We start from the raw sequence: 72089 nt of genomic DNA, 5'->3' as shown, positions 1-72089 counted from the left end.
ACACTAGAAATGCTTACTCATTAATCTTTACACAATTAAACTTGCATGGTATATTATTTCGGTATACAAATCTAAATCTATTAAGAAGATATAAATAGAAGCACGTGCTACAGATCAATTTGAAAGATCATATTCATGTGATACCTCTAAATTAACGATCCAGCTGTTTGCTCCTGATCCATATCCCCGATGCAAATGATAAGCAGGCAATGTTCCATCCAAGCAAACTGCGACAACGAAAGAAAAGAAATATATTTAGCTAAATTAAAGGGCTACAAATTCTTATCTATCACCCAAAAATAAGGCTCTATATATGCTTTCTTTAGTTGATAAAAGTGTTGGAAAACTACTAGACAGGACGCCAATGACAGATTCACTTAGAAGATTACTGCACAAGTTCAAACCGTAACTCCATAAGCAATTCTGCCATGCTGCAGCTACTCAACTAGCCCCTAGGTGTTAAGGGATCTCCCAGAGAAGGTTGTCCACCAAGTGGAGAAAGTGACATCACGGATTCAAACCCACACTGATGGAAAAGGTGGGAATTTGTACCAGATCCTTAACAACTAATATCAGCCCGCATAGGCTCTGTAAATGCTTTAGTTTCTGAGTACATGCCTTCATATTTTTAGTCATTTTTTAAAAATTAATTGACATGCAACAAGACTTTCAAGCAATTTTTAATTAGATGAACTACTTTCTAAATAGCAATGGATCTTACTAAAACAAAAATCAGAACAACTAATCAAATCTGCTTCACAAACTCGCATTCATGAGATGAAAAAACAAAGAGGGTGGAGTTATACTGTACCTGCTCCTTTGCCAGCAGCACTTTGAATAACTGTGAGTCCAACCATGAGAGAAGTTCTCCCAAGGAGGGATGAATGTACCTGTTCTTGAGACTCCAACAAAGAGAACTCGGTTTCATTGAAGTGGTGATATTCATAGGCAGAAAAGGAATCAACCCAGAAGCTGAAAACAAGTGCTGCAACAATGCCAAGCCAGAAGAGGTTCCCCATTCTCATTCTGGCTGCTGTTGCTGCTTGTTTGTGAAAGAAACAGCACACAAAATGCACAGTTGGAACAGCAGAAGAAGCCAAAAGGTGGTGTTTTTCCTTGGTTGATTAATAATGGCCCAAACAATGCACTATGTGCCAAATACTAGAAAATAGAGAAATGTGGGAAGGTTCATAATAATACTAAGGAGAGAAGAAGGAAGAAGAGGGATATATTTATAGACAGTGAACAAACAGTGTTTGCCGGGCTTTTTTCAGGTTTTAATTTCAGCATGCGCGTTTCGGATCTTATGTTTAAGCCTTAAGGTTTGATTCAGTAGCAAGACCGGACATAACTTTCGGTCTTTCATAACTTGCTATTACTATTATCGAATTAAAATTAGAATTTTATTTTAATAATTACTATTGAACAAATACTTGTTATAATTATCTCTATATCTAAAGTTGTTGTAAAATAAATAGTAATCAAAAGTGCGTTAATTGAAAATAGACCATTAAAATAAAAGAATTGGCTCTAAAGTGAAAGGAGTACTGCAATAATGGTCCTTAATTTGAAAATCAATTGTTTTTGTTGATTTTATTGTAATTAACTTTATACTTTGTTATATATGTATTTGGTTTTATCATGATTCTCGATCCTGAACTTTTTAATCAATGATTTTGAGTGTACTTTGTTATGAAACATAATTTCATCCTATTCAACCACGTCCAAGAATGCAAAGATCCAAAATGAAGTGTGACAAATGAAGATTTAAAATAAAAATATGACAAATGCCATCGTTTCAACCAAGTCCAATAAACGAGTGTAAGGTCAAAACCAACGTTTCAATACTGTGAAATTTTCATTTTTCTATGGCATAACCTCTGGCGCATAAAACTAACACCATGTTTATATAAAAAATAAACAATTAATTAATCTTTACAACTTCAACTTAAAATGTATATAACCTCTGGCGCGTAAAACTAACACCGAGTTTATAAAAAAAAAAAAAAAAACAATTAATTAATCTTTACAACTTCAACTTAAAAGAGTTTAGAAGTTGGTTGAGTTATAGGTTAAACGATCCATCATTTTTAGTCACGTCAATTAGCTATGTGACAAGAATTATACGTGGACCGGATCTAGTTCTTGTGGTACCCAATTTACAATTCAGAACTGCCGACAGAATCAGAGAAAAAAAGAAACATGGAGCTTGATTTAAAACTTGAGTAATCTTTAATCACTTTTTATATTTCCTAAATTTGATGCCAGGCCAAGTTTGGACTTTGGAGTGTCTGAAACGAACAAAATGCTTTTTATTATACATTCCTTCTTCTGCTACTACGGTTACCAAACTCTTGTTTTCAATGCCCACAGTTACATAATGTACTTGTTTGGTTACACATACAGATCAGGTTATGAAAGTTATAATTTTCTTTTTTTCCTTAAAAGATTAAGAGTGTTTACTCACTAGATGAAAGATTAATGTATGATTCATCTAAGAAAATTTTACATATATAAAGAATCAAACACATTCTTCCACTAAATTAAATAATAACATGTTTGATTTATCATTCAACTTGTTGTGTACGAATTTTAAGATAAAATATAATGATCTAATGAAAACTACACCACGTCAATTTTATGTTACCAAGATTACAATTTAAAATGTGCTAATGAAATTAATCTAGAAACACACTTTAGAGTAATAAAAAAACACACACCTTGTCTTCTCTTATATATATTTTTTTCTAATCCCCGTTTAAGTAAAATAACTATAAACTAAATACACGCTAATCGAGTGATTAGTAAAGGCCATTCCCACTAGAGGAGTGACATTCGGTGATAGCTTTTCAAATTTGAATGACCCCCGCGTCAATAATCCAGAAAAAACGACACTTGGTGTCTTCGTTTCGTTCACGCAACATCTCCTTTTGATATTATATAGATTTTTCTCATAAAATAAAACAAAAATCTGATGTGTAGATATTGTGTTATGGACTTATGGTGTTGTGTGTTATTGTGTCTTCATTGAAGACACCTAAACATACATTCACTCGAGTTCACACACTCCTCCACGCAACACAAACGTAAACCAAGTTTTGGGAACATTTATGGGGCCTAACTTGTGCACCACTGAAGTGAAAACTCTAGTCAAGTGGATTCGGGTTTATCCATGATTTGATTAATAATCAAGTTGCGTATTTTCATGTAATTTTCTACGTCTTAATCAAATTTATCGATATGAAATGGTCCAGAAAACTTCATTTTAGTGCCAAAAAAATACTCAAGTGAAAGTGACTTTATATCTATCTACGTCTAATTACCACTACTATGAGTACTCTATGATTCTTCTCAAAAAAAAAATGAGTACTCTATGAGTACTGTCTTTTTCGTAATGGAATTTTCATGAGATTATGAGGATTGAGCTACCTATTTTAAGTACGACGATGACCCTTATATATTTTTAATTTTATTTTTATTTTTTTGAGTTCTCATCGAAGTTAAACAAGATGGTCAAACTGTTATTAATCATAATGTTTGTCTGTGATCACGTGTTATAGACACAAAGATTAATGGTGAACAGCAATTGATGGTCTCGAATCATGATCGATCGTCACTATTTTTAATTATTTTTAGAAGAAAAAATAGAGAGAAGGATAGAGTAGGTGCATGTGAGATCTGCTATCACGTACATACATACATGTGCATCTCTAAGAGTAGTTGCCAATGGCAAAGACGCGCACACAGCTAGCAAGCCCACCAATTTGCCGCTTCCTGTCCTGTACAAAAAAATTGAGCAGGCCCTATTTCTCATAAAAGAAAAAAAAAACTTAAAATTGGGATTTTTACAATGACTCAACACCTTACTCATTAAACTAATACTAATTTAGACCCCTTTGATATTTCGATTTAAAGTATTGAATATTTTTTAAACAATTAAAAAAAGTAATCAAATATATTAAATATTATACTCAATCATATGATAAAATTGAAATCTAAAGAATTATTGTAAGGTTCTGTTACATTTACATAAATAAGAATGATATATTTAATGGGAGAAATTATATTTAATTCTTATCATTATCATGTGTAAAACAATTTTGAACTAATAATAATCTCACACCGTGAACAGATTTAAACTGATTCGGTCGATTGGGAATCCCTGTCATATTTGATATGAAAAAATATATATGACAAAATTGAGAAACGGCCATCTAACATAGAGGAAGAAGCAGCAGCCGAATAGAACAACAAATTTAGGTCTGGCCAGGCTCACATTTAACCTTTTTTAACATAAGCCAAATCATGTCATCACTGCAACGCAGATTGTTTTATTATCAATGGTTTGAAGCTAGATCCAATTACTAGCAAAAATTAAGAGTAATATATTAAAATTAAATATAATAGTAGTTCAGTCAAGTCTTGTCGCGATCTTAACAATTGTAAAACAGCCTTGTAGATGCGTCGGTGGTGGTACACCAGTACATCTTTCGGAATTCTTTGCTAAAAAGTCAATGTTTTGTTAATTAATCTGTGTTACTGTATTCTTTGTCCTTGATATATTATAAGTGTAATAAAATTTCAACTGTATGTAAAAATAAAAAAAAAAAAAAGTTAAAAGTTTTTAAATCTATCCGAATGTTTTAAATTTTCGATCGATGCTGTCTAAGTAAAAAATAACTATACCATAACTTCTGTCAGCTTAGGTTTTTAAGGTAGATAAGAGGTGTCTTCTAGCTGATATTTTATTTGGGGTGCATGTTCTATCGTTTAACAAATAAAAAGTCACGTTATGTAATTTTGTATATGGAATTGAAGTTAAACTAATTTTACACATAAAGATAAAATTATAATAGAATTTCATTATATTTATTAGAGATGTAATACAAAAATCAATTAAGTATTTTCGCTTAATGACTTAAGTTTTGGGGATTATTAATTTGTAATGTGGTATTCGAATCTTTATGCTCGAGTAAATTAAAGTTTGCTTCATAAACATGTATATTATATATTTTAAGTCCAAAGAATCCTTGGTCAGAGAAACATGTTTTTTTTTTTAAGAGGGAGAAACATGTTATGCATGTATTTTCATCTGAAAAAAGTTTTTAAATTATTGGTTCATGAATCATGATAATGTGAAGGTACTTCTATTCAGACTATAAGGAGAGAGGGATGAGGTGCACGAGGACTAAACCGTGCTTCTGGATCTTGAATCAAAACCAAATTTATATTCAGTTATTTTTAAAAAAACTCATCCCGGCCCATTTCCCTTACTCTTTTTTTTTTTTTTTTTTTAAGAAAACAAAGTAAGGTTTCTACACATGGCTTGTCTCGACATAATACAATGCCTTTCCTATCCCTGACCATTCCACGTATAGGTATTGCATAAAAGAAGAAAGAATTGTACGGCAAGAAGTTTTTTTATGTACATTATTATATTCTTACAAAATCTTCAATCATGTATAAAAAAAAAAGGAGAGAATTCACGGAAGGTACTAGCTAATTCAAATTATAAAGAGAAATTATATTTTAGTATAATGTCAATTACAATAAAATTTAGTTTTTAAATTATATTTATTTTTTTATTAGAGATAATTTTGTTCTGAGTAAAAACAATATGATGGGCTTAACTCTTTTATATTGGGTTTATTTTGGGGAAAAAAAACAAGGAAAGAAGAACCAATGGAAAACCCTCAAAAAAATTATTCCTTCCACCTTTTGGTTCACCCAATAAAGAAGATGAAAGAAATATTTATTTGAGTCCCATGTTAGAAATTGGTTCCACCCAAATCTTTTGACAGAAAAAGGAAAGGAAAAAAGTTGTCGCATTTACAAAGATAAAATTGTTCTTACTTCTCTTCTCTCCCAGTGGTCTGCACTACTTCATGCATACTCCCAAAATCTTATCCCTATTTCTCATTTTGCTCATTCTTACGGATCTATGTGTTTTAAAGTCAACCATTAGAGGAAGATTTTGAGATTAGAAGGAAGATGGAAGAAGAATGCATAAATAGAGTCAACAATATATGATAGATAGCGCTACTTATACGTGAATAGTTTATGAGGTCAATTAGTCTCATTTTCACACTATAGGATCTACAAATGAACATTATTAGACTGAACCACCTCAAATGACATGAATCACATGCAGGAACACTTACACATACAATTTTTAGCAAGATTTATGGGGGTACAGCTACATTCGAGAGATGCAGAAAGCAATGGTCCAAAATGAACAGGTGTTCAGCTCTAAATTTCAGGGGCCTAGTAAGCCCTCTTCTAAATCTCCATTCATTTTGTTTTGGCAATGGCAATAGATTAATTATTACAAAATTTATTATATAAATTTATATATGTATTAAATATACATTAGAAATTTTAGTGTTATATATAGCGACACTAATTATTTTATAACATAATTAATCTCTTAGTAAGTTTGTCAGGGGTAATTTTGAAAAAAAACAAAAAAGTATTGGGTGTAAAAAAAATGTTTGGTGCACAGAGAAAAAACCTTCTGTTTTTGGTTGTTTGGGCCAAAGTTCTAATTGGCACCGCGCCTTTTCTTTTTTATTTAGAGTGTTACTTGGTGCACCCAACATTTTTGTTGGGACACCCAGCAGCTGTGGTGAAAAGGTAAAAATGTCATTCACCCTAATAATATAAAAGACTTACATTTCTCGTCCGTATTGCGTGAATCCTTCGTCTTCTCTTCCTACGGCCGTTTCTTCTTCTTCCTCTCACCATTTGCTTCTTCGTCTTCCTGTCACTGTTGGTGTTGGTGCTTGTTCCACTTCTGCTCATCCTTTGTCTTCCTCCGTGTCAGTGGTTGTTGCTGTTAGTGGTTGTTGATCCTTCGTCTTCATCAATTCTCCTTCTGGTTCGTTGGAAAATCTTCTTTGAGGTAAGTGGTCCTTCGTCTTCCCGCTTTGAAGTTGTTTTTGTTGAAGTAATGAATGATTTTTTGTTATTATGAGGTTGTTGCATGATTCTATTGCTATATGTAATTATTTTTTGGTGTTTATTGTTGCTGGTGTTGGTTATTTTGAAGCTTTGCTGAAAAAAATGGCATGTTGCCAACAAAAATCCATATGGATTGATGATCCGTACGGGTCATACGGATTGATCCGTATGACTCATACGGATTATCAATCTGTATGACTCATACGGATTACTGATCCGTATGAGCCATATGAATTAGTGATCCGTATGGGTTTTTGTCGAAGTTAATTGGATTTTTTTTTAAATTATAAAAATATGTTTGGTTGGTTACAATTTAAAAAAAAAAATTGTCGCTACTGCCATTTTTTATAAACTATATGGATCACTGATCCGTATGGTGTATTTTAATTATTTTTCAAATTAAATGTTTTTTTAAAAAAACTGCCATACGGATCACTGATCCGTATGGTTTTTTTTTTGTTATTTTGAAATTTATAAAAGAAGGTTGAATTTTTTGAAATTTATTTGTTTAAAATAAATTAAAAATAAATTTCATTAATTTAATTTTGTTGTATTTATTTTGAAATGTTTTTTAGTTTAGTGATTTTGTTGATAAAATTAGTGTAATTATTTTTTGTAGTGTCATAATCATTTGTGAAATTTAATGATTAATGAAAATTTATTATGTATGGACTGATTTGGTTAGTGTTGTTGATTATTTGGCATGTTATTTTATTTAATTGTGTTTGATAATATAACATTACATTTGATTAGATTAGTAAGAATAGATTATATATCCCATATGAAGAGTAAGATTAGATTAGATTTCACAAATTAACACTAAGATTATATTAGATTTCCTAAATTAAGACTAAGATTAGATTAGATTTCTCAAATTAAAACTAAGATGAGATTACCTAAGATTTCCAAAAGTAAGAATATATTTAAATTAATTATAATTAGTGGTTGTGTTTCCTAGATGCATCACTTGTTTGTCCATACTTTCACAAATCTTTCTTTGTGTGGAATCACCCATGTTTGACACACATAGTCCACAAACATAGGCCACAGAGAGCAAGCCATTTCAAAGTTTTTAAGATACTCATCAAAAGAACTCTCATTGGGACAATCAACCAAACTCCCCCAAGCCTCCATTACATATTCCCATGCATTCTTTTGAGCAACCAGGGTTTTGCACTTTTCCTTGACATTCTTGTCAATGTGGAACCGACACAACAAGTTCGTAGCATTCGGGAATACAGTTTTCACTGCATTCATCAAAGACAAATCCCTGTCAATGACAATAACCCCAGGGAGTGCATCAACTCTCATGAAAAGACCCCGAAACTGCTCTAGAGCCCATATAACATTATTAAGACGTTCTCCTTCCAAGTAAGCAAAACCAACGGAGAATGTCATTCTTGTTGGTGTAACACCAACAATATCAAGCAACGACAGGTTGTACCTATTTGTTTTATAGGTACTGTTGATCAAGAAAACCAAATTACAAGAATTGGTTAACTTTACTGCATCAGGATGACTCTAAAACAAGTCGCGTACAACATTATCATCCTTCAGCCTATGCCAATGAATATACTGATCTTGATCAAGCAGCATCATCAGTTGTTGCATTTCAGTGTTACTCCCTCTTATGGAAGAACGGTAAGCATGTCTCGCATTGTAAATTTGTTTGATTGTTGTATAATTGTTGTCATTGTGTTCCTTCAACGTCAACAAAATATTTTTTGGCTTCACCGTGGACTTCGTCATATTAGCAACAACAATCTTCTCATCCTTTGTCAGTCGACTTGCATATGGATGCTCAACCAATGACTTTGCCATTTCATGATTGTGAATCCCACAAATTAACTTCACCATCCAATCGTCTCCTCCCGAAACTGGCTTCGCACGCAACTTAAACAGGCATCCATATTTTCTACTGCCAGTGCATGTTCTTACCAAATTATGTTTCTTAGGCCTATACTCCCCACTTCTTTCACAAGCAATCAACAGAAATGAGGCTCTTCCTTGGACACCGATATTGGTGTCTGACCTCATTATAACGGCAACAAATCCAATGTCGTGAGCCAACGATCGAGCCCATTATAAAACTTCATCACGGCTACCAAACAACTACAACACAATTCAAATTAGGTTTGCCATGAGTAAACATTTATGTAACATAATTATTGTACCAACAACAACAAATTGCACATATACCTCAGAAGTATTAAAGACATCAGAGCAATCAACTTTAACACCAGCATCTTCCTCATTTTCGACATTCATTTCAACTTCTTCAGACATGATACTATCATACATCCACTGGTCTTCATCTATCTTAATAAAACATTTAACAAATTCAATAACAACAAATTCAAATTCAATCCACACAAATATAGTTGTTTACACAAAAAATATTTTACAGGACTTTTTCATTAAAATGTCATATAAATCTAATAAATACATCCTTCAATAAAAAACATTAAATACATAATCATTCTCATATAAATTTATTTAATTATTAATCATTAGTATATTCATTTTTAAGCAATGTAATATTACAAAAATTACTAAAAACAAAATTTACTAAATTATTAATAATTAATTTAACAATTAAAAAAAATCCGTATGGGTCATATGGATTGACAATCCATATGACCCATATGGATTGGTGATCCGTATGACCAATACGGAATTGCGACCCAGTGATCCGTATGATCATATGGATTGGTGATCTGTATGACCCATACAGATCACCAATCCGTATGCCAATCCGTATGGGTCATACGGATCACAAATCCGTATGTTCTTCGCGTACCTCTTCTTCTCTTCTCCGACAACAAAAACCGACCACAATCCACAGTATACTCCTCACTATCACACGTACACCACCGGAGAACAAATACGCTTCGAAATCACCTTTAACGAAAGCAACGTACACTAACTTATGAAAATTTTGCGGAAAAAAATGGCGTTGCATAAATGAAAAAATCCTACTGTTATTTATAACCGAAAATACCATAAGGGTATTTTCAACATTTAGGAAATTTGTTGGGTGCCCCAGCAAAAATGTTGGGTGCCCCAAGCAATTCCCTTTTATTTATGCTATCTAAGCAAGTTGTTTGGGCCAACTTTAACATGATAACCATCTAACATTTGTTTTGGATATTTATGCTATCTGCACCTTTTGTTGTATTTTGAAAAGCACATTTTAGGATGTAAATTTACATTCTAGATGAACATTCCAATATCTAGTGGGAGGTGCAAGATTTAAATAAAGGAATGCAGGATTCAAAATGCCTAACCTTATGGATATCACATTGCTAATGGCCAATAAAAGGATATCACCTAGCTTTTTTTTTTTCTTTTTTTCTTAATGTCACCTACCTTAACTAACTTTTACTTAACCCAACATCATTAAAAAAAGGATATTGCATTGTTAATCATATTAAAAAATTATAATAACGTAATTAATCATATTAAAAAACAATATAATTAATATTATATTTACATATTGTCATATTTCTTTTAAAAAAACTATGTAATGATAATGTAAAATAGTTGTATAGTGTCATCTAATCACAAATCATCATTTATGATAAGTTTATTAACTTTTACAAAATTATCTTAAAAATCATAACAATAGTAATTTATAATTAAATGACAATATAAATTATTTTACATTATAAATGTATTGTCGATAAACTCATTTCTTAAACTCATTTCTTAGACTGATAGTGATGACCTAACATTTTTGTCACGCTTCTTATATAGCTATTAATTTTTATTTTAATCAGTTATATCTTTTGTAATGAACAACATGCATGCTACTTGAATCAAGATAATTACATCTCGCTTCATTATTTTTTTTAATTAGCTTCATTAATTAAGACATAATATTTTTAATCGTTTTTGTTCCAAAAAATTAATTTTAAAATATTCACTTTTAAATTCTTCCCTAATTGCTTCCATGATTTGGTCCCAATGAAATATCTTATTTTTAGTTTTAGTTCTTTATTTTATTTTTTTTAGTTCCTGAAAAATTTAAAAATTTAGTTTTACTTTATGTTGTGAAGTACTGATGATGTCAGACCAACATTAAGAGTTCATTAACTTGTCATATGATTAAAAAATATGACAAGATAACAATATGTAAGTTTTTTTTATAAACTATATTTTAATCTAGTTTGACGTGATTAATTGTTCTTAAAAAAATATATGTGACTATTTTGTTAGATTTGTGAACACATGACAAGTAAATTGACTGAGAATGTGGTTATTACCTCATATGTTATACTTGACAACAGAGATTAAAAAAAATTACAAGAATTAAAAGAAATCTTTAAAGGACTAAGATCAATAAAATCCATTTTATAAGGACCAAATTGTAATAATGTAAAATAATCCACAATACAGAATCGATCAGATTAGTTTTCATTTCTATAAGAAAAAAACCTTCAAAACAACCAATTTTTCACTTATTAGTTTTCTGTAGCATTGGTCAGTTTTCATCAAACTTGAGCCGATTAAACAATTTATCCCCTAAATTTTTTAATGATCATTTTTCTGAGTCATATAAACAGGGTATGTAACCAGTTCATTGATTTTTCACTGTACTTTTCCTATTTGAGAAAACGTTGAAGTACAAGCACTTAGTTTCACTGAAACTATTTTCAACAGATCTCATATTAAAGCTGTTCAAATATGAGATAGTAACCATGCATGCGTGCGTGAATGTATAACCTTACCTAAAATTATCGTGTCAAAAACTATTGTAAGATTTGGTTCACATACCGAGTAAGTTAGTAAATAGTAAGCAGTGGTATAGTATTGGTGCAATTGGAGATGCTCCTATATCACTATATGTATAAAGTGAAGCTTCGTATTCAAAATCCCAGTGCCTAATTTTAACTTTTGTTGTCAATGTTGCTGAAAAAACAAAAGCAGTGTTACAGTTGTGATGACTCTAGTATAGTGTTGCTGATTAAAGAAGAGATACGACGAGGTTGGTCTTATTTTCGGCCTACCCACATAATTTCACTCCAATTCCGACACACCTCCCATTAGATTTCTGTTCTGCTTATCTTCCCAAGGTCCAGCTTTCTCCTGCATTTCTGCATTTGTTCTAGAAAAGGAAATGCTGGCACTGATTCATACTACAGTGGGAACAACAACTAGTCATAAAACAAGGAAAGAGAGAGAGAGAAAAAAAATGATGTGACTGTTAATGTGATGTAATTGGAAGGGAGGAAGACAAGTGAAGTAAAAAGAAAAATAAAAGATAAAAGTAGTATGTATAAGGTAACTAGTATTATTGATATTATTATTGTCGTCATAATAATTATTGTTGTAAATAGGGATGATAGTGGACTTGTGAGAAAAATAATGAAAAAGTTAGTGGTGATAATAATGAAATCATCTTTACAATTTAAATGAATTTTTAAATGTCTTTTAATCTCATTGTTGCATTTAAATTTAAAGATTGAGTTTAGGTTTTCATCTAAAAGTAAAAAATATTCTCATGATATGTTTTTATACACATACATAAATGAGTGATGAAATCACACTAATATAATTTATGAAAAGTATTAAACCATTCAATCATTTTTAATTAGATAAATTTTCTCAAAATTATTTGATACCTATTTTATGTACATCAAAACTAATCCTATGTGTGCGTATTTGATACCACCATTCATGTAGACCAAAACTAACTTCGTGTGTGTGTGAACCTTACCTAAAAGGTTTGATATGAGCCTTTTCACACGTGACAAATGTGACAGAAGTTATAATAGAAGAGACATGGTATTGTGGAATATATCGACCTTGGACTATGCCAGTAGTCTAGCTAAACATGAGTGTTATGTGGTTGTTCACAACCCTGTAATAGACAATCTCTAAAACCTCCATCACCAAGATTATGATGAACACCATGGGACAACTTAGAACAAGGCCTGTTGCACAAGTCACGAGGATCCTTACTTCTACTTGTATCTCCTCGCTCAATGGTCAATGTCATATTCAAGGCCTGCTCATAGTTCATATCACTTTGTCTTACAATCATCTTAAACAAATAACTCTTTTAGTTCTCCTCTTCTAAATTTTACACCAAATAAACTATTTTTAAATAATGTTTCCTCTTATTGTTCTTTACTATGTTTGAGTGAGGAACAAAATAGAGAGAAAACAATTAACTAAGCATCTCTTAATACATAATTACAAGTGCAGGTGAATAATTAATAAACTTATATAACAAAAAAGAACATGTTAAATGAAAGAAAATAAAAAAACCTTTGACCCTGCACACAACAGACACACAGATGGTGCCAGAAGCAACAATGCTAATCAATCATACAAGAAGCACACATGCAAGATAAGAGAGATTTCAACAACCACTATCTTTTTCAGTGTTTCCACATAACATGTTTTATCTTATCTAGTCCTTAATACCAAATCATGTCTTGAGCCTCCTGACTTTATCTGTGCTTCCATTCCCTAGAGTTCCTTCCGTCATCTGTTTCATCAGAGGAAGAGGGTCCCTCAGTATTGGCTTCACTTGTTTGGCTGCTTTCTCTAGCCTTCACTCTCATATCCTTCTTCTCTTCCTCGTCTTGTTTTCTCTCACCAACCGTTTTGAGAGGAGCCTTCAAATTCACCTTTGAATTGTTGTCTTCAACTTTGTACTTGTACCAAGAGGCCCAATAAAGGAAGTTAAAAAAATTAAGGCAGCTAAGGATTGCTAAGAACCAATAGAACAAATTGAGATTGTTTTGGTTTAAGTCCAAGCCATGCAACCATCCTTGTTTGCTTGGAGTGACCCTTTTGGTAACAGCATTAATGACATCCACAAAGACTGTGCTCAAGAAGTAACCAAGAGACATGGACAAATATGTGAAAGAAGTTGACAGTGACTTCATGGTTTCAGGTGCTTCTCTGTAGAAGAATTCTAGGAGTCCTACAAGAGTGAACATGTCTGCAACTCCAAATATAGCATATTGGAAGGATAACCAAAAAAGACTAATTGGCCTTGAAGGGTCCTTCCTTCCTTGGTCCCTTCTTTTCACTTCTATTATCCCAGCTATTGTCATTGAAATGGCAGAAAGTACTAGTCCAACGCCAACTCTTTGAAGCTGTGTAACCCCAGAAGGGTGGTGAGTGATCTTTCTTGCGAATGGAACAAAGAAAAATTCATAGAGGGGAATCAGGATGGACATGAAAAGAAGGGGGATAACTGGAATGGATGGTGCAGGCACAGTGAAAGAACCAAGTTTCAGGTTCATCACACTCCCTTGCTGAACTGAGAATGTTTGAAGCTGTGCTAAACAAGTGTTCATTATAATGGTACTGGCTAGTATAGGTAACATTCTGGTTAGGATCTTCACTTCTTCAACTTGTGTCACTGTGCAAACTTTCCATTGCTGTGACTCGATGTTTTCCTGAAGAATGCTTGCTCTATCTAGAAACCTGATTCATCAAAAACCAGACCATTAAAACAAAATCAAAAATAAAAACATTGTCATCAATTATTAATAAGCATGGGGAGTTGTCCATTTAAAAGAAATAAAGAAAAAGAAAAAGAAAGAAGAATAAAATTATTGGCATGTATTGATTGAGAAGTAAATTGCTTTTCATTATCTCTTCAGTGAAGTACTACACAGAACGGAGCCAACAAAAAAAACAAAAGAGTGTGATTGCAGCTAGTACTGTTGTTTTAAAACTTTTTTTTTCACCGAGTTATTGTTGTCAGGAACTTATTTATTTTTTCGTGTGTGTGTGTGTGATGTTACAAGCGGTTCAGATATATGTTTTCCGTGATCATTCTCTGTATGGCTTGCAGGTCCAAGCGTGCAGCAGTGGTAGTAGGCCCAGAGGCCTTGGCGCTATCTACTCCGTCGTACATTAAGAAAAAGAATCTCAACACGCCAATGTGCTGGACCATGTAAGTATTAGTTACTTGTTTTATCGCTTACACAACATTATTAGGATGAGTGAGTGTTGCATTATTATGCAAGCTGTTAACCATGAATTTTGAACATGTAGTATGTAATGTATAATAGACCAAGAGTCACCTCATTTGGTTGGTGTGTGCAATCTTCTCCAATGTAGCATCTTCATAGACCTCATAAAGTTCTTCATCAGACTCTGGCAGTGGTAACTTCCGGTTTTTAAAAGCCACAACAATAACCTGTAGTGAACAAAACATTGGTTGGTTTGATGCTTATTGTATATATAGTTTGCTTGATAAACTTTACAACAAATATGTATTACGGTCCTATTTATAAAAAACGTTATAAAAACTTTAATTTATAATAAGTTTTTTTTATAAGTTGAATTTTGACTTATGAACAACTTTAATTTATAAAAACTCTCTCGTTTAACTTATGGAAAAGTTTATTTTAATTTATGCATAAGTTAATCTTAATTTACCTGAGCGATCCTCAAAATGGGGCTCTGGCCGGGAGTTTTGATGCGGTAAAATGGCTTGCCAAGAGCAAGGGTGAGAAATCCAATGGAGGAAGCTATGGTTATTATGATGAATCCCCAATGCCAAGCCTTTTGGGTGCTAACCCACACAACCCCAGTGACCCCTATAATTGATCCCAATGTTGAACTCAGCAAAATCCAATTGAAGAAGCTAGCAAGAGCCTTTGCTTCTCCTGGGTTCTTCTTTTCATCAAATTGGTCAGCACCAAATGCAGTCAAGGAGCCTCTCACTCCTCCCATGCCCAAAGCCAACAAATACAATGATGAGTAAAACATGACAGCTATGCCACCTTTGACACAGCTTGACTTGCCACAATAATCTGGGTGTAAATGGTCCAGACCAGCTTGAACCGTCAGCATTACCAAAGCCTGTCCAACATGAAGAAACAAACTTTAACGTTTTTTTAAACCACTTTTTTTTATGTCTCATTGGACGCATTGGTATTTGAAATTTTCAAATAATATTAACATAGTATATTTCAAACAATAATACTATTGTTTAGCAGCTACCAGAACTTCGAGTGATCCAAAAAGCAAACATGTGGTTAGTCTGTTGAAGTAAGTGTCCGAGATGAAGCCACCAACGAGTGAGAGCAAGAAAGTTGAGCCCATAAAGTTTGTCAGGGTGTTGGCAGAGTTGGACAGATCAAAGTGCATCACCCCATAAAAGTATAGAACCAAGCTCACCATGTTTGCCACAAAACCCATGTTGTCCAATGCTGATAACACTGCAGGAACAAAGGAAGATCAAAGATGAACATAAGGTATATACTAGTTTGCAAGCTAAGCTTCAGAACATTGAGAACAATCTTCAACATCTGTGCTTACCAAAAATAAACATGGAAGCCCTGAATCCACCTTTTTGTTCTTCTTCCTTTACCTCTTTGTCTCCCTGCATGACAAGATTTGAAATTCATCAACTAAGAAAGGAAGTAGAGAATGAGCCAATAAGGGGTGTTGAATGTCTTACTTACCATTCTCGAGTTTCAATTCAAAATGGTGGTGGTGAACATATAACTCAAAAGGGAAGCTTTTGAGAAAAAAGGTTCACTTGAGACAAGGAAGGTAAAGAGAGAAGATGTTTAGTCCAATGCTTTAAAACTGTTTGCTTATGTTGTCCTCCTTGCTATTTATCATGATCTCTCTCTCTCTTTTCTCTTGGACTCTGCTGTGCTCACCAGTTTGAAACGTCCAAACAGAAGTTACGTACGGGTTGAAGTTGAATTATTATTGACAGGGTCAGCACAAATTTCAAACTGAAGGGGTAAGAGGTTTAAGGCTGCTAATGCTTAATTATGGATGCTGAATCAATCAATGATGTTAACCAAGGCCAACATATGTGCCCCACTACACTTTATATATGTGCTTGTCTTCGCTGAACAATCCGTTTGAGGCGTTGTATCACTATTCCTAAACTAGAAAGCTTTTCAGTATTGCTCACGGGTCAAATTGAAAGGAAGAGTATACTTACAGAAAACTGGGGGAGTGGGAAGACTTTTCAGTTTGATGCATAGCATGTGACCCAGTGGTGCCAGTGGCTATATTTTCAAATTCGTAGACTATTATGTTTCTTTACAGCTGAACCGTGCATACATCACATGCTTTCCCTAATAATTAGCTCTTAATTATGTCCTGAGGATAACATTGTTAAGGAATAATTAATGGGGACATTGAATAGTTGTGTTAAATAAAATAAAATATGTTATTATTCTATTTCCTATTTTGTGTGCAGAATATTAGGAATAAGATCAGCATTTTATATTGTTTCTTGTTAATTGCACTAATTTGTGATTAGAAGTTGTGATTCTATTTGTAATATTTACAGACGAAAATGAGACCAGAGAAAGATAAGAGTCAAATTTTCTAACATTAGAATTTATAACTTATCTTTGTGTTTGTTTATTCTTGCAGATTCGTTTATTTTAGTAGGCATCCATGGAGATGGGGTGCTAAGAAGTTTTATATAGTCTGTTTTAATTCTCAAGATGTAACTTATAAGTTAAATAATTACCTAGTGACAATTAGTTTTAAGTTGAAATGTATTATGTTATAAGTTGGTGGTCAATTAAGTGCTTGTGTACCCGTAAACTCGTGTTATTGATAGTTAAATGTGCAAAACATTAAACAATCTTGTGTCCTAAGTTTGGGTTTTTTAAATTTTCATGATACTGAGCCAGGGGAATGAATGGGGTTGAAACTTGTCCTTGGTTTGGCACTAGACAGCATTGTCAGATGGAAAAGGATCCAATATTTTTCCTTGCTATGGGAAAAACCACAAGTGCCCCTAGAATTTCCATGTGTAATAGAGGCAATAGTTGAATTTGAAGCTTACCCAATTTCTCTACAACCGACCTTCCATCCTCGAGGGACAAGTGGAGGTACATCATTTTATTTGAGTGGACAAAAAAAAAGAAGAAAAAAACATCATTTTTAAGAGGACAAAGTTGAAGTATTAAAAAAAATGTAAAACAAAGAAAACTTCATATTTTGGGGGACCAAGTAACCAAGCCGGGTAGCCCTCAAAATACAACGCAGCTTCAACCTGCCTCAAAGACTGTAAAAAATGTATTAGGAAAAAAAAATATCGAAAATCCCAAGTCAAATACTCAAACTATGGGTCACATGATACAACTCATATGCGGTCCTTCATGTCTCGTGGAGCTCCATTGTTAGGCAAAAGTTCATGAACCTCATTCTCCCCCTCTTATCCTCTCATGGGAACTTAGTTTTGCCTTTAGCTTTGGTCTTGTAGTCTCAATCCAATGATAATAACTCACATCTCGTTTGAACTGTCTCGATCTATCAAAATAGCAGTCTAACTTCTACTATCTCAATCATGCTAAATCTTTTTTCTGTTTAAAAATCGTTATCAATTAGAAAGCACTCTTAATTTTGGTAAGTTCCACCTTGTTTGATTGGTGTGTGAAGAAAAAATCATTTTGAAATCTTGACTTGCAAAAACTAGCCGGCCTTATTAGCTGTCCTGTAGTATGTGACAAGTATCCAAAGGCGGTTTACTTAGTCCTACGTAGTTGCTGAGAATAATGACACCAGAAATCAATATCAGTATTCAAGTGGCTTCTTGTCATAATGAATTTGTAATGCATAATCCAAACCATGTTAATGCCCTTTGAATAGAATGTCAAAACATTCCGTGTGATAAATGTCCCGCATTGAAGATGGGTTTTTTATTTTTACATACCACAAATATTCTTTATGGGAGTCAATCTGCTTGAGTTAGATCGAACTATATTATTATGAGCCATAAGATTCTCCCTCTAAATATTGAATACAATTTCATATTTAAGATTGGAACTCAAGCTCACTTCTTAAGCTTTATTACAAGAATTGAAAATTAAGAGATATGTTTATATTTATTTATATACTTATACAACTGAGATAGCCTAGGATCATTAATTCTATTTAAACTTTAGAAAGCAGCAAATGCTGCCAACCTGTGTGGACTAGAAGTGCCAGAAAATTCTGAGCTTAAACTCGAAAACTAAAAGGCAGTTATTGTTGCCCATATCCCATTTCTCAAAAGCATAGGTAGGACTAGGGTCAGATGTAGTCAGAAACAAATTCTCTTTTGGTTCAACTAATCATTATCATCAAGGAGCACGTAAAAGAATTGAGTTCACTTTGAAGTTTACCATTTGATGGAAGATAAAGTAGCATTTTATTGCCGTGGTGGGCTAATAAATAGCCACTTAACTACTAGGTCCACTGTTTGGAGAAGTTGGCAATGCGGTTGAAAATTTTGGACCGAACCTATCAATTATTAGTGTGTGATACACCCTTTTGCGTGTGTGTGGCTTTCTATATATGAATGAAATATACACTTTCATAAAGGCTACGTAGATGCTTCTCTATCTCAAAGACACACTGTTATGGTCCTTAGTTGATAAATGTTCTTTTTTGATAAAGCTTGGTTTATTAACCCACCCTCCATGCTATATGCTTTTCAATGACACCCGTTCTATCACTTTTTTTTCCCCACAAAAATAGTCCATGACTTTTCCAAAGTGCTTGAGTGATTGAGTATGAGTTTTCTTCTCTCATCTTCTGTTCTGTTTTGTTTTTCTTCTACTACTTCCTACTTCTAGACACATGCACCGTGTTCCAGTAGTTTTCAACCTTGGCAGTTCTACTATTGTTGTTTCTTGTTGCCCACGACACCCCTGTTGTTGCTTTCTTCTGATCATGCTGTGAGTCTGTGCCAGAATATGTCGCTTCTGCATGTGTATGCGTGTGAGGCTGATTCAACATTTATTTTAGTATATTTTGCAAAATGTGACACATTAAAGAGAAAACGTGTTAACGTTGATACGAAATGGAACTTCATCAACTAATCTTCAACTTTATATTTTAACGTTAACATCAATATTCAAAATATTGATATACAAAAGAGATATAACTTAATTGATTGCGTAGAATGTCAGTTGATTGACAAGAATATGTGAGTGATCAATTCTTTTAGGTAGTAAGAGAGGAATGTTTTAGAAGGAATTGTACCGTGCAAATGTTTAAAAATTGTTGCACCGTGAAAGAGGATTTTTCACTGTTAGATTAACTTATTTAAAATCTAATGGTTAAAAAAATATTTCTGTTTTTTTCTTTTTCTCTTTTTCTGTTTTGCTTGCACAGTTTGTCCATCTCTCTTAGCAGTGTCATTAATTATTTGGTTGTGGTCATCACCGGTCAACTCCGCGCCACATCGTGCAACCCACAAAAGGGGTACGCATACGTGAATTTGCCGTAAACTTATTTGTATCTATTTTCGATTCTTACTCGTTCCAAAAAAATATATTGATATATACAAGGAAAAAATTAAAAGGAAAATCCTAAGGTTCAAGTATAGCAATAGTAGCTGTCTTTGGCGTGTGTGGGGTGTGAGTTTATCATGTGTCGCTTCAAATTGATCATTATTAGTTTATGTAAGCGGAAGTGAAGGGACTTGACCTTTTTTATGGGGTTCGTGTTATTGTAAACTAAAAAATGGATGGTGCCGCCTAAGTGTAAAATATGCATATGGATTGTGTCTATGATACTCCATAATTATTATTGCCAACGAACAAAAACCAGGGGAAAAATTGGGACTACCATGTGGATTGTATTTGGAAAGTGGAATGCTAATTAAGTTACGTCCAAAGTTAGGATAGTTCCATTGGTTCAACCAGTGATTTCAGTGAAAATGGTCAATCTATGAATAGTTAATACGTGGACTTAATTTTTTTAATATGTAGATTTTGAGTTTTATTTGCATGCTAATAATTTTTTTGTTATGTTATTAATTATTAATGTTGCTTAAAATTTTTAAAATCAGCGTCTAATGTATTAATCATTTTAGCTTTTTTCTTTTTAATTTTATATTTTTCACATTATTTATTAGGTTTTTTATTTTTTTCTCTTCTTCTTCTTCTTTCTCAAAATATTAACAATTTCAAAAATATGAAAAACTACTTTTTAAGATTCATTTCAAAACACTTTATACTTTAAAATCAATTTTTTTATGTTTATATTTATTTGTTTATTTGTATAAAAATAATAAATTCACATTCAAATTGCAACATCCTTCGTTATAATAAATCCACAATAAAACAATTTTTTTGAAATATCAATAATATGATTTTTCTTTGGAAACTCCAATGGTTTGAAATACTTCACATATTATAAATAAGATTGAATCATTACAAACTAAGAACATTCTCAATATGGACTTCTAAAATGAAGGTTAAAAAAAATGTCTTCAACTCTCCTTAATTTTAACAATTTTTTCCTTGTATTATGAAAATAACATTTTTAACGAGATGATAATCTTAATGAATAAAACAAGTTCTAAAAGGGTACTTTTAATGGGATAATAATCTCAACGAATAAAACAAGTTCTAAAAGGATTTGCAAATAGTTTTGCTTTCAGCCGACGCGGTAATCCGAAAAATCAACCATGATGTCTACATTCTTCTAAAATAACACTAGTAATAAATATCTTAAAATAATAGTGTTTTCATAAATATTATAGAATTGTCACACATATCTTCCACATAACAACAATTAATCATAGTGACACTACTATACAAACGGCCTATTACACCGGTTATTTTTGACATACAATGCCGGTTACAAACCGTCATCGTAGCGGACGTTGTAGAAAGCTTATGCGTCTTCCACGACGGTTCCTTAAAACTATCTTAGTATGTGTTACATTTTAAGACGATTTCGTCGTGAGAACCGTCTTAACTGTCTTAGAATTCTAAGACAATCTTGGAGACAAGACAGTCTTTAAATGTGTTATATTTTAAGACGGTTTTCACTATGAGACCGTCTTAGAATATAACACATTCTGAGACGGTTTTTGATAGAACCGTCTTAGAATATGTTTTTTTTTTTAAGAAAATGACATTTGTTTTTGTTGCCACCTATATTACAATCATTCAAACCAATTTGTTTTTATTAATTATCACCTAATAATTTGTAAAAGGGTCTACCATTTTACTCATGTAACAAAATAAAGCGATATATATATATATATATATATACACACACACACACACAGAGACACACTACAACTCTTTGTTGTTAACCCTGGTATAGCAATGTGCATATCCACTGATATATATGACTTAAACTCAATCAAATCTACATCATCAACAATATCGCTTTCATCATTAATTATATCACCCCGCTGAGATTGCTCAGTATGTACCTCACTTAACTCATGGATATTGACATGGTCTGTATCTTCAATTTGCAAGCTTGGTTGAGTAAGGCCATTAGAAGGATCTTCAGTTAGCATCGTATCAACATTTCCTCTAGTGCCATCTTCTTTTTCAAACCTGGTACTAGAAGATGATTCCAAATCTCTTGTTTCCACATGAGCAGTAAAGCCTTGTGGATCTAAATTCTCACAAATGGTTCCTTGTGAACAAATCTGATCACCTGATATCTCAAGTTCGTCACTTACCCTGTTATTAGGTTCAAATTGTTGAGAATGTACAGTGGGATTGCTTGTCAGCTGCTAGCTCCAGTTTCTTCAATAGTATTAACATCAATATCATCCTCGGATGAGGTATTAGATGTGTTACTGGTTGCTTGACTGCAACCAAAATTGTCCTTTGTAAAAATGAAACCTTCCTTGTTCAGAAGTTAACATCATTGGCATAAAGCAAATACATAAAACAATTTAACATGAAGGATGGAAAATGCACTCGTAGCTTTAAGCAATAAAGCTAAAGCAACAAATAACAGTTAGACTTTCATTTGGTTTATGGGGAAATAAGGTAGAGAAGGTTGTTTCAACAAATAACAACTTAGATTCATTTGACGTAACATAACTTTCAAAATGACCTTCATGCATTGGTTGCCTTAAACCCTAGGTCTATCATTTTCCAACAAAGTACACACTACCAATATAATATAGTTCACAAAAAGAATCACCATTTCAAATTTACCATCATATTTAGAAGTTATATAACTGCATTAAAATTGTTAAAGATCTAATTGGATTTGATGTAAATAAGGAAGCTTGGAAACTACTGTATAGCTAATTTGTAGGGATTCGTATTCATTGTAATTATTTTATCATTCTCTGATTATAAATAAACCAATGTGTCAATGCCACTTGGCAAAACTGAAACATATTTTCTCTAGCACACCCTACCTAGCTCATTATTATTACTAGAAGAATGCAGTCATGCTTAACTAACCAAATATATGTATTGTAAACCAAGGTACCAGACTAGGGCTACACACATTCTCCAACTAGCTCTTCAAATTGAGCCACAATGTGTTTTCCATAAGTATTTTTCAAAGCATCAACATTAAGTGTTATGCGAGAAAGTAATGTTGCTCGCTGATTTTCAGAACAGATCTCAAGAACCTTCGGGATCACATAATTTGAAAATTGGTCTTTCATCATTGTCTACATTGAAATCAAGCATGGTGTAGTAAGCAAGAGGACAAACCCCAAAATGCATAGGTCATGCCAGTTATAAAATGAACCTATTAATTATAGCACAATTCACATTACATGTAAAGAGATGAACTTTCTACCATTGTAATAATTTGGAAGACCTCAACAATACTAATATGGCATAATAATCATAATATATGGAAGCATCAATAATTCTAGCTCATAATTAATGTAGAAAAAGGATCTTAGAGTAGTTTTAGTGTCTCAATCAACTACAAAATGAAACTTGAAAAACTCTAGATCGGTCAAGTAAAACAGCAAAAACAATATCCATTCATGCCCTGCCGCTAGACATCTAAGTACAATATTATACAATTTTAAGTGACCATACACATGCCCTTTTAAACAAAGATCCAGAAACAAGCAAATATGCCTTCATTGTCATATGCAGGTCTAATTCAGAAACGAGTAACCCACTAATTTACATTTTAGCAACTACACATGCCCTCTTCCTGTGAAGAAATATAGGATTCTCCATATATCCTGGGTATCTCAAAACACATTTTAGATGCCGAAATAAGGAGGCTAAGACTTGACAGTGGTGTCATTTTTAAAGTTCACTAGTGTATTTGAAAGGAATACCAATGACCACTTTTTAGTGCTTTCAGTGCTCTGCTCATGGTTGTTGCAAGGAAGTCTATATTACTCATATATGTAGAGAGATTTTACAACTTTGTATTATTTTGTAATGTTGTTTTCTTCTCCTCTACCCCTTCCTTTATTTTGGGAGGATTTTTTGCCTTCCCCCAATAACTGTTTCTTGAACAGTCTATTCATTTCTAATAATATTTTTATCAGAAGAAAAACAAACAAGCAAAACTCTAATCCAACAGCTTTCCTAGATAATTAGGTTGCAATTTTTCTTCTATGCAAGTTTCAGGGATAAAATCTGCTATGCATAATAATATATGAACATTTTATTAACTAGTAAATGTGATTAGCCTTGAGAAATTAATACTTACCAATAAATTATCATTTTGTTTGTCATGTCCAACAATCTCCACAATTAACAAATGCCATGAACTATGGCATCACCATACTCCAAACATTTCTCAACAACATTTGATGCAAATTTATGCTGGGTTAATTGGACGATATGTCTTGACAGCTTGTGAATAATTTGACTCCTTTCCTGAGGTTTTCCTCTCTCCAACACATGCTGTAAAGACATAACCAGAGCATCATAACTAAATAAATCAAACAAATTTTAGACATTAAAGATCAACAAGCCATACAAATATCCCATGTGCAAAATAGTAAATGTTAGGCAAGTAAACCCCAAAATTTATCTATATCATTCATAGCATATACATAAAGCTGTTTGAAAAGGCATTATTAATTAACACATAGACAAAACAAGTATTTATAGGCTAAGGACAGTCGAAGAGGACCTTGAACATCTCCTCAACAAATACACACACACACACACCACACAAATACACAAGATGTGTAAAATTTAATTTCAAGATAGTCCTTTTGAATGAATTGGATTGTTCCCTCCCAAAATTGCACATTTGATTCAGTTTCTATTATGCATCATAACCACCATCCACCGCTAAAAATTTGTATTACAATTAACATGGAGAGAAAAATAGTAAATAACTTGAGTAACATAATTACCATACTGGTCCTGAGCAAGAGTAAAAACTGACTCCAAGATTTGATCAACTATAAAATGACATTGAATCTCATCTGAACAATGTTGTAGAACTCTTTACAAGAAACATAATCATGGGACTAAGTGCACAATAAAAGAAACATCATTTTCTTAATGGAAAAGGTAAATGCAATAACCTTACCTGTATTACAAAGAAGTAAGGACAATTTAGAAAGACATACGGAAGTCTAAAGATATGAGGATGATCAAATTAGAAAGAAGTATGAACAAATTAATCTTAATGAGTAAACCACTCCAATCAGTATTAGTGTGATAGAAAACTAGAGATTTAGAATGACACAAGGGAAACTTTCTCCTCTCTAACTCTCAAGTATTTGAACTTGAGCAGCCTGGTTATCTCCCCTATCCCATTTGATTATTGAATACAAGTAGTTTATCTGTTACTAAGAAAATTAGGTCCCAATCCCCTACTAAACCTTTTACTATACGTATCCCATTTAAATTTAGGGAAAGGAGTGCTTGTATTGACAAAAAAAATCAAATAATATTCAGTTTTCCTTTTCTCAAAGTGAGAGGATATGTGCCAAAAAGGAAGCACAAAGAACATGCTTGTATCATGGTATTAGTCAACATTGTTTGCTTCTGTGACTACATATACAAAACCCAATTTGTAGTGACAATAGACAATTCTTGCTTTGATGAAGTCTTACTTCATTCCATTTTCTATCAGTTATTTACACACAAAAAGCCCCATAAATTCATGTTGACACTGCTTCATCAATCCTTGATAATCAAACAGAATTTGGGCTGAAGTAAAAAATATTGCTCTTCAAAATATGGAGTTTTCCAGCATGGGAAACTATGCAACTCGTATTTGACATGGAAAACAAACAGACCATAAATAGTCTCATCTTGATCTATTGCAAACAAACTTATTTTGTCATTACTAGGAACTACACCTTGGCTAGAAAGATAAGATAAATTTGTGAGATAAGCAGCCCCATTTTCAGACTGTAATTTGCAAAAAGGCAGACATATAGCAAATGCTTAAGTAGGATCTTCATATATTTAGATCATTGATAAATCTCAATCAGAGATCCTTTGGTTAAAAATGGTAGAAATAGTCATAGTCATACTGACTAAAATCCATGAACATATCTTCTAATAGCTTTCAAGACAAACAACTGACATGAATATATACCAATGTCTTAATGTTACATGAATAAAAAAAATTACATACCTTTTTGGATTACATAACAACCATACATCTGCAGACTTAAAGGCACTATCTAACCAAGAAGTCGATTTGCAAGTTCCTTTCTCTGCTCAGGGCTTCCATACTCAAAAAACTATGCACAAGAGAAACAGACAAATTGAGCATAATAGATTCCAAACAATCATAAAGGTAGTTAATGACAATGTACATCACTTCAAAACATGCCTTTTGGATTACATAGTTTTAAAATACATCAGTCATTAATTTTTAAGTATGTGGAAGAACCTCTTTGAACACTAACTCCTTCTCTTTAACACCGCAACTTTCCAACTTATGCTGTAAAAAATGACTCCCATGCTGATTAGTGTTGGAGTTAACAAAATGTCAACTTAATTTCCAAAGCCAAGGGTTGATAAAGTGATAGGTGAAAAGATCACCAAAGTATTACTTGCCTAAATACAACTATATGAGGTTGCTATATATAGAAAGTATATTAAATATATGACAAAAAAGAAAGAAAGCTAACACAACATTACAACAATATATTAATAAAAATAATAATTAAAATAAATGAACACCTTACCTTTATTTCATTAGCCTCATCTACAAATCTTAAATGATTTCTCCAATGAAATGCAAGAAATTATTACGATTTAATCAGGAGCGATTAAAACAATTAAGGATGGTACCTTTTTGCATGTGGTTATTGGGTCATCGGACAAAAATGGAGGATAACCAAGTATTACTAAAACAACTTTATTAACTATTTGACATATCAGCATTCTACAATGTATCAAAGGTCATGTAGTTGTTTCCCCCATGGTTAATTGTTGAAACAACAATCCAACTGTCTCAACATTTTCTTCTTTCTTTGAACATAATTTCCTGGCAAGTCAACCATGGATCTAGACACATTCAAAGAATTGACCACCCTGACCCCTTACTCTAGTATAAGATGGTAAGAGCCTAATTTGTCCTTCACACTATAGAAAGCTTGGAGCATTGGCATTTTCCTCAACTTTCTTCCCTTCTACATTATTGTTTAACAAAGAAGTCATTGTTGACATTGGAATGGGAAGGAGACCATTTCCTTAAACTAGGCCTCACTTACAAGAGATTAGACAGCAAAAATAATAAAACAAATCAGAATAGACAGAAGAAACAATTGAAGAAGAAAAAGATGGATAAATTCTGAAAATACTTCCTGGATTAGAGATTTGTCGAGTCTAAACTTTGAACTTCATTATCCTTAACATGATTGACAAGACAAGATAGAAATCCTTCAACTACCATGGTTTTTTTTCTATTTAAACAGGATAGGAAGTCCATACTAAACATCATATAGTTTGTTAATCAAAAAGTCCTCACTTTCATCCTGAGAAGAGAACTCCAATTCAGAATATGCAACAAAAGCCTGTAAGCCTCCTAATGTACTTTTCTTATTGGCAAACAACCCAAATATCATCCTTAGCGTGGGGAAGAGGGAAGAACTAAGTTTATCTTAACTTAAGGTTGGCACCACACTTTCAGGTGCAAGTGTAAAGCCATTGTTTCTTTTTTAATTTTTTTAATTTCCGATAAGTCTATCAGAAAATAGTTTAAGAAAAAATTTCTTAACCTCAAAATAATCCAAACACACTAAAATATATGGCCTTATCTTTGAAATTCTTCATGTTAGGAATGTAACTATTTGGTTGATTTTATTCTGTTCAGCCACTTGTACCTTGGAGATCTTTCTAGTTTCTAATATTCAATCTCCATATCCTTTAGAAACACATTTTTTTGGCTCAAATAGTGGCTTAGTTGTTTGCTAAGGAGGTTGTTCATCTACATGGAGTGACAACCTCCATAGTAAGAGATCCAAATCCACATTTTAAAAACAAGGTCTGATCTAAATTGTTTTGCCTAAGGTACTACTCTTCAAAAGATCTCAGCACATCACCCAATAACAGATGGTCTAACTAAACTACTAAATAAGGTGCTACAGACTTACTCACACTATTTTGCTTGTGAGTAGCCTAAGAAGTGGGCAAATTGGTTGCATTGGGATGACTACTACTGGTATAATATGTATCAACGACCACAGTGCTGCTTCTTGCATTCAATTTGAACTGACCCACTGCAATAAACCACCTACGCTATGTACCTAGGGAATGGTTGGTATAAGTAGTATGCGCATCCTTTCATGTGATTCCATCTATCAATCAAAATAGAGTCTTATTTATAGCATAGACAAATGAAGTTTCTACAACTGCACGAACCTTGAAAACTTTCAAAGTGGAAAAAAAATACCAACGATCTACCTAGCTGCCAAGTATAAAAATACAAAATCATGTAATAAATAAATTTGTCTTGAACTCACTTCCCAATTTCCTTTCAGAGACAAACAAGGTGGACCGTATAGGACCTTAAGCCAGTACCAGCTGACTGCAAACATTAACCAAGTTAACTACTTACAGCAAGTAGGTCATACTAATAGTAAAAAACGTGTGCACATTCCATGAAGGTACAAAGTTAAAGGCAAAAATGAAAAGGGGCACACAAACCTTTGACGGCGGGGTGACACGGTCACGGTACGGTCTGAGTCAGGGCATGAGGTTGGGGAGGTACGGGAACCACCTTTGAAAGACTGTGGCTGACTTCGGTGGGGCGACACAACCACGATCTCAGTGACAGCACACGATGATATCAGAGAAATAACCTTGCAAATGATGTAACCACTGTAAAGACTATAGAAAACTTTGCAACTTGTGAGCTTCCTCTTTGAATTCAAGAACGCTAATGTTCTGAGGCACTATAACACTGCAAATTAAGAAACACAATTAATATTATTCACCAAACAAAAAAAACATTAATATTTTTTCTTTTTCTTAATTTAAATGCGCAAACGATGAAGGTTTTCTTCTATAAATCATCTTTGATAAAGCCTTCAATTTACAAAAGTGCCATCGCGGTTGTGTAAAAACATTGTAGTTTTATTTCCATTAATTAGACAAATGCCACCGCTTCACATTCTAAGACGGTTCCTTAGAACTGTCTTAACATGTGCATTGTAAAAAAAAGGTTTTTTTAGTAGTGTGAATGTCACAATCAATCTACACAACACTAAATCAAGCAAATTCTATGGCATCCAAGTGTTATATGAAGATATACTCTTTCTTCAAGGAAGTTACCTCAATCTCAATAATGTGGAGCACTAGCTCAATCTCATGTGAAAATATACTCATTCTTCAAAGAAGTTACCTCATTCTCAATAATGTGGAGCACCAGTTCATTCTTATATGAAAATATACTTCTTCTTTGAAGAAGTTATCACAATCTCATGTGGAGATATACTCATTCCTTGAATAAGTTACCTTAATATCTTGTAATGTGGAGCATCAACTCAATCTCATACTATCAAACCATCATATTGTTGGAATACAACTGTGAGGTGAAGTCTTACATCGAGTAAGAAGGAGAAAGTTGAGAACCATATAAGTGAGGATAAGATCCATAAACCAGAGCCTTAAAGTTTTGGGTTAAAGTGTGGTGTCAAGTTCACTCATGTGGTTGCTCATGTCTCATCAGTGCAAATCTTTCTGATGTTTACTCCCTTCAGACGAACAACAATTGACATTAGAGCCGATGGTTCGACTTGGTGGCCAACACAAACGAGTAAGATGGCGGCAGTGGATCCTTGACCTGGAGATCCCATGTATCAAAAGTCTTCCTGACGGTGGGTTTAGGTGGCGTGTTCCATGGGTGGAGCAGCGGTGCAAGTATCTAGAGCATGTGGACTTTAATGGCCATTATGAAAATACTTGTGGGTCATAATAGATTCCGCTCAAGGGGAGACTACCATATGGAAAAGACTCACACTTGAGAGGGAGATCATTGGAATACAAGTTGAAGTGAAGTCTTGCATCGGGTAGGAATGAGAAGGTTGAGAGCCATATAAGTGAGGATAAAACCCATAAACCAGAGCCTTAAGTTTTTGGATTAAGGTGTGATGTCAGGTTCACTTATATTGCAGCACCTCATTTTTCATAGAATAAATTAAAAATGATTTTATTTAAGAATAAATAGAGTTTTAGAAAATGATGAGGCTTTTATAATTAAATAAATAAGGATAAATAATTTTATTAATTAAAATTATGGTTTGAAGGAAAATAAAAAGGATGTTTTATTTATTCATTTGATAGGGGTAAAATCGAGTTTCTTTTTATAAAATGATAAAATAAAATAAAAAAACTAGAGTAAATAATAGGCCCAGAATATCCTGGTTATAAATAGAGATATATTAGGTCAGTTTTCACATTGATGATACATCCTTACACTTTCTCTTCCTTTCAATTTCATTTTCCCTTCTTCATTTCCCAAAACCTTCTCTTTTTCTCACATACACCAAACCTGTCTCAGTATAACAACAATTTCAGACTCTTTAATCATTGGATTGTCGTGAAATTTGAATACCAGATTGGTAACATATTTTCACACATACCTACCATTGGGATTTTCTAAATAATGTCTTTAGTGAGGGGAATGTCCCTCGCCCGTAGCTCTTCATTTTTCCTGCATACATCAAAACTTATCCTAGTAAAACTATAATCCCGGACTCGTCAACCGTTGGATCGTCTTGAAAGTTTGTTACCAGGTTCGGAACACATTTGCGCAGATTCCCATCATTGGGATTTATGAAATAATATTTTTGATGAGAGCGATTTCCCTCGCACGAGGGCAGTGGAATGGAGTTTCAATCCCTTCTCCTTCTCTCTAACGCTTGGAAACCCTAGTAGAACATCCAAATGAAAAGCTTGAGAAATATCAGGGAACCGTGAGAGATGTCGTTATCACTTCGGACTACACACGTCAGCCCACTTAGAGGTAAGAGATGAGTTTATCGCAATTGGGGTTAAAATGGACATGTGTAGGGATCCTTAAAGAATTAAGTTGGGATTTATTTTGGGATGTTTATTGTATTGTAATTCTTCCTTTGATTTTGATATGGTTATGTGAAATTATTTGAGGGATTTTACTCCCTATATTGTGAGAAACATTTTTGTATAAATTGTTTGTATTTTGGATAAAATTTACTAGATTAGTATGATAAATTGTTACATTGAGATCATGAAATTGTGAGTAAATGACAAATTGAATATGTGATGAATTATGAGATACATGTGTATTGAGATATTGTAAGTATTGAATTATGAGTTATGAACTGTGCAATCACACAATTGTAAGACCCTTTAAGGGTGACCAGTTTTTGCGCGACAAGTATTGTGATAGGATCCACTATGGGAACCTGACGAGTTGAATAACTTTGTGGGGCGACGAGTTAAAATGATTTTGAAAACAATTGAGTAGTTGTGTGTATTGGATAGTTCGTAGGAAAGTCTATGTTTGTGTCATGTATATATTAATATTGTGTGATGTGTATATAATTCATGAGATGCAATGACATGTTTCTTTGGAATTATACCATTGTGACTGACATTGAGTGTATGTGATAAATTGTGTATGTATTGAATTGTAATATACATGTGTATTGAGATGTTATGCGCATTGAGTTGTGAGCTATAAACTATACAAGCACATGATTATAAGATCCTTTAAGGGCGATGAGCTAATGCGTGACGAGTATTGTGATGGGACCACTGTGGGGACCCAACAAGTTTAATCACAAGCGTGACGAGATAAAATTATTTTGAGAACAATTAAGGAGTCGTGTGTTTTGTACAGTTCATAGATAAAGTTTGCATGCTAAAATATATTCTGGGTTGGACTTGAATCAGGAGGGAGAGGCCCTAACAGACTCTTCGAAGTCTAGGCCGTGGGGGTAAATACACTATGTTTGAGTGCTCCTTTAAGTCTGTGTCGATCTCACATGGTTGAAACATTCTCGCAAAACAGCATAACCCTGACTAGTCTCGGTAACATCCCATTTTTCATAAAATAAATTCAAAATGTTTTTATTTAAAATAAATAAAATTTTAGGAAAATAATGATATTTTTGTAATTAAATAAATAAGAGAAATAGTTATATTAATTAAAATAATAGTTTTAAGATAAATAAAATAAATACAAGGCCCAAAATAAAAATGATAAAATAAAGTAAATAGATTTTCTTTATATAAAATGATAAAATAAAAAAATAAAGTAAATAAAAGGCCCAGAATACCCTAGCTATAAATAGAGACGTAATAGGTCATTTTTTACATTTATGACACGTCTCTATGCTCTCTCTTCCTGTCAAATTCATTTTCTCTTCTTCCTTTTTCAAAATCCTTTCTTTTTCCCGCATACATTCAAACTTGTCTTTGTAAAACAATGATCCCGAACTTGTTAACCGTTGGATCATCGTGAAATTTGAACACATAGTTTGAAACTTATCTTTGCATACACCTATCATTGGAATGTTTGAGATAATGACTATGGTGGAAGAAATGTCCCTCGCACTGAACTTTCTCTTTTCCCGCATACACCCAAATCTGTCCCAGTAAAATTATGATCATGGACTCGTCAACCGTTGGATCATCGTGAATTTGGAACCACCTTTAGAACCTGTTTTGCATATTCTCACTGTTGGGATTTGCAACATAATGTTTTTGCAGAGAGAAATTAGTCTTGCACGTTGACAGTGAAATGGAGGCTACAATCTCTTCTTCTCTCTAACGCTTAGAAATCCTAACAGAACAAACAGAGGAAAAGCTTGAGGAATCTTAGGAAACTGCTAGAAATGCCACTATCATTGTTGGACTACACACGTGAGCCCGCTTAGAGGTAAGGGATGAGTTTATCGCAATTGGGATTAGAATGAACATGTGTAGGGATCCTTAGGGGATCAAATTGAGGTTTATTTTGGGATGTTTATTGTATTGTAATTTTTCATATATGATTATAATAGCGAGATTGTTATATTGGGATCATGAAATTGTGTGTAAATGATAAATTGAATATGTGATGAATTGTGAGATAACATGTTGTATTGAAATCATAACATTGTTGTTGAGAGTGAGCATAAGTGCAAAATTGAATATGTGTTAATTTATTAGATACACGTAAAGATGTAATGGTGGATTGTCACGTTGTGATATGTTAAAATTGTGGACATAAATTTGGTTGTGAATAAGGGTGTGGTTAACACTTGATGTGAAAATACTTGTGTTGTGAGCTGTGAATTATACAATAACCCGACTGGTGTTTACCTTGAGAAAAATGTTTATGCGCAGTGTTAAAGAGAAAGTGTAGGATTCCTAGTTAGGAACCTAAAGTGTTAAATTGTAGCGCAATGTGTTAAACGTGTTTGAAACACGAGTGTGAGGTCATGGGTATTGTATAATTCATGAATAGTGTCTGCGTGCAAAAATTGTTTTAAAGGTTGGACCTGAATCAGGACGGTCAGACTCTAACGGATTCTTTGGAGTCTAGGCCTTGGGGGTAAAGACACTCGGTTTGAGTGCTCCTTCAAGCCTATATTGATCCCATATGGTTGGAGCATTCTTGCAAAATAGAGTGACCCTGGCTGGTCACCGTATGATTTTACTTAGTGAGAGTGACATGGTACCACATTGCATATAGGCTTGAGTCTTAGTATAAATTTTGCATAACGCCTGTGAATTATTTATTATGAAATTGATGAATATTGTTACGTCTTGACTCAAGTATGTGATTCATATGTAATGTGATTAGTGATTGAAAAATGAATTTTAAATGATAAAGTGATGAAGTAATGTGGATTGTATTAAGTTGAGCTATGTTATAAATACTTCTATAATTTATATTGATTATGTCTTTATTTATTTGTATTTTATTTGGAAATGTGATGACTCACTCCCTGTGTGTTGTTTGTGTTTGGATCCTGTGATGATCTCGAACCTTGTGTTCGTGGGAGTAGATGACTAGGTGGATGACTTTAAAGAACCTCGGGCTAGAGGACGCTGGGACACAATGCTCTGATAGGATGTGACATTGGGGAATGAGTTTTTATTTCAATTGCATGTGTTGGATCAAGTGGCCTCAGAATAATTAAGAATGGGGGGGGGGGGTTGAATTAATTATTAATGAACCTTTACTAATTAAAAAACTGATCCTTCTTAATGTTATTAGATTCAATTATGCTTTTACTACTAAGTTAAAAAAGTACAGAACAAATATAGAAACTTAACCAAAAGTAAAAACGATAATTAAAGTGCACAACGGAAATTAAAGAGTGTAGGGAAGAAGAAGACAAACACAAGAATTTATACTGGTTCGGCAACAACCCGTGCCTACATCCAGTCCTCAAGCGACCTGCGGTCCTTGAGATTTCTTTCAACCTTGTAAAATCCTTTACAAGCAAAGATCCACAAGGGATGTACCCTTCCTTGTTCTCTTTGAACAACCAAGTGGATCTACCCTCCACTTGAACTGATCCACAAGAGATGTACCCTCTCTTGTTCTCAGTTACAACAACTCAAGTAGATGTACCCTCTATTTGTACCACAAAGGATGTATCCTCCAATGTGTTAAGACAAAGTTCTCAGGCGGTTAGTCCTTTGAAACTTTGTGAAGGGGAAACAAAAGAATTCTCAGGCGATTAGTCCTTTGAAATCTTTTGTTTTAGGGAAAGGGAAGAATAAAAAGAATTCTCAGACTTTGTCATTTTGAATTCTTTGAAAAGGGAGAAGGAAGACACAAAAGAATTCAGGCGGTTAGTCCTTCGTTCATTTGGAAAAGGGATAAGAGAGACACAAAAAGAATTCAGGCGGTTAGTCCTTGGCGAATTCTTTTTGGCAAAGGGAGAAGAGAGACACAAAAGAATTCAGGCGATTAGTCCTTCGTTCTTTTGGAAAAGGAAGAAGAGAGACACAAAAAGAATTCAGGTGGTTAGTCCTTGTCAAATTCTTTTTGGCAAAGGGAGAAGAGAATGAAAAGATATAGCACACTTTTGTTTTCTGTGAAAGAACAAGATTTGGAAACCAGAAAACTCAGAAAGCTTTTGGCAAACGAAGAAGAAGAAGAAGAAGTTCAAAAAGATGTTCAAAGGTTGTAAAAGTATATGTTAAAAAGTTATTAAAATGCAAGTCAAGGTCTTGCTTTTATAGACTCTTCATGTCTGGTCAAGAAAACCATTGGAAGAGTTATAACTTTGAGAAAAGCCTGAAAACCATTGGAAGAGTTACATCTCTTGACTTTTTTATTCAAAACTTGTCACTGGTAATCGATTACCAAAACCATGCAATCGATTACACAAAGCATTTTATGAAAAGATGTGACTCTTCACAATTGAATTTGAATTTCAACGTTTAGATACATTGGTAATTGATTACCAATATATTGTAATCGATTACACTATTTAAAAAACAATTGGAACGTTGCAAATTCAGTTAAAAGCTTTTGAAATCAAACTTTGCCACTGGTAATCGATTACAGGAAACTGGTAATCGATTACCAGAGAGTAAAAACTCTGGTAACTTAGAAAATTTGAGAAAAACTCTTTTGAAAAACAAAATTATGCTATGTTTGTTTTTTGAAAAATCTTTTCAATACTTCCCTTGTGAAGTCTTCTTGATTTCTTCTCTTAAATCTTGAATTCATCTTTTATTGAATCTTGAAATCAAACTTCTCTTGATTCTTGAATCTTCTTTATTTCTTCTCACGAAGCTTGAAATTAAACTTAATCTTGAACTTGTTGACTATATCTTGAAATCATTCTTTGGGCTTTTTGTCATCATCTTTTTCATCATCAAAACTACTTGAATCAACTTGATTCATCATCATGAAGCTTGCTTCTACAACATGATGTTATATTACTTTATTTTATTTTACTGTTTAACAAGATTTCTTTTGTAAACTTTGATGACCTTATTCTAAGTCGGATATATTTTTAATAAGTTTTATTTGGTAATAGTAAAGTGAAGGTGACCCTTTTACTCACATGAGCTCCTTTATGTTAATTGAATAAAATCATTTTAATTAATTCCGCATTTTCATATGTTTTTCTTGTTTATATGTATGTCGGGGTAAAGGGTGTCATAGTCTCCTTATGATTTTACCTAGTGAGAGTGACCTGACTTATCAGTGTGTGGTATGTCTTGTCGTGTACTCCTAGGTACCCAACGAGGTTTTTCACTGACATGGTACCAGATTGCATATAGGATTGAGTCTTAGTGTATCTGTTGCATAATGCCTGTGTAATGACTATTGTGACTCGTTACGTGATGGTGGGTGATGAATTATGTGAGTGTGAGACATTGTATTGTACTTGAGGTGTGATGTTTTGAACACGTGATTAATGTGAAGGTGTGGAATGTGATTGTGTGATTAAATCCTTGGGACAAGTAATGTTACGAAATGAGTGGTAAGATGATGTGAATTGTGCTAAGTTTAGCTTGTTATACTTAAATTAGATATATGTGATTTTGTTTATCTCTATCTGTTTAGGAATGTGATAACTCACTCCCTATATGTTGTTTGTGTTTGGATCCTATGGTGATCTCGAACTTTGTGTTCGTGGGAGCAGATGGTTAGGTGGATGGTTTTAAAGAACCTTGTGTTAGAGGACGTTGGTACACAACACTCTGATAGAATGTGACATTGGGACATGAGTTTCTATATTAATTGCATGAACTTTTGGACGACCTTGTATAGAGCCAAGATGAATTTATTATTTATTTGGACAAGTTCTATTATGATGTTAGAAAAGTGAATGTGAGCATTTTACCCTTTTTAAATGCTTTTATTTTAAATTTGTTTTAAAACTTTTAATTAATTTTGCATTCCTATTCCTTTTATTATTAGTACATATATGTGTAGGGTAGAGGGTGTCACATATATGATCGTTCATCGTCCATTGGTGTAAATCTTTCTGGTGTTTATCCCCCTCAGTTGCACAATAATTGGTATCAGAGTCAATGGTTCGACTTGGTGATCAGCTCTGATGGTGGTGGCAAATCCATGGCATGGAGATCCCTTGTATCGAAATTCTTCAAGGTAATGGGTCCAGGCCGCTTGTCTCTTGGGAGGAGCAGCGGTGCAAATATCTAAAGCATGTGGGATGACGTAGCTCCATGTGGAACTTGTAGGCCTTGGATCTTCTTCATCAATAGAGTTCTTTGCTTCTTCAAGATCAATGACAGTGGAATGGAGAAGGAGGAAAGGTGATTGGAGACGCCACTTTAAGGAGAAGATGAGTCAAGAACAAGCTCACCACTATAGCAAACCATAGATAAGAGCTTGAAGGTAGGAGAAGATGAGTGAAGGGAGAGGGAGAAAGGGGGGCACAAAATTTATGCCTCAAATGAGGTCTGAACTTTGAAGTGTAATTCTCAAATGATCAAAGTTGAAAAAAATGCACACACATGGCCTTTATTTATAGCCTAAGGTGTCACACAAAATTGGAGGGAAATTTGAATTTCTATTCAAATTTCACTTGAATTTGAAATTGAATTTGTGGAGCCAAAATTTTCACTAATTATGATTAGTGAATTTTAGCTATGGTTCAGCCCACTAATCTAAGATCAAGTATAAGATTCTCCACTGAGTGTGCTTAGGTGTCATGAGACATGTAAAACATGAAGGACATGCACAAAGTGTGACTATATAGTGTGACAATGGGGTGTAGCAAGCAAATGCTCACCTCCCCCTTAAGATGGTCCAAAATTTAACTGGAGTGGGCTTCTCCCAATTCAATTAAATTTATCTTCCAACACACACATCAAATAGTGCACTTAATGCATGTGAAATTATAAAACTACCCCTAATAGAAAAACTAGTCTAGGTGCCCTAACATACAAGGGCTGAAAAATCCTAGATTATTAGGATACCCTCTCTACACTATGGAGCCCTAAATACAAGACCCAAAAATAATGAAACTTTAATTTAACATGTACAAAGATAAGTGAGCTCATACTTAGCCCGTGGGCCCAAAATCTACCTTAAGACTCATGAGAACCGTAGGGTCTTCTCTTGCATCTCTGGCCCAATCTTCTTAGAATCTTCTATCCAATGCCCTTGGGGATAGGATTGCATCATTCCCTCCCCCTTGAAAAGGATTTGACCTCAAATCCAAAGGTTCTTGAAGCTCTGGGCTTCTTCCCTCAACACCTGTAAAAAGAATATATATATATATATATATATATATATATATATATATATATATATATATATATATATATATATATATATATATATATATATTAGCGGTGTTTGGTATGTTGGAGTAGGGTAAGGTTTGAAAATTTCTTTCCTGGGCATCTTACCATAAGGGAACATGGTTCCTCACCAACTCAATGAGTGGTGCTACAAGTATAGAAAAATATGGGACAATCCTTGAGAACTTCCTATTGACATATCAAGGTAATATTAACTATTAGGAATTCTCAATTAAGTCAGTTCAATGATGACAACCACATATACATCATCTATATATGCAACTTAATAAATAAGATTCCTTAATCTTTATCCAAGAAAGATCATTACATATATATTGATCTATTCGGATTATTGATGTTATATTCATAATAATCTTACAATCAAGAACAATTTAGATTAAAATTATAAAGAACTTATTTCTCATTATCATAATCTCTATCATGACAACAAACCTCTAATTTCAATCAAGGACTTATTAAATTAATAATTTAATAAAACAATAAATATGATAACAAAATAAAGAACAATTTTTTACTAAAATTGATAACATGATGGATTGGATCTTGGACATACATATTTATCCCCAACAAAATTGTTGTTGTGCCAAGGATATTACAATGAGTGGTTTTGCATCTATATTTTCCAAAAATTTTATGGTTTTTGGTTTTCCAAATGGACCATAGTGTTACAACAACATTGTTACAAGCATGAGGTTGAAGGTTTTCAAGTAGATGGAAGATCAAATAAAAGTAACTTTGAGTAGATTCAATGCTTTATTGTGTGTCATTCCAAAGGCCTGTCGCTGTCCAAATTTGCTTAGCTTTTTCACAGCAAATAAAGAGGTGTCATTCATTCTCGTAGACATGATAACAAAAACAACATGAAGGGGAGTAGCTTACTTCTTTGGAAAGGAACCTTTGACGTGTAGGCAAACAATCCTTGAGAGATCTCCACACAAAATGTTTGATCTTGGGAGGGATATTCAAACTCCAAACGGTTGACCAATTCCTATTTATTTTCAAGTGCTCAGTTTGCAACAAGTTATCCATTATGCAGTGGCATGATGTTCTGACAGTATAAGCTACATTTTTGTGAAAATTTCCAAATCAACTATCTTCAACAAGATTTAGGAGTGGGATGGATCGAATGGCAATAACATCTTGTTGGTTGAAGATATTTTCAATAAGGTTATCTCACCACTCCTGTGTTTGGTGATTTATAAGATGACCAACTGTAAGGGAATCAAAACCTAGGGGAGAAGGAGATTCAACATATGAACCATGAGCTGAATTGAGCCATGGTTGAGACCAAAGATTGAAGGAGACTCCATTTTCAATATTCCATTTCATATCTTCCTTGACCATTACCTATGAAGCATGAATACTACGTCAAACGTAACTTGGGTTATTGCCTAACTTGGCATCCAAAAATTTCCCTAAGGAAACTATTTAGCTTTGACCGCTTGTGAAACCATAGTATTTTGGTTAGTGATTAATCCCCAACCTTGTTTCCCTAACATTGCAATATTAAAAGCATGAAGATGTCTAAAACTCATACCTCCATAATCTTTTATCATCGTCAACTTGTCCCAATTTAGCCAATTGATGTCCTTCTTAGAATGAGAATTCGATCCCCACCAAAAAGAATTCATCATCTTCTGAAGCTCATCTTCAAGAGAGGTAGGAAGGAGAAAAATACTCATGCAAAAGGGGAGAATGGATTGAGCCATCGATTTTATCATGATCTCCTTACCAGCTTTTGATAAGTTTTTGGAGGTCCAATGGCTGATTCGCTTCCATAATCTATCCTTGATGAAGCAAAAAATCTCCTTTTTCCTTCTACCAATAATAGATGGAAGACCAAGATATTTCCTAATGCCAATGGTTTTAGTAACACCCAAGAGAGAGTAGATGAATTGTCTGGTGGTGTGAGGGGTGTTGGAACTGAAAAAGACTTCTGATTTCTGGAAATTGATTAATTGCCCTGATGCTCTGTCATAAGTATCAAGAATGTCCTTCAAGATAGATGCCTCAATGGCATTTGACCTACAAAAGAGAAAACAATCATCAACAAATAAAAGGTGTGTGAGGATAGGAGATCCTATACACACTTTGATACAATGGATGTCCCCTCTGCTCTCATATTTTTTAATCAATGAGGAAAGGCCTTCAATGCAAAAAATAAAAAGGTAAGGTGACAATGGGTCACCCTGCCTTAGCCCTCTTTCAGAAGTAATTTGTCCAACAAAATCACCATTGATCATCACAGAATATTGAATAGTTTGAAGACAGTCTAATCCAAGCTATCCACTTCTCATGGAAACCCATTTTTTGAAATAGACAAAAGAAAATTCTAGCCAACTCTATCAAAAGCTTTACTGATGTCAACCTTTAAAGTCACTTCTCCAATTTTCCCTTTGGATTTATATCTCATGTGGTGAATGATCTCAGAGGCCAAAATAACATTGTCTAGGATAGAACGATCCTCTATAAAGGCTGATTGTTCAATAGAGATACATTTGGGAAGGAAAGGCTTTAAAGGACTGACAAGGACTTTTGAAATTATTTTGTAGAGGACATTACATAGGAATATTGGCTGAAAACCAAGCATATTGGCGGGGTTGTTATTTTTGGGAATTAGGACAATGGTAATGTTGTTTACCTGGGGAGGGAAATGTCCTATTTCAAGCCAGGTTGTGCCATAGTGAAAAATCTCAAGACCATAGAGATGCCAAACGTTTTTGAAAAAAGTTGGGTTTAGATCGTCTGAATCAGGGGACTTGTTTGAGTTCATCTGAAAAAGTATTGTCTGGAATTCCTCAATAGTAAAAGTAGCAAGTAATGACTCATTATCATGAGCAGAAACACAATGAAAAATATTATTAATTATTGATATAAAATCATTACAATTATTTTGAGCCCTAAAAAGATTCATAAAGTATGAAGTGACCACATCACATTTTCTGTCATGCTCATGAACAACAATGTCATCATCACGAGAAAGAGAAGGGATAAAATTATTTTTCTTCGCGGAAAATGTTAAAGAGTGAAAAAACTTGGAGTTGACATCTCCCTCATTCAATCAGAAATTTTTTTAACGTTACCGCCAATAAGTTTCTTCTTGAGCAATTAGAGAACCCAATTTATTTTTTACCTCCAAGAAGGAACCAACATCTTGATTATCATTTGAAGCTCGTGCAATCTCCAATTCCCTTCTAAAAACTTCAATTTGATCACGAAAATTCTTTCTTAGCTTGTGCCCCCAGTCATTCATCTGCTTAGTACAAGAATAAGTTTATCAAGGAAATTCTAGGATAAAGAATTAGACCAACCTTCCATCACTTGAAACTGCTGTTATGCACTCTAAATCTTGTCAATTTCAATTTTTTAAAGGTAGGTGTAACTATATTCTTCTAATGAGTTATTATAGAAAGTTCATATCCAACTTCTAATAATTCATTCTTTAATTGGCATAATATCATTTATGTGTCATCATATGACTGATATTTCAGTTATTTGTTAATTTTGTTGGGTCTGAAATTCTGATTCTCATAAACATTTAATAACAACCATTTAATTAAAATTAATGTTTCAAATTGCATATTTAATTATAAAGCTTACATGCTTTCTATATATATATATATATATATATATATAAAACAAGAGATTCACAATTAAATTTAAATATTCTCATTAACTTCTAACTTAATTTTTGTCAATGCTAGTCCAATGATTTATTATTTAACCCCTATTTGTATTGCTTCTGTTCTCAATATTGAAATAATGAGTTTTTTTTTGTCAAAAAAAAAACTTTTAACTTAATTTCCTATTTATTATTGTACAAACTGAGAGTATAGTGATAATTTTTATATTAAAGTTATATAAACTATCAAATTATGATTAAAAATATAATATTACTAATATTCACTTAAAAGAAAGGTCTTAAGTAAATTATAAATAGATTGTAAAAAAATTAAATTATCAATACAAAATAACAAAATAAGTGTCCATTTGAGTTCTATCTAACAAGAAAATGCTATTTTAGAAAAGTAGTAATGAAGGAATTTTTTACAAGCATTTATAATCTATTTTATTTAAGAACTTAAAAAAAAAAATTAAAGTGCAATTAGTTTTTGCTTTTTTTTTTTGTATTCCACGTGTTAAATTTAATATTAATTACACAAATTTTCAATAAAGAAACTTGGAAAATACTAATATATATATATATATATATATATATATATATATATAGTTTTTGGGCCCTATTTTTTTTTACATATATAAATTTTTATTAAACCTTATTTTTATTTAAAATTTATATATGTAAAAAATATTATTAGATCAAAATTATTATTAAATTTTTTACATTATTAGATTAAAATTAATTGTTACAGAATTTATTATGTAAACTTATATGTGTATTAAATATACATTAGAAATTTTAGTATTATATATAATGATGCTAATTATTTTTTAACATAATTGAACTATTAACACAGTTGATTAGAACGTTGTATTAATAATTCGTATGGACCGCATGAATTGGTAATTTGTACCAATATGTAAGGTAAATCGGTATAGGTCCATACGGATGGACCTTACAGATTGTTAATTCATAAGCTATATAAATAATAAAAACAAAAAAAAAAGAAATGAAGAAGAAGTAAAATAATATATATATATATATATATATATATATATATATATATATATATATATATTTTTTTTTTTTTTAAAAAAATATATTAGGTGTAAAAGAAATTTAAATGGTGTGAAAAGAATAACCCATGGGCTGAGAAGAGTACAGCACCAAAAAACCATATGGATGACTGAGGAGTGCGCGGGAAGCAGTTGGTTCTCTTCATTTCTCGTTCTTCTTCTGGCATCACACTTACACCACTCTTCTTCCCTTTTCATTTTCTCTGCGAATTCCTATTCCCACACACATCTCAAATGGGTATTAAGGTGTTCACTTTTTCACCATCCTATCCCTCTATTTCTCTTTCAAATTATCATTCTCGATATTAATTATGTTAATGCCGATTGTTTTTTAGGGTTTAACAAAGCTTTTAGCGGACAATGCCCCGAAGTCCATGAAGGAGAACAAATTCGAGAGCTACTTTGGTCGCAAGATCGCTATTGACGCTAGCATGAGCATTTACCAGTTCCTTGTCAGTGCTAATCTTCACAACACATGACGTAGTTTCAATTTCAACCATGATACTAATACAGTGTGATTATGTTAATAACTTAATGTCACATGTTATTTGTCTTGGATTTTGGTGCAGATTGTCGTGGGAAGAAGTGGAACTGAAATGCTCACTAATGAGGCTGGTGAAGTTACCAGGTATATGCAGTAATCTCTTCATAGGTTGCAATTAGATAAGCTTAATTGTGATTCGTTGTTTTTGTTTCAGTTTTTTAATTTTTATAATAAAATGTGAGTCACTTTGTGTGATGATGGTGTTGGTTTTGTATCTTGTAGTCATTTGCAAGGGATGTTTTCGCGGACAATCAGACTTCTAGAAGCTGGGATAAAACCTGTGTATATATCTATATATTTTAAATTTATTAAATATTTCTTTTGTTGGAACCCTCTGCAGATGATTTGTTCTGAAAATTTTGTATGCTGATTTTTTTTTCTAATGCTGGTTTGCAGATATGTTTTTGATGGGAAGCCACCTGATTTGAAGAAACAAGAGCTTGCCAAACGGTATTTAATATTTTCTGTTATTTCTTGAGAGTTCTAATTTTTCTTTTGGGTTGGGGGTTTTGTTTTATTATATAATTACTTATCAAAAGCTTGCCAATAATGCTTTTCACACTAAAATTGATACAGTTACTCCAAGAGAGCTGAGGCTACTGAAGATTTGTCAGAAGCCTTAGAGGTATATGCGGAATTTGCTATTGACTTTCCTCTTTGGTTCCTTTTTTGTGTGTAATTTCATTTTTTAAATCAATATATTTATCCCCGGGTTGCTTTTTTCTTGTCATTTAGACCGCCAATAAGGAAGACATTGAAAAATTCAGTAAACGGACAGTGAAGGTGGGTTTCTGTTTCTTAGGCTCATTTATTTTTTTTAAAAGTTTTGCACATTATGGATAGAGAAAGAAGCATGTTTTTTTGTGCATGCTATTGAGGCCATATCTCCATATTCTTGCAGGTTACAAAGCAGCATAATGACGACTGCAAAAGACTTTTAAGGCTCATGGGAGTGCCCGTTGTTGAGGTGACATTGCATTACTAAAGTATTTGTTGTACATTGTGTTTACCATTTGTTTAAAGGCTTTGGGTTCTACAGGCACCCTCAGAAGCAGAGGCTCAGTGTGCTGCTCTTTGTAAAGCTGGAAAGGCAAGTTCATATCTGTTGTGTGTCACTTGTTTTATGAACTGGATTCTTGAAAGCTAAAATTAAAAGATTATTACTAATCCTTTTTAAACAGATTTTATGGAAACAAAAAGAAGAACAAATTTTGCTTTATATTTCTACCACTTTTTCTTATAAAATCTGTTTAAATTTCAGTTATATTCTTCCTTTCTTACCTTTTTCTTTTGATAATCCTTTTAATTGGCAACATTTCCTTCAAATAATTTTATCAACTCATTCCTTCAAATTAATTGGCAATATTTCCTTTATTATTATTCTATAGAATTTATGTTGAATTTTTATATATTATAGGTTTATGGTGTGGCTTCTGAAGACATGGATTCCTTAACATTTGGAGCTCCTAAATTTCTTCGCCACCTAATGGATCCAAGCTCAAAAAAAATTCCAGTGATGGAATTCGAAGTTGCGAAGGTCCTTGTAGCGTTCAACATACTTTTGTATTTTTACTGTTTGATCTGCTCATTGTGGTATTTATTTGGTTTCAGATTTTGGAGGAGCTAAATATGACCATGGACCAATTTATTGACTTATGCATTCTTTCTGGCTGTGATTATTGTGACAGCATTCGAGGTATATTTTTAGCCATTTTTATTTGTATGATGCTTTGTCTAAGTTTGGTTTTATGATTTCTGTATGAACTCTATGTGCATATATTTATATAGTATAAATGATAAATGATGTGTGGTGCAGGGATTGGGGGACTGACAGCTTTGAAACTCATACGTCAACATGGCTCTATTGAAAATATACTGGAGAACCTAAACAAAGAGAGGTTTTCTCTTTTTAATTTTATTTTGAAAATCACCATTTCTTGTGTATGCAATTTTACATGTATTAATCACATTACGTAAGTTTGTGGAATAAGGTTTACATGTTTCTGTGTTATGTTTGTGCGGTATTACCAATTAGACATCTGGCCCAGATATTCTGGTCCTTATAAGTTTAATAATAAAGTTCATTTGTATAACAAATGCACTATAACTACTTGATCTTGTAATGTATTTATATCATGATATATTTTATTAGTATATCTTATTTTAATAGAATCAGTTAGGCATTATTAGGTTTTATCAAGTGATTAATATCAGATTAATACTTCCTGTTGACACTAGAAATGCTTACTTAGTGTACGGATTCAATTAGCCTATCTAAATGCTCCTTTCACATGCAAAGTTCATGATTTTTAATTATGGTTTGGTCTTTCATCCTTGGAAATACTTATGTGAGTGTATTGGTTCAGGTACCAGATACCCGATAATTGGCCATATCAGGAGGCTCGGCGGCTTTTTAAAGAACCATTGGTCATAACTGATGAAAAGGAACTTGATATTAAGTGGTCTTCTCCAGATGAAGAAGTAATAACTATTCTCTTTGAGAACTTCAAATATCTTTTCAAATGCACATGGATTCACATATTGACATACATATGTTTGTTGTATCAATATATATTATGTTCTTTGGCAAGATAACTAGATTGTATTATGTTGCATTCTTACAGGGGTTAATAACATTTCTGGTAAATGAGAATGGCTTCAACAGGGATAGAGTGACTAAGGTATGTAGAGCTCTAAATAGTATTATTATGGACTGCTTGAGTAGGATTTCAATTGCCTCTTCAGAAAACTTTAAATGATTTTGTATATGAATGTTAGGCAATAGAAAAAATTAAAGTGGCAAAGAACAAGTCATCACAAGGCCGGTAAGTGATTCTTAAGCCATTGGACATGAGTGTTTAAACCTTTCTCTTATCTTGTCCTACCTAACGCCTCTTTTTTTCTCTTTCTGAAAACAACAGATTGGAATCATTTTTTAAGCCAACAGCAAATCCATCTGTACCTATTAAACGCAAGGTATGTGACCATTATGTCTATCATCTCCACTAGATGTTGGCATCCAGTATAATTTGAATTTTGAAGAAAGCCTGGAAAGTTCTTCACCAGAACTTTTGTGGTCAGACTTTGGGTTGGCTGTGATTCAGTTATTCTGTTTTTATCCCCAATTTATCTGCCTGAAATTAAATCATGAATTATTTTTCCTTGCATTATTTTCATCCTCGTATGATTTTATATGGATAATGAAAAAACTCTTCCATTTCATGAAAAAGTCTCATTAACATAATTTGTGTTATAAACAACATTAAGTATAACTTTTTGAAATCTGAAATACAAATATACACTATATTCATGTATCGAATGAGACTTTGTTTTTTATGACGATGAAAGCAACTGAACACCAAGCAATATATTTATCCTATCATCTTCACCAAATGTGGATTCGGACTCTTCAGCCCCCTTTTTCGTTCCCATCTTTTTTTCACTAGTAATTATGGGAGGCCTTTCCTTCCAAATCAGAGAAAAGAACCAAAAACAGGAATCTTTTCCCCATATTTACTAGAAATCTTAAAGTTGACATGCTAGATAATTTTGGCTACACTTAATGACAGGAAATTAAATCCATGCTTAGATCTTTCAAACGTGCAATTGAGCATAAGATGTTCTCTGTGCAACCTTCTAACTGGTCAAGGCCCATGGTTTTTGGCAAGTTGAGCTTGCCAATTTATAATCTGGGTTCCAAGCTCCATACCTTTTGTCTAGAGGTGTCTGCTTTGGTGCCTGAAGCTGAATATCCATGGTGAACCTCCAAAGTCATTCTGTGCTTATGCATAATCTATATTTTAGTAACCAACATATATAAGTGTTAATTTGATTACAGTTACTTTGCAGAATGATAAAATATAGCTGTTTACAACCTGTTCTGGTATTAATAATTCTTCCACTAATTTTTAATGAGTAATTTTAAAAACGATGTCAAGCCTTCTTACAATGCTCAAGCCATATTTTATAACCAAGTGTATAGTGTATAGCTCTTACCTTTGATTTGTTGTTTGTGGCTTCACTTTTAATTCCTTTAGGTTATGGGTTTGTGGATCTTGTTAGTGTGGGGTGAGGAGTTAAGATTTTTAATTTGAGCACAGGTGATGCTGTACATTGATGAATTGATGATATAGTTCAACATGGACATTAAAGTTGGAATTACATAGTATTTTGTGTATAATATGATCAATTGACATCCTACTTGTACTTGAGTTGGCTACTTGAAATACTGATCAAAATTTTAGGTTGGCTACTTGGCAAAGCTGCCCTTGATCTGCTTTAGAAGCACCACATTGAAGCACCATCTCTCAAAATATCTTCTGATAGTAACTAAACTAACAAATGCTGCTTTTATGTTAAGATAAAGCACTCAACACAAAATACTGGAAGCAGTCAAAGTACCCAAGAGCAAATTACTATTCTGGTTTGGAAAGTCCATGCTTTGACAATTTATTTATTTATTTTTTGTTTCTTTTTGGATAGGAAACACCAGTGAATAATGCTAAAGAAACTAACAAAAAGACCAAGGCTGGTGGTGGTAAGAAGAAGAAATAGTTGGCTTTGTGTCTTGACAAAGGTTAGAGTTCTGGATGTCTTTCATCACCTGTTTATGTTACTGTCACTTTTGCATGCTCACATCTGTGACTGTGCCTCTATTTTCCCCTGGTTTGTCGCCGTTAGCATGAAGGAGGATGGATTCACAATACTGATGCAGTCTTCCAAATTGTAAAATATTAATGTGAGGTAGATTTAATGAGCTTGACTAACGTAAGCTAGAGTTCTTCTTCTCATAGAAGGACAATTTGAGATACGGTACTTCATTTGACAGATACTCAAAATCCTCCTTTCCTGAGTGTAATTTGACTTGTGGTTTCCTTTCCTGCTGCATCGCATGACTATTTCACTGGCTTTTGTCGGTTCTGGATATTTTCACGCACGCACCCAGTTGTTGTTGCCAGTTACTGGAAATTTAGGTTCTGTTAGAAGGTTCTAAATATCTAGTTATGTTATTTATTTTATGAGATTCCATCTACCTTCAATTTGTACAAGCCTTTATCCAACATACACCCAAAATGTTTTCAAATTTTGCCGATGCAATATGGTTGAAAATTAAACATCTCTTGGGGCTGGAATATCCAAAACAATAAAGTAGAAAAAGAACTCGGGAGGAATAATGATGCCACTACAACAAAACAAAATAATGAAGAAAGATGGACGGGGCTTGATCCCAAAATAAGCTAAGTCTATTTTTTTTTTTTAATTTTTTGTTTTGATGGCGATTGGCAGTTAGTGAATGTAATAACGTAAATGATAAGTCATTACTTTTCCGTTACTCTAGAAAACTAGCGAAATATTGTTCATCGAGTTGTTTCTTTCTATTATTTCCACAAACAGAATAATAGGAATGATAAGCCATTACCTTAAATTTTAATCTGTTGCTGGAAATAATTGAACATTTGAGCAACAACTCCCAATAATCGAGTGTGCGCCAGCTCTCTTTCGAGCATAAAGGTGGGCATGCCGATATTGAAGTTTAGTTGGAGGTTCGTAATCTCTCTTCGTCGATGTTATTATGATTTTTCTTTTCTTTTTTGTCTCATGAGATGTTTCCGCACTTTTTTTTTTTAATGTGGACCTAATTTGAGTCATTTCCGTTAAGCAAACCCTTACAGGGTAGGTATAGTTTACCAACTGAATTACAACTAATTGTTTTTGCCAAAAACATATCATTTCATTGTCGAAATTCTCGTAAAGGAAGCATTATGATAAATTTCTTCCTATTTACGAAGTCGACTAATATAATTGATAAGCTCATATTTGCAACCAAAAAAACCTTGGACATGTTGATCTGTAGTAGTCATGCAGAAACGGTTATAAGCAAGCAGAACCAACTCGGAAAATGCCAATATTTTATTACGAAGAAAGACAACAACAATTAACAGTGATTTAAGAGGAAAAAAGTCCAATAATTAGAAGAGTAGGTTTGAACTTGGAGGGTTATCCGTGTCTTTATCTTGGCTCAGCAGAGATTTATGTTCCCAACAAACACACCGTATCAATACTTTTCTCATGCAGTGCCAAGCCAGAGCTCTTATTTCATTCGAGGTACGAAACGCACAAGAGAAAGTCACAAGTCACCTCCACCAGGGCCACCTCCATTACATTTTAACTTGTTCATCAACTTTATGGGCCAAGACTTCTTGAGATTCTTTGCATTTTGGATAAGCTTTTAGTAATTAATGCGAATGAATTGCCAATTGTTTATTAAAAATAGAGTTATATAGATATTGTCCCTCTACTCAACCCTGTATTAAATTTCAAGGAATAGCAACATCATCGACAGGAAGACAGCTATATACTCAGGATGCGAGAACGAAATACGAACTAATGATGTAAAATAGACAAACTGAAAGACAAGAAATAGTCACTAGCATAGATTCTAATGTCACACTGCCAATAAAAAATGACAAAAACTTAAGGATGTGTCTTTACATTCGTAACATTTATTAGCATACATCTGAAATTAATAGCTACAGAAGGGAACCATTATTTTTACAGGTAAATAATAAGGAAAAATGATATTTGTACTTTGAAAGATTATTGAAAAGATGGGAAGACCAAGACCATTCCTCTCTTATATTCGTTTTTAAAACTTTATTTACACCACATATCTAGTGTGAGCAGACGTGTGTTCATCTAACATGCAAGCATTATCCTTAACATACATTTGAAGCTCACTGATTTGATGATAAAATTAATTCTAAAAATACTTGGAATTTCCTATATCAAGGAAAGCAAGGTGTCAAAACTTGAAAAGGGCCTAAACCAAAACTGAGGCCCGAGGATCAGGCCTCTGGGGCCTTTGTGTTCCTTTGCTTTGGGTTTGGCATGATCCATCTTCTTAACTTTTCTTTAAGTTTAAGAAATGGCACGCGTGACCAAAAAAATATGAATAACAACCTCGTTTCCTACTTTAAATTCTCACACTATTCTTCTTTTTCCTTGTCAACTGTCTTGCTATAAACACACAAAACCCCACTTTTGATTATCCTAAGACTTCCAACCAACTAGTTCGCTTGTTGATTTCTTTTCATTTCCATTTCGTCAACTTATTGGCTACCAAAGTCTCTTGTGGCTGCCTCCTTAGAGTTATAGTGTTATAGCATTTATTTTCATTTCATAAACACTCATCATATTATGGCTAACCATACCATGAAGCTGGTCAACTTGCTGCTTCTCGTGACTTTGGCTCAGCTCTTAGCCACCGCTATCTCTTCAGATCCTGACCTTCTTCAAGACCTCTGTGTCGCCGACCTTGCCTCAGGTTCTGCTCCTTTTACATCACTCCATTCATTTTTTTCTTCTTTTCTAATTCTATTGATTATACGGAGTAGAAGAGTATGCAAATTTTCATGCATGATGCATCCAACAAAGAGTAAGGACATGTTTGGTTTTCAAGTTGGGAGTGCCCTTAAAATAGTTCAAAAAATAAAACTGAAAAAAATCTCTCGTTTGATTTTCTACTGGAGCAGATAAACTTAGTTCTGCCTCAATTTTACATCACAATTCTGTTTGAAATAGAAAAGAATGTAGTTACTTTTGCGAACTCATAAAATTAAGTTCATTAAAATTTAAGTTTCCAAACTTTAATCTAAACATGAAATAACCAACCTGGAAAAGAATATCTCTTCCCCCGCCCTTTTTCTTTTACCAGTATTATTTTTTCTTCCCCTTTGAATAATTAGATTTGATCCTTTTTCTTTACCCTTCTATTTTTTTTCTTTCTTTCATTTGGTTTTCTTTCAACCATGTTAAATCAACATCATTCTCCAACACATACTCCTACCAACTACTTTGGCTTTGCTTTTTCCTGACTCCACTGTTTAATCATTTTAACACTCGGATAGTATTCCAACTTACATGATTAACTTTTATTTGTCCCTTTCCTGTAATTATCATTACTTTATACCACACGTGAATAGTTCCTTTGATATTATTTTTCTAAAAACAACTTCAGCATTGTCCATAATTCTTGCATATTTTTCTAGCATTATTGACAGCAAGTGCAATTCTGTATGGTAGACACTTCTTATTCTAAATAAAATGTGGCACGAAGAACTTTAATTTTTATGTACCATTAATATAATTTTTTTATACCATTAACTAGTCAGAAGTTATAATTAATAAAACTTTTAAATTAAAATAATTATTATAAATGTTAACAAACATATGTCATATTTTATGATTTGATAATAATGTATATATTCTATTTACTTTAGTGATAAATAACATGAAAAATATTTGATAGACACCTATTGTGTTATCCAATATCTAGAGAAAGAATAAAAAAAAGAAAAAATATAAGTATAAAATAGGATTTATAATTTGATAGGAAGAGAGTTGTTGATGAGATTGGTATTTAAAAGGTGATTTGTGTATCATTACTTAGTAGCTGTGTCTGTGATCGAAAATAGGTGTGAAAGTGAATGGATTTACCTGCAAAGAAGCAACCAAGGTAAATGCCTCAGATTTCTTTTCCAACACACTAGCCAAACCAGGAGCCACAAACAACACCTTTGGTTCCTTGGTGACTGGAGCCAACGTTCAGAAAGTCCCAGGACTCAACACACTCGGTGTCTCTCTGTCAAGAATTGACTATGCCCCAGGTGGCATAAACCCCCCTCACACCCACCCACGTGCCACTGAGATTGTGTTTGTCCTTGAAGGCCAACTAGATGTGGGGTTCATAACCACATCCAATGTGCTCATATCAAAGACCATTAACAAGGGTGACATATTTGTGTTCCCAAAAGGCTTGCTTCACTTCCAAAAGAACAATGCTAAGGTTTCTGCTTCTGTGATTTCAGCCTTCAATAGCCAACTTCCAGGGACACAGTCCATTGCTACAACCTTGTTTGCTGCCACTCCATCTGTTCCAGACCATGTCCTGACCCAGACCTTCCAGGTTGGAACCAAGGAGGTTCAGAAAATCAAGTCTAGGCTTGCACCAAAAAAGTAAAAAACACCTAGGTGGTTGGTTAATTTGGCTTGTCTTGTATCTTGTAGAGGATAAATTATTACATGATACAAGATCACATGATCCTCATCAATTTTCACGTGACATTTTATTAATTTTTTTATAAATTAAAAAATATAATTACATGTCACATGAAAAAATAATCAGATCAAATAGTCTTAAACTATGAAATAATTTATGTTTTCTGTGAAGTATTCTTTTACCCTCTCTTTTAATATTTTGTCACTTTACGATTCATGGTTGGAACAACTCATAAAGGGGAAGAATATGATCAAATGGGGATCGCACATTCATTTGTTTTAATAATTTAAATTTGAAAGATGATTGCATGGTTGGTAACTAAATTAGCCACCAACAGTTTGTTGACTCATTATTTCTTCCTTGTATTTATTCTCCTGTGAAGGAATAGTACAAGTTATTCCACCCCAAACTTTCACTTTCTTTTTCTATTTCTTTTTCTTTCCCTTTCGTATTTACTTTTCCATCAGTTAGGTTAGGCGAATTTTAAATTATTGAAGCTTCCTTGTACCAGAGCCACTAAATTGAATGTCCCAATGTGTAGGAGTTTCGTTAGTGCTTAACTTTTTAATACGTAAAACATATATAGGTAAATGCATCCCACTAGGACTAACTGGGTCAAATAACTCAACAGATTACGTTATCCCAATGACACAAACCAAATCTTAAATTAGTCTTTCGATTTGTACAAGTGGATTATTTGAATTTCTAAAATTTTAAAAGTTTTCTGTTATTCTTTAACTTTGTAAAACATTTAGTTAAGTCCATTTTATTATAAAATATTTAAATAAATGACCTTTTTAGTACAAAGTTAGACAAATAGAATTTTAAAATTTCCGAAATTAAAATATCTAATACATACAACTTGATGAGTGACTTGGGGATGTATCCATTTACCTTGTTTAACTTTGCATCCCATGAGAGGAAACAAAGTAGAATATCAACTTAGTTAATATATTTTGTTGACAATATTTTGCTTCAGATATGTTTTTATTATTTTCTGTAAACTTATTTAAATGACGGACATATACATAGGCACGGTATGTCAACTGATCTTAAATGACATGTAACAATAATTTTAATGTATGTCGTCATTAATAATAATAAGTGATAATAAAAAAGTTAATTTTATTTTTTAAATTTAAAAGTTTAAGAACAAATAAAAAAAACTAAATTAACTATATTTATAAAAAAATAAAAATATATTTTATCCCAGTATTTTTTCTTTGTAAAAGCTCCATGACTGTAACACAAACAGACATAACTCCTAATTATTGTGCCTGTGGTGTTATCCCACTGTAGTGTGATTCGAGTGAAATCCACGTTACTTATTTATATCCTTTAACGTATCTAAATAATTTCTTAAGTCATGTATTTTGTATTTCCCTAAAAAAATGTATTTTGTATTTAAAACATTCATTTAAAAATAATTACTACTTTAAAACTAATAAACTAGTTTGTCAAACTAAAATTATAAGCTAATCAAATAATTTATAAGCTACTAGAATGATTTATAAAACACTCAAATTATTTTAAATTTTATTTTCATCTCTTCATAAAAACCAAAAAAATGAAATAATAATTTAACTAAATTATATTTTCAAAAATTAAGGAAAACAACTTTCTTTAGTTGAGAAGAAAATAAAAAATAAATAAATAGGATGCATTTTTTATTAAGAGAGTAATGATAAGGAATAAAAAAACAAAATTTTCTACCATACTATTTCCTCTTCAATTCAAATTAAATTGTTTTTCATCTCTTTTCTACTCTTTATTTTTATCAGATTTCCTGGTTTTCTTTACTCAAAAAATAAAGAGAGGATAACATACTAGGCTAAATGGCTAATAATTCATTACTATAATAATTCTTTAACGCTTTAAGTCAAGTAGTTTTGCTCAAGGAAACATAAAATCAATAGCATTTTCGTAAAGGGTATTGCAATTTGTCCCAAAAATAACAAAGACGAATTTTCCAATTACTAGTAAAAAATCCAGATATAATGGTTTGCATATAAACAGTACAATGTGATGGTAAACATAAAAGTAGTTCCACAAACTTGTTATCACCATTACCAACTATTCTGAGTGTGAATGTGGCCCAAACAGTTTCAAGACCAAAAAGATTACTTCAAACTTGTCTGTTGCCTGCCATCAGGGATTGCATATAGCACGATTGGTTGTGAGGGGCGAATGAAGGGTAAATCACACCTGAAATATCCCTTTCTCTCCAGTTGCAATAAATCTCCACGCTGAAGATTTCGCATGTTGGAGTCTCCATAAGCTAAAGTCTCCTTTTTGGTACATGGGTTAACCACATCAATGAAATCCTCCCCTTCTTCAAGCTGCAACCAGAATAACATAAAGTATTACTATTAATAACATTGATTGCAAATAAAATGGGTCGATGCTAAAACAACTCCTGATTTGAGTTTCACAAGGAAGCAGGCAGGTTAGAAGTTTTCATAGTTAAGAGATGAAAGGAACATCAAACTACGGGTTTGTAAGGTGAGCATGATAAATAATGGTGTAAAAGAAGGGATCGGGCCAGGAGGTAGTATATAAAACTGGTAAATTTTTGTTAAGTTTATTGCATGCTGCACATGTGCCCATAATATTTAATGGTATAGTGTTGGGAATTCAGAACAAGGGGACCTAGAATTCGAGGTCTAGGAAACCTCCAGAGCACAAAGGAGAAGAGAAAGGGAGCTTATATTTCTTGTCTACCTTCTTACACGATACATAGGTATTTATAAACAGCATATAGGATGCTGTGTGCAAGATACTACAATAACAGAAATGCAGAAGATAACAGAAAAGGTATAACAGAAAGGAAAATGACAGACAATAGGTAGACAGCATCTTCTAGCTGGCCAATGCTATCAAGCCAGCTCAGCAACCAATAACTGAATCTGTTAAATGAAATCCTTTAGATGCCTTGGTGGATTGATCTTCCTTTTGGGTCTCTCATTCGTGCATATGCCTATAGTATCTTGTTGAGCCATTATTCCCTTCCTAACATCCCCTATGCCATTGAAAAACACCTTGTCCTCAAGGTGATAGTTATGGTCAAGCTGTCAAATGAACACCAAGTTCAAACCCCTCACTATATATATATATATATATATATATATATATATATATATATATATATATATATATTAAGAACAATAAGAACCACTGCTACTACAGATGAAATGCAAGACACGGTTGTTAATTCCTGTATATGAGAAATAAATTTCTTCCACAAGTCTCCTAGTAATACGATAGGAACATGTCCACCTAGTGCTTGTTGTGTCTTTTCAAATGCAAGCTTATCAAATAGAGGTGTTGCTTTGTGTGGGGGAAGACCATTTTCTGTGGCTGCCACTCTGTCTGTTACAATAAGTATGTGGTCAAGAAACACCACTTGAGCCATGAAACCCCGTTCCAGTGGAGACAATAATTGAGGTTCCAAGGGTGTTAGACATCATGGTTGCATGGTAGGCAAACATCTCACACATGTGGTTCTTCAACACTTGACCAATGTTAGGTGGCATTTTACCACCAGGTATAGTGGCTTCTGTCCGCAATGCTACTGTGTGCATTACTTGCACAGCTTTTAGTGGGAACTTTCCATGAGCTGTTTCTCCAGACAACATTATTCCATCAGAACCTTCTCAAACAGCAATTGCTATATTTGATACCTCTGTTCTGGTTGGAGTTGGGTGAACAATCATGCTGTCTAGCATATTTGTTGTCACAATAACAGCCTTTCCCATGCTACAACACAAGTTGATTATCTCTTCCTGCAAAAGTGGACCCTCTTCAATATGGAGCTCAGTGCCAAGATCTCCTCTGGCAACCATAGCCCCACAGATGCAGTGATAATTGAATGCAAATTTGGTATAGAGTTAGCACTTTCAATTTTTACGATGACATGTATATCAGCACCACAGCTCTTCAAATAATTCTTCAGTTCATGAACAACTTCAGCATTCTTAACAAAGGAAACAGCATAGAAGTCAACTTTGTTATCCACTCCAAACATGATATCATCATCCCAATCCTTCTCAGTGATTGAAGGTAGTGTTGCACTTTTTCCTCTAAAATTCAAAAGTCGCCTTGACTTGAGCTCTCCTCCATCAACAACTTCACATTTCATAGAATCCTCTGTCTTAGACTTAACAACCATAGACATCATACCACCTTTCCCAAATAGCACACAGTTCCATGTGGCACAAAACAGAATTGCATGTGGAAGCATTTCATGTGGATTGGGTTGGGCATGTGCCAAATTTTTGCTCCTTATACCACCAGAACAAAACCACTTGATAAAGGGGCGCACCAATGTTGCATCTGCTACCCAACCAACCTGTATCATCAAATAGTTGGCATGCATCAGCTACCCAACCATCAAATAGGATGAAGTAGACATCTAATTGCTTGAGGAACCACAGGGCACAAACATAAGAGTGGGGAGTTTCATCATTGCACAACAATTGAATGTCAATGTGGTTTTTCCGAAATGGTTCCATCCTGATACAGTGGACAGTTTTTGGGTGGAAGGGCAAAGATGAGTTAATTTCTGAGATAATGATGATGATTCTAAAATTTGTTGTGGAGACGGGTGTGGGCACAGTAAACGTAAAAGGTCCTATGGAGGGTAGTATAAATGCAGGGGTGGTTGGTGGGGGATAGTTGTGTTGAGTGGCTGCAACGGCGATGGAGTCGGCACTGTGAAAGCCATGGCCGAATGTTGACTGGTTTCGAGATGGGCCATTTTCTGAAGAAATTTGTCGAGTTTGGTGGACATGGTGTTTTGAGTAGCGATAAGGTTGAGTTGATTGGAAGTGAGTTTCGCGATGGCCTCTTCAATGTGGTCCATAGTGGACTTGGAACAAGTAGACTCAGCCATGGAGCTCAATGAAAGCACCAAATGTTAGGAATTCAGAACAAGGGGGACCTAGAATTCGAGGTCTAGGAAGCCTCCAAAGCACAAAGGAGAAGAGAAAGGGAGCTTATATTTCTAGTCTACCTTCTTACACGATCCATAGGTATTTATAAGCAGCATATAGGATGCTGTGTGCAAGATACTACAATAACAGAAATGCAGAAGATAACAGAAAAGGTATAACAAAAAGGAAAAATGGCAGACAATAGGTAGACAGCATCTGCTATCAAGCCAGCTCAACAATCAATAACTGAATCTGTTAAATGAGATGCCTTGGTGGATTGATCTTCCTTTTGGGCCTCTCATTCGTGCCTATGCCTGTAGTATTTTGTTGAGCCACTTAATAATTTAATAAAGAATAAGATGATACTTTACTGCAGTAAAAGAAAAAATACTCAAAAAAGTAAGATTCTCACCTCCCTCCATGAGAAAGTTTTCGTGGGAAACTGAATAAAAACATTCCCAGGAAACATCATTTCCCAGGAATGTTATTTTTTAAAAATTGATACCAAACATGAAAAACTAAGTTTCCTAGCCTTTGATTTCCGGGAAACCAAAAATTTTTCCCCTACCAAACGCCCTCTTAGATAAAAGTGTCATTTTTTCAAGGGAGAGCAGGTGGAGGTGACAATGGTTTTAGTAGTAAGTACTAAGTAGTAGCATCTATGAATGGTGATGAAGGTGGCTGTGGGGAAATGGTTCGTGATGGCAGTGTATATAGGTCTCAAGGTGGTAGTTTCTTATTCCATCTAGTTTTAACCTAACCCTGGTTAAGAGTTATATTGCAAACACAATAAAAAGTATCATCTAGAAATTATTCAGTGCATGCACAACAAATTTTACAAGGCCAAATGGGATTGCTTATCTCATCCAATCAATTTTTATTTGATGTGTCAAGTTCTAGAAAATTGAAAATGACTGCAGTCTAAGACAGGGTGGACAGAAAATTCAATTCAACACATCATATAGAGACAATAAAAACTCTTTCATAGGACACTTTTTCAAAGTAAAGTTTCAGCCCAATGTTAATAGATTCCACCAACCACAGCATTGGTTAAGGTAAGATGCAAACGGTATATAAACAAAACATTAACAAAAATGAAAATTACTATGGTGCTGTTTACTTTCAGAAAATGTTCTATTTTTTATTTTTAATTTTAATTACAAAAATGTCACCTTTTTTCACTTTGTTTTCTGTCTTCAAATATTTCTATAGGAAATAGTGAAACAATTTTTTTATTTGTTTTCACTGTTTCTAACACAAACTTTGGAAAACAATAAACAAAGTGTAAATAAGTTGAAAATTGTATAATTAAAATTGAGAACATAAACCATTTTCTGATTTTTTTTCTCAAACCAAACAACACCTATTTTTTCTTAAAAATTTATATTTCCTAAATTCTGAGCAATAAAAACCAATGGGCTTAAAATAACAGTGGATGAACACATACCTTTTTCTTTGTAATTAGATAATCAAACTCCACTAATGTCAGGCTAACTAGTTCATCTATCTCAGGTAGCCAAGTGAGTTTCAATTTTGTGGTCTTCACAGATCCTTCAAGATGCAAAACACCACTCAACCCTATGATATTTCCATCTTGGTCCTTCTCTATTTCCTTCACTATGGCATTTCCCCAATCCATCAATGTTACTTCCTCACCTGCTGATAAAGACACTGCATCAGCAAGGTCAAGCCATATCCTTTTAGTATATGTTGTAGCTTTATCTCCGGCAGCTTCATATTTCTTGTGCCGAGGTATGATGCGGACAAAAGGTTTCTCAGGACCATCAGTGAGAGTCAACAAAACACGTCTGTCTGCAATGACAGCAGTGTGTCTAGGACAGACAGGGTCAATAATCTTCTTATTAATGGTCCAGAGCTTGTCCCATTCCATGAGATTGAGATTTTTGGACGCCCCCTGTACGAGTATCAGAGAAGAGTCATCAACATTCTTCAGCATATGAGTAATTAATACAGGAATGAAAATACAATAATAAAAACATAACAATTGCTAAACACATTCTACTTGTCATTTCAAATTTGTTAGAGAATGCATCTTTCTTTTTCCATTTTTTTAATAAACAAAAGCAAAACCTTTTGCATACCTGCTCAACAATAAACTGTATCAGGGCTTCAATTTTCAAACCTCTACGCACAATTCCTTGCACTGTAGGAAATCGTGCATCATCCCATCCATCAACTTTCCCATTTTGTACAAACCACAAAAGCTTTCGTTTGCTCAGAAGAGTGTAGACCATATTCAACCGGCTAAATTCGTAGATAAGAACTTTTCTAAGACCCATGTCCTCTTGAATCCAGTAATACTGGGCATTGCGATCATGGTATTCACTAGATCGAAGGGCATGCGTGATTCCTTCTATAGAATCAACATATGGACAAGCAAAATCATAAGTTGGATACACTTTATACTTGGATCCAATTCTATGATGGGGCATTGGATTGCAACGATAATAAACAGGATCTCTAAGTGATTTGTTTGGGTCCTGCATATCCAACTTGCCACGGACACAACACTGCAAGCCCCTCTCTGTTCCTGCAATCATTTCCTTCCACAATTTTAGATTCTCCTCTACACTATTATTTCTGCATTTAGAATCTATGCCATCCATTCTCTCTTTTTGCATTTGTTCACGTGGTGTGTCATCAACATATGCTTTACCCTGGCGAATTAATTTTTCAGCCATCTCCATCAACTCAGGGAAGTAATCTGACGTATATGTAATTTGTTCATATTTGATACCCAATGTATCAATATCTTTAATAAGGTTGTCCACAAATTCATTGCTTTCTTTAGCAGGATTGGTATCATCAAAACGCACAATAACCTGACCCTTGTATCGCTCAGCAAAATATTTGTTCAACAAAGCTGCTTTTGAGTGTCCAATATGAAGATAACCACTTGGTTCAGGGGCAAATCGCAAGCGAACTTTTCCAACTTCAGCATCTGGAAGATCTATTTCTGCTGATGGTTTGCTTCCTCCTTTGTTGTTCTCAGATACATCCCCATTCACCTTCTTCACTTTATCAGTGTTTACTGACTGGTCTTTTGACTTGGTTGCTGTTGGTTCTCCCAATCCTTTTTTGCCAGCATACACTGATGTGACTTCATTTAACACAGTACCATGTTCTGCCACTATTGAATTGAACCACCGTGCAAGATTTGGATATTTCTTTGACTTCCTTAGACTTTCCCATCTCTTTCCAGAACCTGCAAAAGCATAGCACACATAGAATCTATTTGAATGGTGGGAAATAACAGCGGGCCATCAAGGTACGCAGAATAAAGGCTGAAGAACCTATTGGCTTCCAACATTATAAAGATAGGGATATGGAAGATAGAGTACTGTTTTGCACACACTATCACAGCATTCTATAAAATTATCAACTACGATTACGACAAGCATGTAGTTTGTTGGCATGGATACAACAAAGAAATAACCTCAAAATGTAATCGAAAACATGGTTTTCTCTTCCATCGGCAGGTTGTTTAAAAGTGACCTAGCAGTGCCACAAGGCAACAGGTGTGGTGTCATAAGAAAAACCTTTACCTGCAAGACCTGCCCAGATTGCTAGGTCTGCAATTGACAATGAATAACCAACCAAAAAAGTACACTTCTCCAGGTACTCATCTATATATTTGCATGCATTCTCAAAAGCAGGGCCAGATGAGAGGATAGGAGCATAGTCCAGCCATTCATCAATCTGAAAGAACATAAGGGTAATCAGAAAAGAAAAAAAAAAGGAGAGAAAATAAAGTGTGAACAACTAGGAGCAAAGGGTAACACATGAAATAACTATTTGGAAAACAATTTTATTAATCTTTAGCAACATAATATATTTGTCATGAAAAGTATATTCAACCTTTCATTTTCACTAAAACATCTTGGAGAGGACTCCTCTATGCATTATTAAACATGTTACATCAGGAAAATCACCTGGCTAGATTCTAATGCATTTTGCCCATAGAAATTGGGAAGGCTGGCAACTCGGCCGATATAACGTAGAAGAGCATATGCTCCATGCAACTTGAGCCTGCAGAGTAAATGCATTCATCAACTAGCAATCACATAAACTTTTTTTTTCCTTTAAGAACCAAATTGAAGAATTGACATAATCCACTTGAAAGGGTAGCCATACGAAAAGAATAAACATAAAACCTAAAACCCACATCACATTATCATAAACATACTATATATTTTGCATGATTCCAAAAAATGTCAATCCTACACAAAAGGGGGGCTATAAAAATTATTTTTCAAAAGAAATAAATGAATTGGCAGTCATCTACGGTTGAAAACGAACTTCAACGCACATATGCACTTCGATAGCAGTGTTGCTAGTTATTACACAGAAATGAACTTTGGGGGTGCGAAAAGCTGAAGACATTGGAGAAATAAAGAAATAAAAAAAAAGGAGATCGGAAATGTACCCATCGGAGAAGATAAATGCGGGAGGTGAGTCAGGAGAGAGAGAGGTATCAATCGAGGGAGAGATTCCGGCGAGCTTGGCGGCGGCGATTACCGGTAACGGCGGAGAAGATGGGGCGAAAGCAAAGGTTTTGATGTCCATGCTATGCAAATGCAATTAAGACACACACCTTAGATGTTTGCTCCTTATAGCATGGTCGCTTAGGTTAAGCAAATTTGGTTTTTTCTTCGCTCTTCATTTCTCCTCATTCCAATTTTTGGCTTTATTTTATTTCCTTTTTCAACCTGGGAGTTTTTTCAACCCAAGCCCATATATTGTCAAAGGATTGGCCCACGGGAGATTTTCATTTTAGATGAAGAAAATGGGAGGTGCTTTTACTTTAGATCATATCAGCACATAGTTTTTATAATTTGAGATGAAGAAAATACGAGGTGTTTTTACTTTTAATTGGTACAAAATATAGACTAATTTCTCTTGCTGAATCTGATAGATAATTTTTAGTGAACTGTGGAGGTGTTTTTACTTTCAGTGCATTTTTTTCATAATAGCAGATAGTTTTTATGATACTAGTCAAAATATTGCATTATTACATCTGGCCTTGCTTTAGGAGCTTGTTTCCTTCTCTTCTACGGGTTGAATTTTAGTGCAAAATATATAATGCTAAAATATTGGGAGAATTTGTGAAGGCTAAGGAAATATTAAAAAGTGATTTAAAATTCGGAGCAAGTGATTTCAGTTTATGATAAAAAAAAAAAGATAATATTTTTATCCTTAACTTTATCTTTATATTAATAAAATAAACAAGTCTTCGAAAAAAAAAAATCAAGCGCAACAATAGTTATTCTACCGATCGATATATCCAATCTTTTAAAACATTTTATGAAACACGTGAATATGTATAGAAACATAGAAAAGATGTTCTTTAATGAACAAAAAGTAGAAATTGTTTGTGATGAGAATGATTTATAATTTTATTTTTAGTAATATACCCAAAAGATATTTTTTAATTTGAATTTATAGAATTACAATTATATATTTATCATGTTTTATAATTTTTAATATATTCTTAAATACATATCTTACACGTATTATATCTTATATAATTTAAAATAATCGTGTATCACGGCATCAGATACGTATTGTATTTGATATACGTGTATGTTGATATTCTACTACATGCATAATTTGTTTTGTATGAACACGTAATATTAATAGTTAATTTTTAATTAATTAGTAAGATTATTTAACCTACTTAAGTTTAGTCAAGCTTGATATTGACATGATTTTTCCTTGAGAGTTAACGAATAGTAGCAATTTTACACTGAAAATCAAACTAGGAAACTGATTGACCAATCACGGTATAGAGAGAAAACACTATTACGTGTACGTTTTATCTTATTTATTTGTAAGTTTGTAAGAACATTTTTAATAAGAGTTATTGAGTTTAATTCTTGAGTTAAAGAATCATTATCCACTAGATTTATTCTTGTTCTGCTCAAGAGTTCTGGCTGGGGTTGAATTACAGGAAAAACTTTTAAGAATTCCACTTTTATTAAAAAAATATTATTTTTAATGTCATTGAGAGAGAAAAAATTGGTTTTTTATATGCAAATAAAATCTAATAACCCAAATTAAGTTCTACTATTAAAGTAAAAATGATAAAAATTCTTGTATCCTGTGATATTATAGGATCCACAAAAGTGATAAATTTTTTTCATTTAAAATACTCTAAGATTTAGTACTTTTCTAAATTTTATTATATTTATAAAAATCCTAATTACGACAGACACGCCTATAACATATGAAGAATGAGAAAAGTCTAAGGTTTAAGATTTCTTTTGGTCATTTGATCGAATTTGAATCATTAGTCGTACAAAAACACAGCTAGCAGAGAAAAGAAAACCGTGTTTACAAATCCACGAATACAAACAACCTGCAATAAATGTGCAGATCAATAAATTGAAGACAACTTATATACCGTTGCAAGCAGGAAAAAAAAAGTTAGGTGGTAATCAAAAAGAAAAAAAGTTAGGTAGAAAACCATGGCTAACACGTGAAGATAAGAAGCGAGAGACAGAATTAGCCTCATCATTGCTGTTTGCTGAAGGAATAAATAAGGAAAAGCTCTAGTGAGAATGAGAACAGGTCAAGGAATGGGAAGAAGATTAATCATACATATCTACAACGTACGTTACAAGAAGCAGTTAAAGAAACGTGGGAACAAATTAGAGTTACATTGGATGCAAATTAATTTCTAGCTCCGTTCTCTTTATGATGTAGAAAACAGATTGTGTTGCTGTTGCATCATCTTTTATTCTTTTTTCCAAAACTTTTAAGCTTTCAAATTATGGGCTGCAGCAAGTTCAGCAGAGAGGATAAAAGCTGATTTGCCTGCTTCCCTTAGATAGCGAACATCTCCATTCATCAGCTTCAGCAGCTTTCTGCTTATCAGTAGGCTAATACCCTCCTCGGATTCTAGCCCATTGTTTCCGAACATCTGATTCAGTAACACTTCTGGTACCCCACTCCCACCATGTGTTATGCTACATAAATACCAAAAGTAACACTCACTTAGAAGTAAATCAAGGTTATAGTGTAACTTCCTTCTTTATGTTTTGGTTGAAAACAAGGAAAATGTTAATCAGGACACTGGTTAAGGAATCAAAAGTGAAAAGTTTTTTATTAGAAAACGTATAATCTCAACCACTTGTTGATTCCTTAATCAGTGTCCTTAATGGTTAGCAAGACCGCATAAACAATGCAAGTTTCTTTGCCTAGCACAAGAGAACAATGTGTTGATCATGCAACAATTTATGGCAGTGTTTCCGCCAGGCATTTAAATCACATACACAGTGGGAATGCGAGCATGGAAGAGTTACCTGAGCTCTAACTTAACAAGATGGACAGATTTGCCTAACTGTTCTTTGGTTAGAGAGCCTGCTACAACAACCTGACCTCCATTTGGAGTGAAATTGATGGAAATAAGTAAAAAGTCAGCCAAGACCTGCTGAAGCCTAAGACTATCACCATATAAAGTTTCCATCATAATATGCCCTGCAACATCATTGACTATTCGGATACTCTTTCCATTACTTTTTGTCATGACTTGACTAAGGGAGGTAACCAGAACTTCATGCAGGGTGAACTCAGCCATCTCAAGATCCAAGTAACTGTTGAACATACAGGGGGAAAAAATGATTATAAAACTGTTATCGAAGATTCCAAGACAAATAAATGAGGAAACTGTATTTTTACACAAATTAATCTAGCACTACAGAGTGACTTTGAAAGCACCGTGTGAATGAAAAATAAACATCCACATTGGATGCCTTCTTTCAAAGATGCTAATATTTAAACTTCTAAATAGGTACACTAAACTCTAACAAAAGTACAAAACATGACAAAACTACATAACAAGAACCTTGAGAACTACATAACATGATAACAGTTTTTGCTGAGCAAAAAAAAAAAAACAGAACATGATAACAGTAAACACCCAATATCAGTTGGGTTATATACTAGTCAATGTTTTTGGAGTTTAGTTGCATGAATGAGGTTAACTTTCTAGTCATGAGTTTCAATGAGGTTTCAAATAGGAACTTTTATGCTTTAGTAGGAGTTCCAACTGATAAATGCTTCACACCACATGAATGTAAATAAGGGGGAAAAAGAACAAAATGCACAGATATCATACCCATCTATGATGGTGTCAAGATCTGAGTCATCAAGAATTTTACTAAGCTGCTGCTGGCACTGAGCACTAGTGCGCAGAAGTTGTTTCTGTTCTGTTCCCAAGTCAGTACCCTCCAACATTTTCCGGGAAAATACAATTCCACACAAAGGATTCCTGATCTGCCTTTTCATGTAACTTAATGCATTCAATCTCTTCGAAGCAGTTTGCTCAGATAGACGCTGAATATGTAATGCTTGTTGGAGCTCTGGGCTAGCTAGCTGTAAGAAGCAGAAGACCCCAGTAACTAGGCCCTCTACGTCCAATTTCTTACTCACAGAAAGCAGGCATTCTACATACTTGCCATTCCGAGCAAAGAAACCAAAAGGAACCTTCTCTGTTTCTGAACCAGTCATGGCTTTATTAAGTACGACGCCCAAATTAACAAAAGCTTCTTGATTCTTTAGGCGACAAGCAGCCATCTGGGTGCCAAAAATCTCTCCCAAAAGCATTTTATCCATCACCTCCTCTCGCTTCCATCCAGTTAACTTCATCATAGCTGGATTCCACTCACAACACCAGCCAAATTCATCTGTGCCAAATATAGGAGGGATTAATGGATTGCGGTTCTGTACAATTGCCTTGTAATCACCTTCAATACGGATGAATTTGTCCATGACATTCTTCTGAGCAGTTATATCATGGGCCACAAAACAAACCCCGACAACATTATCTCGAAGATCCCTGCTCGCGCAAGCATTTACTACCAAACTAATAGGACCAGAATCCATCTTAGACCCATGTGTTTTGATCTCAAATTGGACATTCTTCTCTTCTTCACCTAATTAACAGAACAAAACAACAATTAAGAAATATGGAAAGCAGGTTAGAAGAATACAAGCCCACTGTGTCAGATAAATTGCATCAATTCCTCTCACCAAGCCCCCAATATAAAAATGACATCACAACTCCTAGGGTGTTCCATTCCTTCCCAAGTTATTGTAAGGGCACAAAATTGAATGAAACTGTCAACAAGACATACTTTTCTTCTCAGAATTCTTCACCAATGCAATGTTCATGTGTGGCTTTAGGGAACATAATATGCTCAGTTGCTCACAGCTAGATAGACACAGGCACATACTAACTCATTTTTTAAGCTTTTGCTTATGAATGATAAGGCTTGAAAAAACAAAGAAAAGAAAAGAGTATAGAAGGATAAGATAGAGAAAGAAAAAAAGACATACCTAGCAGTGCTAAGTTAAGCATCTTCTTGACTCTATCAGTTGAAGAATCCTCAACAAGTGTGAGTAAATGCTTTCCAGTAGCTTCACCAATTGGAAGACCCGTCAACTCAGCAATTTTTATGTTCCACCCATTGACCAGCCCATCAACATCAACGGCCAAAATAGGCACTGTTGCTGTGTCAATCAACCTAACGATCTCACTTGTCACTGCTTCCAGTTCCTGCATCCTTTCAATCTTCAAATCGTTTATCCCTTCAATCTTCAAATCACTTAGTCTTGTATTAATTGCTTTTGCGTTTAAATCCAAACTCTCGGTATCTTCTTTGAATGCATTTCTCAGTATTATCTGCAAGGAATGAATAGCATCCATTTCATATTCCTTCCAAGGTAAACTCCTTGCCTTCACAACTTCAAGGAAAGCCTTGAATGATGATCTTGGATGCATCCTCCTACTATCATCTTTTTCTCCAGCCTCATGCTTTGCACCACCCCATCGGATTTCTGCAGCAGTGTGTGACCGAAACCAAAATACCATGTCTTTTGCAGTTACTCTAACAGATGCCATTCCACACACAACATCACCCAGAGAAAGAGCCGATGGGAACCCTGCATCAAACAAGCTATCTGTACTAAAGCCTGTGGAATCCATATGGTACTCAGACAACCACAAAGCTATCTCTCTTATCTGGGGTTCACTTGGTGTCACTCCTAATCTCCATACTTTGTTCCTGTATATGAGGGCAGCTCCATCACATTTAACTAGATCCATTATATTAGGACTCTCTGATACAATTCCTAGGGGTGCATCTCGCATCAGCATACACAAGAGTGCCTGGGTGCGCAGGATATTCTTCTCAATAATCTGATATTCTAACTCTATTTCTTTGTGCACATGGACGGCAAATACTTGAGCCAGAAATTCACAAGCATACCTTAGAGGAAAGGGAACAAACCTGGGAGTAGTGTTATGGCAAACTACCAAACCCCAAAGTCTCTCCCTCTTTTGTGGCTGAACAGCATCAGTGTCCCCATCTTCTTCGTTGTCATTGACTACAACTGCCAAAACCAGGGAAGCAATTGAATCCATGTTAGCCATGTACTGCGCGTGGCAACTATGAGGAGCTCTTAAGGTGGAACCACACAAAATCAAATCAAATTGGAGTTTTTCATCTTGAAGAACCCTCACGTGTTTTGCATGACAGTCAACTATCATACGAACCTTGTTCTTCCTAAATAAAAAGCGTGAAGCCTGGGGAATGTCGGTGGCTGGATAGTGCAAACCCAGATATGGCTCAAGACCGGGCTTTGTTATCTCAGCAATCACCTCTCCATGATCATCCTCATGAAATTTATAAGCCATCACCCTATCATAACCTGTGAGTTCAAAAACTTCCTGAACCATAGTATCACATAGTCTTTCCATGTTCCCACTAGGCAATGATTGCAATCGGGTAATTGCTTTGGCAGCAAGCTTGTAAGATTGCAAGGCACCTGCTGCAGTCATGGGAACTTCATAAGGCTTGACTGGCTCAAAGTCAACGATCAAACTACCAGTGACGCGATGGACAATTGCATAAAAGGGCTTCCCAGAGGTCTTGCAATGGACAAGTATGGGGTTAAGAAGCGAAACGTCCGCACATCCTAGAGCCTTCTGCAATCCAGAAACACTTGGTGCAGTGAATAGAGTTTTTATGTCAGTGCCAATGCCAAGGGCAGGGTGGTCACCAACACTGGGGACAGCATGGCTAACCATGGTCAGCATTTCGGGCGCGTTCTCACTGTATGCAATGACCTTACATGTTTTCTCATCAATGGCCAACAAGCAACCGAAAGGCTGAATCATCTTGCCTCTCTGCATGTGATTGAGGTAAGCTGTTGTAACTTTGTCAGACCTTGGTTGATTGACTCCATCAGCTGTACCAGAGACACGCACCGAACTGGAGTAATCAAAGGAACTACCGGACTCCTCAAAAGTTGCATGGATTTTTGCATCTACAGTTGCCTGAGCCATTCTAGCACTATGTCTTGATCTCCTTGAATTGCTGGATGATTGGCTAGGCCTTGAGGTAGACATTTTCACTCCAAACTGCACTGGCAATGTAAAAAAAAATTAGTAAGTTAATATGAATCATATAAGAACATCTGAAAAACAAGTTAAATCAATTATCAATTTACTCCAATGCCAATCAATTCACTCCTGTTCATGTTTTTTTTATTATCGGCAAATGTTAAATGTTAGTGTGTTAGTTTTTGTCAGCAGAAGGAATCGAACAGGCAACTTTTCCCCTCTTTCCTCTCATCTTAACCATGCAACTCACCTTATATCCTCTTCCCTCCAATCTTAACCATCCAACTCATCGCTCCTGCTCATGTAACAATTCAAGAAGATAATAAAAAATTTCCAACGCATTCCTCAAGATGACAAAATTACAAAAAACTTTCAGTAACTACTAAAAAATTTATTCTATGACCCAATCATGAAATACAAACAATCTCCACAGCTCAGGTGAACAAATAAATACACATCATTATTGTTCTGCCCTTCTCTAGAGCCTATACAAATTGTGAACAACAACCCAATCACACAGCAACTGTACATGCTTAATGATGGAATAAAATTGAGCGTTATTATTATTAATTTTGAAGAAAATTGATCATACTGTACGTTAACACACTGAACAACCATGAGCCGACAAAACAATTTCCAGTGAAACAATAACATGTTTTTGGCATGAAAAACGGACACGCATCAGAAACATTAAAAGCAGGAAAGTGAATAGGATAAGTGATAACATAACATCACAACAGCAGAGGAAGGAGAAAAGGGAGGGGAGGGGGGGGAAGATGAGTATGGAAGCAACGAACCTTGAAAGCGAAAGAGTGGGAACAAAGGGAAGGAAGCAATGAGGCTAAGGGTTAAAATAAAGAAAAGAGGTGTGGGCAACAACAACAACCATGGAACCCAACCCCCTCTAGTCTTCTTCAAACTCACCACCACAACTGTGAGTGTGACCAGAGACCACCATGGCATAAAGATATCATTTTTATAGTACCCAGTTCGAGCACCATGTGAATGTGGGAGTTACTGGGGAATGAACTCTGATTATTAAAATAAAAATAATATTAAACAATTCCTCATTTTTATTCGTTCTACAGTTCGAGCTTTTATGAGTGGCCAATATACCAAAATCAACATTTACTATTTAGTTAGCACTCCTTGTAGACTATTTGGTTTGGATAGGATGTTGAGTATATGTGTTAGGACTATTAGTAACAAAAATTCATCTGAAAGATTATTGTTGTGCGAGTCTAAACTATAAGTAATTTTATTGAATCACAAGTTCACATTTATTCAACTAGTTCTTAAATATTAGGAGAACCTATGTGAAAAGGGTCGTCCACACCAAATAGAATTTTCATATTAAAGAGAATCAAATTTATATCCATAAAAAGAAGAAAAGAATTATTTTGGAATCTTTAATCATTTCTGCGGACTTATCTTCTTATAAGAGTTTAATTTTTATATATTATTATTATTATAAAAAAAATAATTAAAAATTATTTTATACTTAATTTTTAAAATAGTTCTTATTAAAGTTAAAAGTTTTATCATATATAATAATTTAGATTGAATATATAAAATATTATATAATTTATATGCTGGTCATAGTTACAATGTATAATCAATTTATTGAATTTTGAAATAATTAAATATTTACAATGAATTTTGATTAATTGATAATAATATACTCATAATACATAAAAATTAAAACATAATAAAAGCTTATATTATTCATATATTTAATCTAAATTCTTATAATCTTTATGATAACAAAAACATCAATAGTAGTACATTTTAATAATAAAATAGTATTTTATTGGATTTTACACGCGATGCGAGATTAGATTCACTCCGATTCTGGCAGCAATTTGTGCATTTAATATATAAAAAAGCAAACTAAACTGAGCAAGTGGGTTTGGCTTTGTTGGTACCCAAAACAGACAACAAAGACAGTTGTCGATCTTGGATGGGAGGGAGGTTTTACTACGCTTATTGCCCCCTTCTTTTCTTTCACTTCTATTTCGGATTTCATGACGGCTCCCAATTCAGCCAACTCCAAAAAAAATATCCAAACCCATTTATTCAACCTACCATTAATCATCATTTTCCTTTAGTGGAGTGTTTTCAATCTTAAATTAATGTAATTTGGTTTCATTATTGATCGCTATGTCTCAACTTCGACCAATTACAACAATTTTAAACTATAAACACGGTTCACGAATAACTTCATTTTGAAATATGTAGGTAGAAGTTTAATTCATAAGTTTATATATGTATGGTGTAATATTTGTTTGGAAAGACTTAGTTCCGTAAGTAATTTTTTTTTTTCAAGATTCCTTATGAGTTTTAAAAAATGTTAAACTTTCCTACAATGGATTTTTATAAAAATTAAAAAAAAAAGAATGTAGGTTGTGCTATTAAGATAAGATATTAAATATATATATATATATATATATATATATATATATTAAAAAATAAAATTATAGAAAGGTGAGTAATAAAAAAACATATAACATTACTCGTTATTGATGAATAAAGAATAAAGAAAGCAGGGAGTCCGTAAAGTGGAAGAAATGTGTGGAAGTGAGAAGAAGGAAAAAGAAGAATGGATTTTTATAATATTTTTCTGGATGGATTCATTTTTTATCGGATAGCCACCCCATGCCTTGAATTTGGAGAAGGGAGAATAATAGTAGGAACAAGAAAGTGAGTTATGGGTGTCACGTGCACTCCTCGAAGCAGTGTCGTTTCTCCGCCTACTATAATTGTAATAAAAAATATCATTAAGCACATAAATCAATTAAAATTAAAAATTTAAATATATAATTACATGTATTTTATACAATTTAAATAAAATTATCTTTATCATACTTATGATTTGGAGAAAATAAAGTAAAAAGTAGAATAAAGTTTCAGAAACTTTTCTCTACTTGGCTTGCCTGTTGCCATATCGTCATCATGTTTATTATTTCATGGCACTGTCTGAGGATCACATTAACAGGTCATAACTGATATAAACGGATAAACCACCAAACTAGCCCATGCTGTGTAGCGCTGTAATGTTACA

The 72089-nt window shown here is 33.8% G+C and overlaps 6 protein-coding genes and 1 pseudogene across 12 annotated transcripts in view; 2 read left to right on the top strand and 5 right to left on the bottom strand.

Moving 5' to 3' along the window:
• The window catches only part of LOC100810716 (pectin acetylesterase 12), a 5222-nt gene extending 3908 nt beyond the window's left edge, over positions 1–1314 (bottom strand). The window contains exons 1-2 of the mRNA XM_003535958.5: positions 812–1314; positions 145–227 (exon numbers count right to left, since the gene is read on the bottom strand). Of these exons, the coding sequence (XP_003536006.1) occupies positions 145–227; positions 812–1025 (297 nt within the window). The 5' untranslated portion in view covers positions 1026–1314. The remainder of the gene's footprint in view (positions 1–144; positions 228–811) is intronic.
• Positions 1315–13118: 11804 nt separating this feature from the next.
• On the bottom strand, positions 13119–16933 carry LOC100812867 (protein NRT1/ PTR FAMILY 4.5). The gene is made up of 6 exons (XM_003535962.5): positions 16401–16933; positions 16255–16318; positions 15937–16154; positions 15370–15795; positions 15012–15127; positions 13119–14406 (listed from the first exon to the last, which is right to left on the bottom strand). The coding sequence occupies exons 1-6, from the start codon at positions 16401–16403 to the stop codon at positions 13419–13421; spliced, it is 1815 nt and encodes a 604-aa protein (XP_003536010.1). The 5' UTR covers positions 16404–16933; the 3' UTR covers positions 13119–13418.
• A 26221-nt stretch (positions 16934–43154) lies between these two features.
• On the top strand, positions 43155–48498 carry LOC100808044 (flap endonuclease 1-like). 4 transcript variants are annotated; one of them, XR_001382915.3, is made up of 19 exons: positions 43155–43313; positions 43403–43519; positions 43637–43695; positions 43834–43893; positions 44008–44061; positions 44188–44236; positions 44347–44394; positions 44513–44578; positions 44651–44701; positions 45029–45148; positions 45223–45307; positions 45428–45509; positions 45978–46092; positions 46236–46292; positions 46390–46436; positions 46533–46587; positions 47181–47368; positions 48094–48187; positions 48292–48491. XR_001382915.3 is itself a non-coding variant. In XM_006588416.4 (18 exons), exons 1-17 carry the CDS (start codon positions 43302–43304, stop codon positions 48163–48165), a joined length of 1149 nt encoding a protein of 382 aa, XP_006588479.1. In that variant the 5' UTR covers positions 43155–43301; the 3' UTR covers positions 48166–48187; positions 48292–48491.
• A 1617-nt stretch (positions 48499–50115) lies between these two features.
• Positions 50116–53078, top strand: LOC100817475 (germin-like protein). Its single transcript, XM_003535971.5, has 2 exons — positions 50116–50935; positions 52086–53078. Exons 1-2 carry the CDS (start codon positions 50809–50811, stop codon positions 52628–52630), a joined length of 672 nt encoding a protein of 223 aa, XP_003536019.1. The 5' UTR covers positions 50116–50808; the 3' UTR covers positions 52631–53078.
• Positions 53079–54621: 1543 nt separating this feature from the next.
• On the bottom strand, positions 54622–62327 carry LOC100809656 (glutamate--tRNA ligase, cytoplasmic). The gene is made up of 6 exons (XM_003535956.5): positions 62048–62327; positions 61554–61650; positions 61167–61320; positions 59703–60826; positions 59048–59515; positions 54622–55008 (listed from the first exon to the last, which is right to left on the bottom strand). The coding sequence occupies exons 1-6, from the start codon at positions 62185–62187 to the stop codon at positions 54790–54792; spliced, it is 2202 nt and encodes a 733-aa protein (XP_003536004.1). The 5' UTR covers positions 62188–62327; the 3' UTR covers positions 54622–54789.
• LOC112998144 (plastidial pyruvate kinase 2-like) lies at positions 54965–59038 on the bottom strand (annotated as a pseudogene).
• A 1779-nt stretch (positions 62328–64106) lies between the features above and the next one.
• Positions 64107–70067, bottom strand: PHYA (phytochrome A). Of its 4 annotated transcripts, none has more exons than XM_006588441.3 (6): positions 69826–69962; positions 69279–69323; positions 66961–69051; positions 65741–66557; positions 64926–65216; positions 64201–64589 (listed from the first exon to the last, which is right to left on the bottom strand). In XM_006588441.3, exons 3-6 carry the CDS (start codon positions 69032–69034, stop codon positions 64379–64381), a joined length of 3393 nt encoding a protein of 1130 aa, XP_006588504.1. In that variant the 5' UTR covers positions 69035–69051; positions 69279–69323; positions 69826–69962; the 3' UTR covers positions 64201–64378. The 4 variants fall into 4 exon arrangements, with proteins under 4 accessions (NP_001238286.2, XP_006588504.1, XP_006588505.1 ...); XM_006588442.3 differs by having other exon boundaries at positions 66961–69046; NM_001251357.2 differs by lacking the exon at positions 69279–69323 and having other exon boundaries at positions 64107–64589; positions 66961–69046; positions 69826–69963.
• Positions 70068–72089: the final 2022 nt, after the last annotated feature.

Source organism: Glycine max, chromosome 10 (genome assembly GCF_000004515.6).
Source record: "Glycine max cultivar Williams 82 chromosome 10, Glycine_max_v4.0, whole genome shotgun sequence".
NCBI classification, from domain to species: Eukaryota; Viridiplantae; Streptophyta; class Magnoliopsida; order Fabales; family Fabaceae; genus Glycine; species Glycine max.
The sequence above is the reverse complement of the archived record's forward strand: the minus strand, read 5'-3'. Positions and strand labels throughout refer to the sequence as shown.

Coding starts and splice junctions, on each gene's coding strand:
- LOC100812867 (XM_003535962.5), bottom strand. Junction 15,796..15,936: donor TTGGATCACTCGAAGTTCTG/GTAGCTGCTAAA, acceptor CATGTTGGACAG/GCTTTGGTAATGCTGACGGT. Junction 14,407..15,011: donor GCACACACCAACCAAATGAG/GTGACTCTTGGT, acceptor TTGATGAATCAG/GTTTCTAGATAGAGCAAGCA.
- LOC100808044 (XM_006588415.4), top strand. Junction 43,520..43,636: donor TGAGCATTTACCAGTTCCTT/GTCAGTGCTAAT, acceptor ATTTTGGTGCAG/ATTGTCGTGGGAAGAAGTGG. Junction 45,149..45,222: donor TGGAATTCGAAGTTGCGAAG/GTCCTTGTAGCG, acceptor ATTTGGTTTCAG/ATTTTGGAGGAGCTAAATAT.
- LOC100817475 (XM_003535971.5), top strand. CDS start 50,809: ATGGCTAACCATACCATGAAGCTGGTCAACTTGCTGCTTCTCGTGACT. Junction 50,936..52,085: donor TGTCGCCGACCTTGCCTCAG/GTTCTGCTCCTT, acceptor GATCGAAAATAG/GTGTGAAAGTGAATGGATTT.
- PHYA (XM_006588439.4), bottom strand. CDS start 69,991: ATGCCATGGTGGTCTCTGGTCACACTCACAGTTGTGGTGGTGAGTTTG. Junction 69,052..69,825: donor CCCACTCTTTCGCTTTCAAG/GTTCGTTGCTTC, acceptor TTACATTGCCAG/TGCAGTTTGGAGTGAAAATG. Junction 66,558..66,960: donor GCTTAACTTAGCACTGCTAG/GTATGTCTTTTT, acceptor TCTGTTAATTAG/GTGAAGAAGAGAAGAATGTC.
- LOC100809656 (XM_003535956.5), bottom strand. CDS start 62,187: ATGGACATCAAAACCTTTGCTTTCGCCCCATCTTCTCCGCCGTTACCG. Junction 61,321..61,553: donor ATGCATTAGAATCTAGCCAG/GTGATTTTCCTG, acceptor ATGTTCTTTCAG/ATTGATGAATGGCTGGACTA. Junction 60,827..61,166: donor AATCTGGGCAGGTCTTGCAG/GTAAAGGTTTTT, acceptor ATGCTTTTGCAG/GTTCTGGAAAGAGATGGGAA.